Raw genomic sequence first — 72,089 nt, forward strand, 5'->3', positions numbered from 1 at the left:
ACGTCACAAGGACGTAATGGGGAAAAAAAAAGATGATCATACACTTATAAGCTACCTGCTATTATGAAAACTACACAGGGACCTACTGAAACTGTTTTTAGCTATCTTATATATGAATAAATATATAGGACTAGTAATGTTATGGCATAAATTTACTCTATTATGTAAAAAAAAATCGTATCTGAAAGAGCAAGGACATCACAGACACGAAAAAGAAATCAAAATAAATCATTATGTACCGGGTCTAACATGAATAAATACATTTTTGGACCTACATGTACTGATATGAATTGTGATATTTCTGCAAGGAAGGAAACGGTGTCATGTTCAAGCACGTTTGCCCTTTGTTTGCACCTTTCCGTAGGATATTACGTCACGCCACCAATTTCTGCTTTATTTTTTTCGGATCGTTTTCTCGCCCTGAAACTCATTTTATTGTACGCGTACGGTGCGCGCGTGCTGTTCTTACGGGTTTCCCACTTGCATATCAGGGCACGCACTACTGGTACGGTGCGCAGTAAGACTACAGTTTTCGATCAGACGCGCACTTTGAGTACATGTGCAACAACATTACCTGAACGCCCGGCACACATTTTTTCATCCAATTTTTTGGTTTTTGCTCATCAACCAGTTGTATTATTTCAATACCGATGAAAAATTAGGGCTTATCGGGGAACAGGAACCATTCTACTTGTGCAAGGTGAGGAAAGTGTATTTTAAGAATCTTTTTATCTTTGTTTTGGATTGGAATACGCACGTTTTATCCCCACAATAAATATGCCGGGCCGATTGAGAATGAGGCCGAACAACTTCCTTCCTGCATATTTCTCGATTCGCACTTATGCCAGTGTAAAGAAAATTTTTCTGAATGGAAGCTGAAATGTTTATTACATATGATAGGAATCTTGTCTATTCTACTTGTAATTTCATTGTATTTCATGCAAACATCGCCACACTACCTCGACTTTACGCGTGACAATAACGCACGTGAACATTAGTGGGGATTTTGACATGGGGCATCGCGGGAGTGCAGCGGCGCGGCGTAGTTGTGTGTAGGTAGTGTGTGTACACTATAGTATCAGAGCTACAGCAATGATTGAACATGTAGGCCTGTACTGGGTAAATAGCTCAACATGAACGTGGTCAGCACGTTCAGATCGGTCGACATCTCTGCGCTATCGAGTTTTAGGCTGAACCAGTAACTACATGTGCAGGATCGGCAATGATGTAGGCCTACAATGATTACAATTTACAATCTTGATGAGGAATAATGAATCTGATGATTGCAGAAGTGATTTAGAAATATTATATTATAATTTGGAAGAAGATGTAAATAGACGTCTATAAATTTACTTCGAACTTGAGGAGATGGAGTTGTGACTTGTGCCAGTGGCGCATTGTCATGACATTTGATTTGGCAATGATTACAGTTTAACATTACAATCGTGAGCAGCGATGAATCTAATTAATTGCAGAAGTGATTTATATTGAAATTTTGGAGTTGTTTTTACTTGTGTATTGAATTGATTAGGATCTACATGTAGACAGTCTACACTGAGTTCAGTAAATTTAATGTCAATAATTATCATGTATTTAGATCTAACCTAGGCCCCTAACGTGTTAGTTGCCGCTGTTTAATATAAAGATTAATAACAGGTAGGGCCTAAAACTGATATTTCATCCTTTGATGATCTCGTCATGTGAAAATTAATTTCTTACCTTTCTCTTCCATGCAGTTTGTGATGAACACAACTAAAAAAATTATGTTTTCAGTGTTTTCCATCTGGCGACCTGACGAGAGTAGGCCTACTACTACTCTAGCGTTGGGTCACCAGCATGCAGCTTGCATGTGTTACAATGCCCTTGTAGTACTGTACTGTATCACAGGCCTGCATGTACGGGTGTGCATGCGTGCCCTTGTTTGGGTTCTCAATCCAGCGCCCATGCACACACAACAAATGCAATTCGCCATTCGCCAGAACTCTTGGGGCCGTCATCGAACAGTTATTTTATCACTCTAGAGCTGCTACCCGTATTTTCTCTCATCTTTCAAAACACACCCATCATTAAATGGTTTGACTCAATGTTGTATCTAAAGTGCCAAAGTTCAAAATGATATATCATTTAACTAACTTACCTTCAAAATATCGCCTTCCCCCGGGAATCCACAATTTGACATTTGAGCATGTTGCTAGCTCAGAATCTAAAAATATTGCAGAAATTGTATGTGCACAGAGTGCACATCACTACGAGCATGCACATGTAGAACGCAATAATTAACAGCTCGTCTCTCTTATTTGTGCTGCTTACATTTGATTCAATGTTCTCCCTCGTGTTTTGCACACAAATACCAAATCACAAGGTAGATTGATGTTTATGTTTTGCTCATGTTTTTCCCATGTTTGAATACATTTTATTTTGAGCTTGTTGCAAATTCCTGAGGATGTTGCACAATATGTTGCTGGCTTTTGAGGATGTTGCACAAGAATGCTCGGCGAAACCCTGGCCCAAGTTCATGAACATACCTACCTTGGAGTAACAATTTCTGATGATCTGTCTTGGAAGTCACATTATCGGCGTAGCGTTAATAAAGCAAATAAAGTTCTTGGTATTCTTCAAAGGAATGTTCACCAGTGCAGTTCCAGTACCAAAGGCAAAGCCTACAAAGCTCTTGTTCGACCACATCTTGAATGCATCTGCTGTCACTGATCCATACCAGGTCAAGTACATTCAGATGTTGGACAAAGTTCAAAGAAGGGCTACTCGCTTTGTGGTCAATGACGCACGGCCGCACTGAATAAATTATGATAAGTCGCATCTGCACCCGACCACAGTGTCGTGGAACATTCGTTCTGTTGCTGTGTAAACTTGATGATGATGATGATGAATTTGAGCATGTTGCAGCGACATGCTGAAACCCCTCGTGGACCACCCTGTTGCCCCATGAAAAAGTGGACGGTGCCCGACCTATCGCGTGAGCACACTCTTAAGTGTGTACAGATGTAGTGTGTGTGTCAAAGGTAGTACTGAATTCAATTCAGCCAAACAGATTTTTCACTTTGACGGAAGGACATATTTTTTACTTTCCATTTGACGTAAAAAAGAGTCATACACATGAAATAATAAAGCAGAGTAACAAACGGGTGCATAAACGAGTGGCAACTTCATGGTAATGGCGACCTAATGGTAGGTGACATTACATGTAGAATATGAATCATTTGTAGGGGTCTAGGCCAAGTAAAAAAGGAGTTTCTCATCTGGATTTTTGGAGGGTGATGATGATGGGATAGATCCGATACAAAATGTGACACAGACATGCTTCCCCTCATCAATCTCCGTACATTGCGCAACACACAAACATCCCCAACGCGACTCAAAACTTTAAAGTGTAAAGGTGGCCTAACACTATGCGATTTTTTCTTGGGACTGCTTGTGGTTTCGAGAAGTCGCACGCGGTTCTCGACCGCGTGCGACTTCTCGCGACTTGGAGGCGTCCGCAAGCCTTGCGACCTCCTTGCGGCTGCTGTCAAATTTTGAACATGTTCAAAACCTTGCGATTGTCTGCGGTTGCCTCTGCGAACCCTTGCGACTGGCTGAAATTTCGCAAGCCTTGCGGTCGTTGCGCTCACACTATGCGACTCGATGATTGCGATCTGGCAAATCGCAAGCACTACGATCGAAAAAACCGCATCTAACACATATGGACTAATGACATATCACATCATTTCACATATGACCTACAAGTAACTGGCACTGTCTTTCACAACAGGAAAGTCCCCAAGTCGCCTCCAAATCTACCGTGATGCTTCCCCTCAAGACTGCCACATTGCATAGCAGTTGCAGGCTCGCAGTACAGCAGCTTTTTTAAGGAATCTTGCCCTGCGGTGCAGTACATAGTGGATACGTGTTAAATTTTAAATTATTGAGAGGAGATTCTAATGCAAGGTACATGTATGCATGACATCACGATCGGGTGAATTTGCAATGTTTTTTGGGGGGTTTTTTTGGCCGCCCTCAAGCAGTAAAATATTGAAAAACCAGAGATGTGGCAACTCAAAAAAGATGCGGACAAGGACGAGGGACACAAATTTTTTATATTTTCATCGCCATTTTGAAAAGGGTTAATGAGTGAAAAGATTGATGTGGCCCCAAAATCAGATGGGCGAGAGGACAAAAAAATCCCCATAATTCCGATTTGCAGTGTGCATCACGGACACAATCACAAACCACATACTCCCAAATTGACTCTGGGTCAAGCTCGTGTAGTTGTATGAAAAATGTGGATTTGCAATTGTTAACCATGCACACAAACGGATACATAGACCGGTAGCTGTTTATCATGGCAAGAAGTGCACTCGGGATGCACGGTCAGTCTGTCGTACGTGCATGACACCACTGAAACAGGTCTGTTGTAAGTGAGTATTACAAATACCAATTTTAGTGACTCATTCGAAGATGATTATTTGCCTTAAATTTCCAATTTACAGAAAAGCGCATATTACTTTCAAAAGATTTTGAAAGACTCTAGCAATAAATGTGTGTACAAAATACTGGTATTAAAAGTAGCTGCAATTCCAGAACTGAGCATCTTTATGTGAGCTGCTGCTCACATAAGATCTAAGATCGTCTTAGATTTGACGATTTTATTGGCTCAAACAGGCCACCAGAGAAAGAAAAGTGAAGTGTCAAGCCCTGACCCTAGTAAAGAGCACAACCGATATTTACCAAACTTGGCAGGTAGCATCCCTAGGGGGGTAGCATCTCAATTTGTTGTCCCCGCCAAACGAGTTCGAGCAGGGGACTATGAAACGGGCTCCGTACGTGCGTGTGTCCGTGTGTGCGTCCGTGTGTGATCAAAATCTTCAATTTGCTACTTCTCTGTCATTTATGAGCCAATTTTGATTCTGTTTGCTTTATATGATAGCACTACATGGGAGCTTTGAAACTTCTACACAGAATTTCAGTTGTGACCTTTGACCTTGACATTTGACCTATATTGTACATTTTGCTACAAAATGCTACTCCTTCACCATTTCTAATTCGATTTCGATTCCGTTTGCTTTATGTGATGGCACTAGTTGAGGGCTTCAAAACTTTTACACAGAATTTTGATCTTTGACTTCTTTGACCTTTGACCTTGTTTTTTTGACCTGTATTGTACATTTTGCTACAAAATGCTACTTCCGGCGGGGACATATATTACGCACTGCATAATTTCTACTTTTCCCACTTGGGGGCCCCCAGAGGTGCCCAAACCCTCCAAAATTAAGGACTCTTTAAAAATCTTCTTCTCTAGAACCAGAAGTGATAGAGCTAAGTTAATACTATAAGTTGGTATACTGATGATTGTAGTTTCAAGTTTGTTCATGACAGGATCAGGGATGCCCCCCTTGGGACCCAGGGGAGGGGGTGGGGAAGGGTCCTAATGGGGCCCATATTGTACATTTTCATCTTTTTCTTGAAAATGCCATGATGAATTTTCACCATACTTGGCAGGTAGCATCCCTAGGGGGATAGAATCTCATTCTCATCATATGGGCACCACGTCCCATCCGAGGGCCCCAGGGGGCCTAGATTGGGGCCAAATTGTAAATTTTCATCTTTTTCTTGAGAACCCCATGATGAATTTTCACCAAACTTGGCAGGTAGCATTCCTAGGGGGATATACTCTTATTTCCATCAAATGGGCATCATGCCCCATCTGGGGGTCCCCCAGGGGGCCCAATCCACCCCCATTAAGGAATCTTTAAAGATTTTCTATAGAACCAGAAGTGATTGAGCTAAGTTAATACAATAAGTCAGTATATTGATGACTGTTGTTTCAAGTTTGTTCATAGTAGAATCAGGGGTGTCCTCCCCCCCCCCCCCCCCCCAAGGAACCCAGGGTATTGGGATGGGATGGGTCCAAATGGAGACTTAAATTGTACATGTTCATATTCTTCTTGAAACCCCTTGATGAATATTTACCAAACTTGGCAGGTAGGGTGCCGGGGGATTAAGATCTCAATTTATTCAACAGGGCACCATGCTCCCCTTAGGGGCCCCTAGGGGCCCAATACACCCCCCCCCCCCCCCCCACACACACACACAAATTAAGAAATATTTACAATTCTTCTTCTCTCAAACCAGAAGTGATGGAGCTTTTAAGTCTTTTTGTTTTTCAAACTGCATAGTCCCAACATTTTTTTTTTCAAACTGCTTAATCTAACATTATATAAAGTACAGTGTACTTGGCAGATATTTTTACCAGTGATGGAATATGCAAATGGACACCATGCCCCCAGCTCTCAAAGCTACCCCCATGACAAGTGTCCAATGTTCTCAGGTAAGAGTCTACTAGGATGCATGGTAAAATGTAGGTGAACTTGCGATATTCAAGTGAGTGCAAGACCCCCGGGTCTCTTGTTTTGCAGATCCAATATTATGAGGTGTCATTTTTTAATGCCATTTCGTTTCTTGGTGCTGTAGTGTGTGTGCACTTAATGCCATGAATGTAAATGGGAAATAACACTAGTATCATACCACACATACCCTTGTTAACTGTTAAAATAATACTGCTCAGTGAGCAACAATGAAATTCACATGAACAGTGTAGCATTTATGCTCAACAATGTAGGTCTCTCTGCCCTAGCACTTGTTTTGGTAGGTTAAACTGCAAAAACTATTGATTAATTGAGGATAAAGATATGTGAGTTGTGCTCAATCTGAGCTTCATTGCTCCTTGTATGTTGACCTCATACACTAATATAGCAGTCTTGTTTTATAGCTAGTGTTTTGATATCTTGGCAAGGGGAAAAAATGTGTGCAGTTATGACATAAATGTAGTGTACATGTATTTGTCATTTCTGGAGTCTGTGTGTGTGTCTCCATGCCTGAGCCTGCATTGAGTGTGCAACAGTACATAAACACATGCAACACACACAATTGTGATACATGCAGGATAGCTCTGCGTTGTAGCTCCTGGGGGTCAAGCTGAGGTTGCAGGCGTTTCAGTTTAGTGGTTCAGTGAGATTTTTGGCTTTCTTGAGAATAGCTTCCAAAAAAGCATCTTTATACATGTACGTAATCGTGAGAGCGATTTCCCTTTGTCTTTTGTAGAGCTATCTCCTCCGAAGCTGTCGGCTCTGGGCCCCCAAGACCGGTGCCGTCGGCAGCGGGAGGGTCTCTTCTATTCAGTCGACCGGGTTTTGGCCGCGCTCCACCTCCGTGTCGACGTCGAGAGCGGCACAAAAATTCCAAACAAAAACAACAACATGCAGCGTTTGCGCTGGACTCCTGCTTTGTAGATAACCCAGTTATTCGCTTGCAGAGACAGTGGGATACTACAGATAATAGGATGCAGCAAACGCTCTGTCACCTTTCGTGGACACACACACACACACACACACGATCGCCTAGCTGATTGCTCACAGAGAGCGTATATTCTACGCACGGTAATACATTGTATACACGGGAGCTTGCCTATTTCGCCATGCAACGGCCCAAGTGAAAGCTCCGATTGCTGTATTTTATTGTATTTTTGCACAACTCCTGTGCAGCTTGGGTATTAAGTCATTGAGTTTGCTCTCAAATCAGGCATCATTGTACTCAGACTGTTAATAGGATGGCTAAATGTCTTCTTGGACATGTTCGTGTCAGTCGTTGCCTTTCTATTTTTAGGAATTACACGCGCCGGTGTATCAAATCAATGCATACAAGTAACACACGAGTCCATTCATGCTGCGTATGCGGAATGAGCAGCTTGGAGCAGCCGGTCAGAATGTCGCTATAATCCTATTTGTGCATGCATTGCGGATCCAAGTGTTGGAATTATATCGAACTTCAACAAATCCACAGGCTGCCTCACTAAATTTAGGATGCTGTTAGCTCAAGTGACGGGCATGACCTAGAATCGTTGTGTTGGCCATTACACTTAACGTTTTTTGTCTGTTGTACATGTTATGACACTTGTGATCGAGAGTTGACTTAATGACTCGCATGGACTATAGATATACACTCCTATGACGTGAAAAAAGGGGCGGGGATAGAGCTATCCGATGCATGTCGGTTGTGTAAATGGAATTTGACAATGAAGGAAAGTGTCTCGTAACGTTACAACAAATATCAAGAAAATAACGCTCTCTGGAAATTTGCCTATAGCTCTCGATCCCTTCCCCACTATCTCCCTCAGTTTCTCTCTTTGTATTGGTAGAACTGAGCAGTGGAATTATAGCGAGTGTACTTTTCGTGGGAAAAGCACAACATAAACAAACACTAGAATTGCATGACGTATGCCTACTCGGCATAAGATCACTATGTGATTGCAATGAAGCAGTTTTGGACAGTTTGCACAGAATTGCGTAACGAAACCCCGTTTATCAAGAGTAGAGCATTTTTTGCCTGATTGAAAAAAAAAATATATTTACAATCCTTATCGAATTAACTAATTCCCCCTTGATTCATCCCTATATGTATGATACTGTGTCCAAAACCCTAACTGGATCTACCCCCCCCCCCCCCATGATAAAAGGTCTCCTGGGCGGAAGAGGCACTATATAATTTTTTTCAGTGTTTAAAAATAAATGTATCAAAAGCTATTTGAACCTCTCATCAAGTGAAGAGTACCATTTACATGAATGAAAAAAAAAAGAAGATATTTACAATCCTTGACGAATTAACTTTTTTCCTTCCCCGTTTTTCTTCCCTATATTAATGCGTCCAAAAACCTGATGACTGTGATCTCCCCCTCCCCAAATGATAATGATAACAGATGATAATAAAAGTGACAATGATGATAATAATCACAATGATAATAATAGAGATAATGATAATAATGATCAGTCTGAAGCAGATGTATGGGTGGTTCTATGATCCATCCCACAAAGTTGGGTGGGGAAAAAAAAACGAACAAAAAGGAGGGAGCAAACGCAGGCGAAAATGTTTGATTTTTTCTATTCTAATGTGTAGGAAGAGAAATATGAATGAAAAAAAAAAACCAACAACACACAAATACATACTGTACAAGGCCCCGAGAGCTGTGGATTTCCACAGGTACCTGCGATCGAGGCACGTGCGCGGGGATGGGGGAGGTATAATTTCAAAGTAAAAATTTCCTCATTTCGACGGGAAGAATCTTTTGGCAGAATTTTCTGGAATGTCATATCAAAGCGTTTTTAGTAGTTTTTCCCCCTGAACTTTGTTTTTGTTTTTGTTTTTGTTTTTGTTTTTTTTTTTTGCGGGAGGGATATGTGTGTGTGTGTGTGTGTGTGTGTGTGTGAGCGGGGAGGTGAGGGAAAACAAAACAATACTGCTGGATTTTAACGGGTGCGCTGCTAACCCCTCCAAACTCAGGTTCTGTAATAAAAGCAATTAAGTGGGGGGTAGACGAGAGGAGCACAATTTCATGAAGGAATGAGATAATGTTTGCTTTATTCATCACTAAAAATGTGGAAAATCAAATACAGAAAAAAAAAGCCCTCTGACCCGTGGATTTCCATGGGTGCTGCTAGTTGGTGTTGTGATCTTGATTACTCTGTAGGATTTTTGGCTCGTTTGAACGGTGATGTGGAAAAGTGAGATTTGGATTGCAATTCAGATTGCAATCCTAATCTCACTCCAGCTGTCGGAACATGCCTTGTATGCTTGGTTGTATTTGAAAGGGTTTCTGGGACAATTTTCCACTAAAAAAAAAACCCTCCTTTTTATCCCTTTTACCCTCTTACCTGTAAGTTCAGCTGTGTTGAGAGGCACTCGTAACAATAGTGCCAAGTAAAATATGTACCAAACTATGTGGCGTCTTTGCTGGTAGCTTACACATACATGTACGTCCTTCCCTTATGTACAAGAACTTGGCATAACTCTTTGCCACCAGGCTTGAACATGTTGGCTGGCATGAGTAGTGCATACACATTGTAGTGACTCTTGCTGTTTGCAGGTCTTACCAAATGCCTGCCCTGTGGAGGAACGCATGAAGGTGTCGTCCTCAAGCACCATGATTGCTTGCTATTATGTATACACTATCTCCCCTGAAGAGTTGAGCAGTGTAGGGTATGTGTCATGGGAACCTGGCTGTTTATGCTCCCTGTGGCTAGGCACTGCAGTATAAACAAATGGAATTAAAGGAGACCTCAAGATGATTTTCAGACTTTTACATTTGAACAACTATAGATTAATTATTCTGAGTACAAGAGTATCAGAATTTATGGTGATTGGGATGAGGTATAAGAATGTTTTCAAAATTTAAAACAAATTGCCATGAATCAGGATGAAGACATGGCAGCCTCACCATAAGAATGCAGGAGTTAGGGCTCAAGGAAGCAGAACAAAAGAAGGCATGCATAAATTCTGCACAGGTGAACTTATTAACCCATCCACGTCTCATCCCACAAAAAACGTGGGAAGCATTATTTATGACCAAAAGAAGGCGTCCTCAGACCTCAGGCTTGGCCAGGAGCTGTAGAATAATTTTAGCCAATCACAGAGATCCTTACTGGGACTCAGAAAAATAATTTATGCAAAGAAACCTATTTTAGAATGTCCCTTATTGGCCAAAACACCTGCCAGGGGTTCGAGCCTGCTGAGAAACTAATCAATATTCATGTTTACAGCGCGCATGCATCTTTGTTGCCCCAGCAACTGCAGTGATTCCTTACGCGCGGTATCGTGATATCGATCTCCTCATAGAGTGCTTGACGATAGCTCTTGATCCTTGTGTGTAACGGTACGTGTGTACGTACGTACGTGTACGTGTGTGTGTGTTGAATTCCATTTACGTTAGTGAGTGTGGGTAACTTCTCAAGGTTTCCCGTCCATTTCTCTCTCTTTTCTCTCTTTTGCTTTCGTATCATTCTATATCTTTTATTCTCAGAGTACGATCGTACTTCTGAGAGTGTTTTGTTCATTTTTCTCAGTGACTATCTCGTTTGCAACAATTTAGAGGTGAGTTTTTGTCCTAGTGTTTGTTGAGTTTTTGGATTGAACACGATGTAGCTTATCTACGTGTGTGAGAGAACATCGTAGTTTGTGTGGTACCCACTCGTTTGTTTCCGTGTAAGCATTTTTACCGTAAAGTGTCTTCATCGTTCGTCTTCCAAGCATCGTGTTTTCACCCTAGTTTTCCTCATCGTAGTTTTTTACCTCGATTTTTTTTGCGGTGCAAGATGTTCTGTGTATTTTTTCTACGGTAAAATGCCATCGTTGATGATCTTCGTGTATTCATTACTAGTTTTTCACCTCCGTTTCATTTTTATGTCTAACGTAGCGTAGTTACAACTATGTTTAGAGCTAGTTAGCTAGGTCTGCAATGTCTGTATCGTTTGCTGATGTGTTTTGTGAGCCGAGCGTGACTATGATGGGAGTGATATTCACGGTTTTGCTGTGGTGGAGGTGATGGAAAGATGCAATTTACTTCGTGTAACCATGCATGACGTTGATGATGGCGAGTAAAACTACGACACGAGTAGCCTAGCCTAGGCCAATGACGAGAGCGACACTGAAGTCAAGAAACGGGGTTGATGCTCGCTCGTGATCGTGCACGGGAGTGGTCTAGAGACCTGCATTATTTATATTTTTTTTCTTATTCACTCGGGTATCTAGTGCTACAAACCCAAAATTCGTGTCTCTGAAGAAACTCAACCAAAAGCTTGACAACAAGTTTGCATCAGGTCTATTCTGTAGTAAATATTACTATAGATCTAGATTCTAGGCCTAAATGGCAATGCTAATTTAGTTTTCATTTAGAACTCGACGAAATCCATTTTCTTTGCTCATTTTTCAACTGATAAATTATTTAGAACTGTACTAAAATTCTGATGTACTGCATTCACCATTGTAATAAAGAACCTGCTGATCAGGTGTTTTATTCTATCCTTTTCATTTCCTCCCTATCCTTTTGGTTTCCTTCCTGTCACTTTCTTCATTGACCCTGGATGGAAAAAAAAAAATCCCATCTTGCCATGTAAAGACAGAACACATACCATCATGAAATATCATGACATTGAAATAATAATGAAAAATATATAAGTGACCAAAATACTTGTTTGTGAAAATAAATCACAAATGAAAGGTGATTTCTTATGGAGCAGTTCTTTCAAATGTCAAACAGCTTCGATAATGAAGCAAGTGAAATCTGAAAACTATCCTGGCAACAAGTTGATATTGATAGGGAATTCTAACGAAAACTGTCACACCATTTGATGTTTGAATTTGTCTTTTTTATTGGATGAGGTTATAAAACTATAAATGCCACCGATAAAATAACAATCCTCTCAACTTGAACAAGAGCAGTAGGGTGGTACACTGGTACGACTCCGTAAACAACTAATTATATATGCATCGTATCCATGGGCAACTGCGGGATAACTGCAAGAAGGCGCAGGAAATTAGACTTGAGTCAAGAACGATTATTTATTATTATTTTTTTATTCAAACTATTAATTTTTTTTTCTTGGACTGGAAGAAAGCCAAAATATTTCATATTACGCTTCTAAAATATATATGAATATCTGAAGTCTTTTTATCGTGATTTTATGAAGAATTAGAATTATTTTAAAAAAATATAAATACTAGACGGGCTGAACAAGAAGTCTAATTTCACCCCAAGAATTTGCAGCACACCGCATCTCGGGTGCATTCCTAGCGTTCTTGCCGCACTCTCACCTATAGCTAGCTGCCATGTGCAAGCCAGTCACAGTGCATGTTCACCGCGCACAGTACACACGTTGTAGCCAGTTCACCGATCTCATTCCTGATCTCGTGCGTGTAGAAAATTCTCCCAAAACTAAGCCAGACATGATTTTGGAACATACATTACAGTGTCAAGACCTTTTCAGTGGACTTTGAATTCGCTATTTGTCAGTTTTAGCTCTTGAATGTACAACTTCGAACGTCCGATCTGTTTTTTACCATACCACGTGGAGCTAGCTGCGTGTTTTTTCAGCCCCATGCTTCTCCACACGTACACACGTCATCACATACACACAAGCCATCGCGATCGAAGTTTGAGCGATAGCGATAACATGTGCGGAGCAGACATGCGGATTTCAGCACAGGGTAAATGAGTAGTTGAACGTATCACGATTGTAAAACAAATCTTTTTCTATGTCTCTGCAAATTTGAATTAGGTTATCTCAGAATAGATAGATTATGATACATTACAAAATAGATTAGCCATAGCAAGAACTTGCGTACATGAGCGTTATTAGATAACGTTGCAAAATAAAAACCCCGTCATTGAATGGAATGTTCCAGAGCTACCTCTGGGGGCTCGAGGACACTATGGACACGTCTATTCGCAAGTGGGTAAGATGTGATTACAGATGGCTTGAAATGAAGAGGATTTATGAATGAAATACACAGAAACAATATTTTTTCATAATTCCTGCACAGTTTATTATTTCTTTTCATAAAATCCACATAAACTAGTGCTGCATTGAGTCAAGTAAGTGCATATTAGCACGAGAGTACACGCATCATCCCTCCTGCCTAGTGGGAATGACACAGGCAGTTTTTCAATGACGTATGAATGCTCTTCGCGTGTAGATCGCGCCGTAGGGAAGATCGCGCCCAAGTTCATGGCCAACTTACTAGGCAGGCATGATTTTACAGATTACACAGAGGCCCGTACGTGGATGGGTTAATCAAGCGTGATTGTAAATGAATTACACTGCTGCATTTCTGAAATATGTGAGGCTCTATGTCATCAGCATTATTGAGTGTACCGGTAATTTGTGTAAGATTTTTCAGAGTATTGGTTTCTCTACTCGAAGACCACAATGAATTCCACAAGTCTATACATGGACCTGTCGATTTATGTACTACATGATGTGAAATTGTTGAAAATCGTCTGGAATGCCCCTTTAAGGAGGATGCATCAAAAGTCCTTGTCCTGCATGAAATTTTGGTAATCTAGAAGATTCTTCTTTTCCATTTTATTCTGATCATGGGCATGTCCATTGATGTTTTTTCTTTCATTTGATGGTAAAATTGTCTAAATCGAAGAGTAATTGTTCTACACAGTTGTTTATGACCATGTACAAACTGTATCTGCTCATTACATATGCAGGCGCCACTCAGCCATGGTTATAACTTGAATATGTGTGATATCGCTGGTGCTGCAGACTGACTGTCTTTGAATTGTTGGGTTGTTCAATGAAGGAGAATCTATATGCCACTCTCTTATCCCCAAAATTAAGTGTCATGAAAAAATAAGATGAAAGTGAGTGAAAACCAATAAATCAGGAATGGCTTCCTGAAAGTGGTGAATGGATCACAGGATTTTTATAATGTCATGTTGATTTTTAGTCTCCCCAGGATACACTGTTTTAACATAATAATTCAGATTCCATGCATGCCTTTAGAAAGTTTGCCTAAGGCTTGTTTGGTGTAGCAATCATACATACTGAATGAAAGTATCAAATTACATCAGGTACAAGTGGCGTTTGTACTGATAGAAGGAATGATTTGTTTCTGTAGGTTCTCAAAGGATTCATATCTGAGGATTTGAATCATTAGCGAATGTTCAATTAGGATATACATGTATATCCTTGATTTTAGTTACTTCAGATGAAATATTGATTGATTAGAGGGTTTTCTCTGATAATTTGTAGGCATAATATACAAATGTTCTAGTTTTGCTAGTTTATGAGTACACAGGAAATGTGCATGTATGTAGTTCGGCACTTTTTTTTTTGTCTTGCCAGCAATAATAGCAGAAGGTAGTCATACTGCATAACAATTTCAGTGGAGGCGTCAGAGTGTACTCTCAATAACCTTCTACAACTTTGTGCTGTGACCACCAAGCTTGTACCACAGGTGCATAGCCTAAAAATGCTGGTCAGGCTCGAGCATTGGTAAAGTTTGAAGAGGTCCAAAGGTCAATGAACTTTCCTTTTCAAGCACTGTACTCACAGTACTGTGGTGTAACAACAACTTAATCTTAACATTAACAATAACTTTCCAGATCTGTGATCTATGACCATGAAACTCACACCACAGTTAAGTTACATTGCCTGAAGATGCTGGTCAACTACCTTATGGGTGAAGTCTGACAGGGTCAGAGGTCAAAAGGTCAATGAACTTTCCCTGATGAGAACTGTACAATTTGCAATATTGTGTATTCTCATCTTTCCAAAACTTTGAGCTATGACCACAAAACTTGCACTATAGGTACATCACCTACAATGTATATGCTCGTCTTTTTCAAATAGGAGTAAAGTCAGATTAGGTCAAAGGTCAAGAGGTCAATGCACTTCCATTAAAAAACACTATACTCACAACATTGGGGTGAACTCAATGGATTTCTGCAGCTTTGAGCTATGACCTTGAAATAAGTTCCATACACTTACTACTACATTGTAATTACTAGTAACTAAATTGACCTCTGACGACCTCTGCCTGACCCTTTCTGGCATTAAACCTATTTTTAAGCTTCTTCAGATTTTGATGACATTCTCTTGCTTGAAAGCTATGTCAAGCTATTATTTTAAAGTATTAAACCATACACTGTATAAGCTGTTATTTTCATGTGGGTTTAATTTTCGTGAATTTTGTGAATCACTGATGGGCCGCAAATTTAACAACACACAAAAATATCTAAAATTGACAAGCATTAATGCACTTGTGATAGCGTCAGTTTTAGAATCGTGAAAGCAGCATCTTGCCAAAATGTCTGTGACCACATTACATGCATCTGCAAAAATATCTGTGCACAAAAATAACAGCTTATCTACAGTACAAATTGTGATACCAGCATGCAGGACAGACATTGCTTGGCTTTGTATTGTTGTACGTCAGGAATAAGCCAGTTCGGAGTTAGCTCATGGGCACATTGGTCCAAATGACCTTTCCTTTTTCTCAGTCGGTTAGGGGCACTTCAGTCGTTTTAGAGTGACATAATGCGTAAGCTTTACAAAACACTTTATGGAATTCATTGATCCTGTTCAAACAAAGAATGAACTTGCGTCGACCAGATGACCAGAATGATCCGTGAATTAACACTTGGGAAAGCATCCATTTCGTTATTTTGCATTGAATGTATTGACAATCTCTTTCTATTGATATTGCCAAATACCACTTTTGCTGCCAGGTGGATGTGCTGGCAAGCAGCATTTATAAGTATTTCATGAATCATCATTACATTACAGATTGCTTATCCCAGTGATATTAAAAACCAACATGCCTGTTGGTCCGAATGACCTTGTTTCTGCTCATGCGCAAAGTGGAACTCCGAACTGGCTTATTTGATGGAGAGCCTAATTTAATTCCAGTAAAAAATAATATACGCATAACTAGGATCTGTCGGTCCATTAAATGCATTGCACACAGAGATGCTGTTTCACTGGCGGATGTATACCCGGGTATTTAGATAACTTTGTACCTTACATGCACTTGTATATTATAGATCTGTTCCTCATTCTGTACCTCTGTATTGTCTATAAACTGCGTATACTGTAGTCCCGATTCTGGATAGATACCATGTTTATTCCCAAGAAGTATATATGCCTAATGTATACTGTGTACAGCATACATTTAGTGACTTTATTTTTAAGCAAATCAAGGAGGTTTAACACCTGGAGTTCCAACTGGCTGTAATTATTCAAACAGTTGTCAGATTTCTATTGATGTACAAAAGAATTCCACAGGTGCACTTGTGCCTTTGATTATCGATGTTTGACGCCGCCGTCTTGCTGAGCAATCTGGAGATTCATTTTGAACGTTATCATAATGTTGGCCGTGTTTTGCTTATCTATTTATTAAATGAAATGACATTTCATTTAATGATAAAGCATGTAAAACAAAAGTCAGTCCCGTCCAAAAATTTGTGCTAAAGTGTAAATCAGAGCTGTATCATGTGAAAATATATTTTAAAAAAAAGTCCATCCTGGAAAGCTGGTTTTATCACTTTTCGCTTAATTTCCACAAATGAAACTAATATGGAATGACCTTCAAGTATAATGCTGTATTGATATCAGATTAGTGCCTGGGTATGCCCAGTCGAGTAATTTTCATCTTTATTTCAGTATATTTTGCTCAATTCGCGCATCCTCGTGTCTGTTCCACCTCCCTTATATAAGAAGGGATAACGAAAAGTAATTACCATCACAAAGACATATCTTCCTTTGAAAGTGGCTGGTGATTATGCAATGAAACATGAGTCAATTGTCTTCCTATCTGCGTGTCAGATCCTGTTTGCCCCATGCTTCAAATATTTTTGAGCAGCGGCTTTGAACATGGGATCAAAGGGAATAACACTGCTGTTACTCCATCTCTTGAACCTTCTTGAGCAAATTTGGACTTGTCGACAATTTTGTGAGTGGTCAAATTTGTAATTATGGAGTACAGTAATAAAGGGGGGCATGTATGCATGCATGCTGCATTCTTGTCAAGGTCAGAGTTAATAATCTTTTGTGTTGTTAAATTTGAGAATAGCATGCGACTCGCAAAATTCGTGAAAATAAGAACCTTCCAAAATATATGGCATGTACAATAGTTCTGTGTTGGCTTTGTAGTAGATTACTTTATGGGTCAATCCATGTCAAATCATCCAGTGCTTGTCACCCGACCCCCTCCGATTTTCTTTAAAATCGCACCAAATGTTCCCCAAAGTGTCTGACGGAAAATCCCAAAATATTTTGCCCCAAGGTCAATTGGTTGCTAAGATACAGCCTCACATAGCAACCGGTGCGCATTCCAAAAAATTAGTTAAAAGAAAATTGGGCATTTTTGATTGACTGTTTTAGCTTGGATATTTATGCAAAAGTGTTCATTATCTGGAAATTGAGAGAACTTTATAGTCTTTGCAAGAAAAACTGACTGTGACGCGAAATTGACTTTTCGTTAACGTGCACGAGGTCACCGAAAATGGTGTTAAATGTTAATTTTGAACATTTGAATGCATATTTAGAAGCTAATATCTTCCACATTTCATCACCTTAGGTTCTAAAATATTATGCTGTTGAAGGCTTTGACTTGCTGAGTAATTTTGAAAAAAATCGGCGCATTCATGATCACCGTTTTTACGGAGAGCGCCCTCAAAGTTGACAAAAATGAAAAATGTGCCAAATTCAAGGTCACGGATCACCCTTCGTCCCACCTAGGAATAGCATCAATTTTTGTATATTGATAGACATTTACCTATATTATCTTGGGTTACCAAAGAAATTTTGCTCCCGAAATGTTCAATGGCAAATTTACCCCACCGAAAATGGTCGTAAACGGCCAAATTCCCACGTAATATCACATATTGGGTTTAGAGGACATTTCAAATGTCCACGCTTTCAAAATGAAAAGCACTAGCCCTGTGATATTTGCAGTAGGGATAGTCTGTTATACATATTTTAGTAATATATACCACAAAACACTTTTATAACATAATAATGACCTTGAAATTTAATCCAAAATTTGATAAAAAACAATAAATCGCTCCATTTTCCTCATTGCACTGCATGTAAATGTGTTTTGAAAGACTTTTCACAGAGCAATATTTCAAGAATTATGAAAGCTGACATTCTACCATATTAGGGTGCTAAACTATTTCTGCTCATCTTCCAGATTTAGTGTCAATTTGATCATGAATGTTATATCTTTGACCTTGAAGTGCTTCTAAAAATAGCTGTAAATTTGTTAACTACAAATTACACACACAACAGGTGTTTTATGGCATGATATACTTGTTATTCTTCCACAAACACAGAAGCTTTTTATGATGTAAATGTTATATACTGGAATTAATCTATACGTGTTTGCGAGATATGTTGCAATTAATTACTCTGTTCTGACAATGACCCTCAATTTCAATCAAAAATGGGGATGGTAATATTTTGTGATTTTGTGTGCATTTCCTATGGAAAACAGTGCTTTTTGTGGTGAAACTCATAAAAACTTGACCATTTTTACTATCTTTCACATCGATTGGTTAATTCTATTCTAGTTATGGTAGAAAAGTGGGCTGTGACAATTTCCAATAAAAAAAAAAAACATGGTTATGCTGCAGAAAATAAAAACAAAGAAATACATAAGAAATTCCAAAAACAAGAAAATACATAAGAATTGAAATGATTTTGAAAGTTTTCATTAGGTACAGAACAAATTCCCCGAAAAAGAAGACTCTCAATCCTTTTAATGTGCGTTTCACAGGCTAGAATACGAATTTTTTAATGTCCATAATTATCAATTATTAGTACGTACTTTAATACAGGTCTTTATGGAGAGGAATAGGCATTTCTCATGATTTTGAAGGTCATAAATTGAGGGTCATTGTCAGAACAAAACAATTGATTGGAACATATCTTGCAAGCATGTATAGATTAATTCCAGTATATAACATTTACACTATAAATAGCTTTTGCGTTTGTGGAAGAATCACAAGTGTATCATGCCATAAAACACCTGTCGTGTGTGTACTTTGTAGTTTACAAATTTACAGCTATTTTTAGAAGTACTTCAAGGTCAAGGGTATAACATTCATGATCAAATTGACACAAAATCTGAAAGAAGAGCACAAATACTTTAGAACCTTAATATTGTAGGCTGTCAGCTTTCATAATTCTTGAAATATTGCTCTGTGAAAAGTCTTTCAAAACACATTTACATGCAGTGCAATGAGGAAAATGGAGCGATTTATTGTTTTTTTTATCAAATTTTGGGTTAATCTTCAAGGTCATTATTATGAAATAAAAGTGTTTTGTGGTATACATTACTAAAATATGTATAACAGACTATCCCTACTGCAAATATCACAGGGCTAGTGCTTTTCATTTTGAAAGCGTGGACATTTGAAATGTCCTCTAAACCCAATATGTGATATTACGTGGGAATTTGGCCGTTTACGACCATTTTCGGTGGGGTAAATTTGCCATTGAACATTTCGGGAGCAAAATTTCTTTGGTAACCCAAGATAATATAGGTAAATGTCTATCAATATACAAAAATTGATGCTATTCCTAGGTGGGACGAAGGGTGATCCGTGACCTTGAATTTGGCACATTTTTCATTTTTGTCAACTTTGAGGGCGCTCTCCGTAAAAACGGTGATCATGAATGCGCCGATTTTTTTCAAAATTACTCAGCAAGTCAAAGCCTTCAACAGCATAATATTTTAGAACCTAAGGTGATGAAATGTGGAAGATATTAGCTTCTAAATATGCATTCAAATTTTCAAAATTAACATTTAACACCATTTTCGGTGACCTCGTGCACGTTAACGAAAAGTCAATTTGGCGTCACAGTCAGTTTTTCTTGCAAAGACTATAAAGTTCTCTCAATTTCCAGATAATGAACACTTTTGCATAAATATCCAAGCTAAAACAGTCAATCAAAAATGCCCAATTTTCTTTTAACTAATTTTTTGGAATGCGCACCGGTTGCTATGTGAGGCTGTATCTTAGCAACCAATTGACCTTGGGGCAAAATATTTTGGGATTTTCCGTCAGACACTTTGGGGAACATTTGGTGCGATTTTTAAGAAAATCGGAGGGGGTCGGGTGACAACTTTTCTGAAAATTGGATGATTTGACGTGGATTGACCCTTATGGATTTTTGTGAGATCGTATATATAGCACATTTAGTTTTCAACATTTTAAATATTTTGTGTGTGTGATAGGAATATGTGTAACTGATGCACATGCGTGGTATGGCCTGAATGATTGCATACCAATGCCAGTCATAAAGTGAACCGATGCAATTTCAGGCTGTCAGTCGGCAATTTGATGTTATGGATGTAAAACGAGGCATTTACCAAGTGCATGTGTTTGCATGTCTTCGCATTCAAAGTTTTATTTTTAATGTGTATGTTCTTTTGACTTTTATCATGTCACGTTGAAGTGGTACAGTCATGGTAATGGCCACCCATCCTCCGGCTGCGCCTCAGCCCGCTCCGGCCACGACGGCATCCACCAATCCGCCAAACTCAGCCCAAGGACCCAACCAAGCTGCTCCAATGAACAACGTGACTCCTCAGTCTGTGGGGCGAGAGTTTGTGAGGCAGTATTACACTCTGCTGAATAAGGCGCCGAAGCACTTGCACAGGTGAGTTTTGTGCACAGTTTTGTGCCCAACTTTTACACCTTCCCACCTAGGGCATGTCCTACCCAGGGGCCCGTTTCATAAAGATTAGGCTCAACAAATCGAGTGTAAGATCAATCGCAACTCTTTATGAAACAGGCCCCACAGCTGCCAGTAAGCTTACTAGTCTCCTTGATTCTGTAGGAGGCTTCCTGAAAAAGAAAGAACAGACTGAATACAAAAAATTATATCATGTTTCCTCTTGTCTGGAAAGAAGAATATACAAGTCTCCCACATTCAGGAATGATTTTTATTTGAATTTGATATGGGCATGTTCACAGCCTGGCTACAACCCTCGTGCCTGCTTACCCCAGTCAACTGATGTCCACAGTTGAATACCGTAAAAATGATATGTTCGCAGCGTGAAAATTTCACAAATTGGAGGCGATGGCCTTTCTTGCAGCATGAAATTTTCGCGAATTGCCACTGGGATCCAATGCATATTGTGTAGACAAGAACTTTCGCGTGCATTTTAATTTCGCGAATGATGGCGCCCGCGAAATTAAAGTGCATGCGAACATTCCTTGTTTTACAGGATGTAAAATGAGAGGATACTTGTTTTTAGCTCTCCTGTACAAGAAGGTTCAAGTGAGCTATTGCAGTCATTCATCTTTTGGCATTTCCATAGAAACATATGCCAACTTCATGCTAGACAATCAAGAACTCAAGAACTCAAAACAGGGGTCACTCTCCTGTTGTGTGAATGTAAGCATTCCTGAGTGTATGTTGCAGGTTAAAGCAGTGCATGGGACCAAGTTGAGATGCACAGCAGCTATAAAAGAGGTCATTTGTGATGGACATTTCAACTTACCAATACTGCAGAACGTTGTGCATCCTCAGTTTTCCTGGGATATTTCATTAAAGTGTCCAGTATGCACTGTATTAAAAATGCTGTACAACTTTTCCAGTAGACCACTGCATTAATGAAATGTTTAGTGATAAAGTAGTACTATTTTCGTCATATATTTACCAATTCTAATTTTTTACGAATCGGGACTTCCCAACAATTTCGTGAATGGTTTAAATTTGTGATTGTGGAGCACAACACTGAATGGAGAAATGTATGCAGCAAAACTGCACAATAGCACTAGAAATCTCTTAGGATTGTGTGTAAAATGTGCAGACTCATTGCATTACTTGAGTGATGCTTGCCCATGCGCATGTACAATGTAGACTGCATAGCACATTCGTAGATTACAAAAAAAAGCAACAACAATCAACAACTGTATATTGACTTGTAAACATCAAGTGTAATGTGGAACAGTGAAGATTTTAGATTAGGTGCTCAATGAGTGGTAGCTATAGTTGATAAATGAATGATAACATTTGGCTCAGTATTGTTGAACGCTGAACATAGATTTTCTAGTGTCTTAATCAGTGCCATCTATCCAATATACGCATGTGAATGTCATTGCTGCATGGTAACTTTCAAAGAAGTCACTTAGATGACACTTACTTAGTATTTATTGAAGAGCAAATACACACATGTTCATGAATTATTTTGGGCCTTCATGCTTATGATACACAGTGTGATTAATGATTATGGTTGATAGTGGCATTAACCTAAAGTGATTGTAATGCAATATAGACAATATACCAGGCTTCAAATCCAGCAGCATGGATACAGATTATAGGTGTCTGCTTTGCCGTAGGAGTTTGTAACATGATGACTTGCACTAGCATGACTTGTGACTCATTGAACTTTGGCAAGGTTTACATGCGTGTCACTTCAAAGTGTGTTAGTATCACAGCTACGAGTCAGTACAGACTGAATACACACATTGCGTTGTGCAGCACTTGAAACGAGTCCCTCTCAGGGGGCCTCATGCATGTGTTGTATTAATGTGGGTTGTGCTCAAGACTGCAAGCTTAAGGACATGCATTTGTTGCAGCATACTTGCATAGTTTTATAATTATAAATGTGTGCACTTTTTTTTTTTTGGGGGGGGGGGGTATTTCTATAACATTGGTTTACTTTGTATAAATTGCAGATCTTTCTCTAGGAGTACATGGTGGTCATGCATATGAATTAATATTGGAAAACAAGTGTGAAACTTTATTTAAAACACCCAATACTTATGAAGGGAACTCTGAAGGAGGAGACTAAAATGGATAAATGGTCAAAAATATGTGGCCGAGGTATGCTACATGTTGTAGTGAAGTATTTAATTACATGTATGTCATTTTCTGGTCACAACTCTACTTATGAATGTCCAGTGACGATGTAACTCGGACTAGGTAAAAGTGTGATGATGAGTAGAACCTGATGGTGGTGACAGTTCAAAGATCGAAGTCAAAAGTCATCATACTTGTTTAAAAATATCACCCTCTAGTCATAGCTTTAGCTAGGAATATCCGTTGGTAGAGTATTTAGTACTGAGAAAGATTAAAAAAAATGAACAGTTATGTGTCTTAAGTGTCGTTCCCAGTAAAATATCAAAGTCAAGGTTAGCTGTCAAGGCTAAGTTGATAAGTAGTGCCTTTTGGTGTGATAGATATGAATCTATAAAGGAATAGATACAAATATATATATCGAAAAATATTTCGTTATTGCAGATATGGTTAAAAGTCAATTCTTGGTTGGAAGTCCAGATCACTAGGTTTCTGCAATATATGTTAATTGAGAGCCATGCACAATACTTCTGACAGTTGTAGTGATTGGTAAGAAGCATAAGATTCCCATCACTCGTTCATGCCTGTAAATTGAGTGGATGTAGAGGTTATGAGACCTGAAAACTGTCCTCTTTTTACAGCAGGGTATAAAATTTGTGCACATCTTTGGAATGTAAGGTATTATGCTAGTAGGCTTTATATCCCTTTTCATTACCTCCGCCAAGGGAGGAGGTTATGTTTTCGTTACCGTTTGTTTGTTTGTCTGTGTGCTAAATAACTGAAAAAGTGGTTAACCGATTTGTATGAAACGTACAGGAAAGGTTGAGAATGACACAAGTAACAAATGATTAAATTTTGGGGGAATTTATGAAGGATTTATGATATTTTGACGGGTAGGGTCAGTGAACTTGAGAGTTTAAGCTGTGCATTTTTTAGGTTTTCAAATGCGCACTAAAGTGTGTGCCCTAGTTTCTGCTAGGGCAAGGGGCGTTGCGCAGCTGAAAGTTTATGACCTAACAAAGGCTTCTATATTGGGAAATCGGGCGATTTTTCAGCATGTATGTATACCTATGGGTGGAAATCACTGATCTCTATGGAAGAGCCCAAAGAGCTTTTCCCCAATGGTGGAGAGGAGAAAAATCTCTTTGGGAAGAGCAAGATCATCGGTTGAAAGTAGCTACTTGGCGGAGGTCTGCGCTGTCAGAGTGCTTTTCTAGTTTCAATTGATACAATGTACGTGCATGAATTATCCATTTCCTTAACTGAAAAATGCATACATGTCATATTGCAGCTTATTTATATATCTAAAAGGATACAAAATTGAATGAAGAATTTTCGTAGAGAGCTACATTAGCCCCCGAGAATCTCATTTCATTTGCACTTTTTCCTCTCAATTGTTTGTCTTTTTCCTGAATGACTAACTCAATACAAATATTTCTGTGAAATACACCTGCTGGTAGCTCAACTGCAAGTTAATATGTAAAAGTTTGCAGTGGCACGATTGTATTTTTCATGTTTTGTTTTGTTCAATCGCACACAGGTTTTACACGAATGCTTCATCTTTCGTGCATGGTGGAGTTGATCCTGATGGGAGCCCGGAGGATCCTGTCTATGGCCAAGAGGTATTTTCTCCCCACTAAGTATAGACAGATCTTTTTGAGAAAATGAATGAAACAAGGAGAGGGAGAGAGACAAAAATAACACTAAATCAGCACATACTAAAACTGATGTGATATCGAGAAAAATAAAAGAAATATGGCCAGTGGAAAGAAACTTGTTTCTCCTGGCATCCTCTAAGCATGTACTGAATACGGCAATCTTGGTCTGATTTTCATGTCTTTGCTGATGACATTTTTTTTATGCCTCCGCCACGAAGTGGTGTCGGAGGCATTATGTTTTCGGGTTGTCCGTCCGTCCGTCCGTCCGTCCTTCCGTCCGTCCGTAATGAATTTTGTGGACAAGGTAACTATCAAAACCTGTTGAGGTATCCTAATGAAACTTGGCATGTATGTGTATTAGGGGGTAAAGTTGTGCCTATCAACTTTTGGGTGCACATGCTCAAGGTCAAAGGTCAAAAGGTCAAGGTCAAATACATAAAATTTCACTATTTCCACCTTATCTATTGAATGCCTGAAGATATTTTCTTGAAACTTAGTGTATATATGTATTACCCAATAAAGATTCTCTGGTGAAAGTTTGGGTCATGAGGTCAAAGGTCAAAGGTCAAAAGGTCAGGGTCAAATACATAAAATTTCACTATTTCCACCATATCTATTGAATGCCTGAAGATATTTTCTTGAAACTTAGTGTATACATGTATTACCCAATTAAGATTCTCTGGTGAAAGTTTGGGTCATGAGGTCAAAGGTCAAAGGTCAAAAGGTCAAGTAAAAATATTAAAACTTTTTTTTTTCTCCATACCTTGGAAAATTGTTCAAGGTATCTTCATGGAACATAGTATATACATATACTGACTGGAAGTGATTATCTAGAGAATGTAAAGTTCATGGGGTCAAAGGTCAGGGGTCAAAGGTCAAGTGCAACACTTCAAAATTTTACTATTTCCCTCCTATCATGCAATGCCAGCAGGGTTATTTTTTTTTACACTTGGTGTATGCATACATGTTTAACCCAATAGAAATTCTCTGGAAAGTTTTTTTTTTCTTCTTTTTTGCCTCAAAGGTCAAAAGGTCAAAGATCAAGTGAAAGTGCTGAACTAACTTTTTCCTCCATATCTCGGAAGTGGCTCAAGTTATCTTGAAACTTAGTACATATTATGCATGTTCTACCTGAAAGTGATTATCTTATGAATTTTAGGGTCAAGGGCCAGATGAAAATGGTAACAATTTACTATTCAATTCAGAAATTGCACTTTTTCTCCACACCTGTACCTTGAAAATTACTCAATGCCTAAATGTATGAATGGGTCAAAGTCGAGTTAAAGTCCTTAAATCCCTAGATACATGCTCTCCTATTCATCCAATTAAACCTAGGTCAAGGAAGGTGAACATTCAACACATTTGTGACAAACTTGTCATTTCAATATTTTGCCAATTTTGTGAAAATGTAATCACACATTGTCCACATGTACTATCTAGACCTATTGGGAAAATCATGCATTATGGCGGAGGCATACCAGTCGCCAAAGCGACATTTCTAGTTTTTTTTTTTTTATGGGACTGAAATATCAATGTTTCTATAGGCTCAGGACAGGAACGAGCATTTTTTTTTTTTTTTTTTTTTTTTTTTTTTTTTTTTTTTTTTTATCACATACAATGAATGTTAATGTTTAACACTGGTGACAGTCCAAGACACTGACAATCACCGTTGGGCCAGTAACTTTTCAGGAAATGCCAAATTTAATGGTCAGACGTGACCGATTGTTGGTAAAAAAAAAAGAACAGGACCAGTGAATTTTAGGTTCAAACCAGTAAAACTTGTTATCTACTGGTATGACCAGTTGAAAAAATGGGTTGTTGTGCAGCCCTGTGTATGTGCTTATGCTTCAAGGCTGATAATATGTGATGCGAAGGTCAAATTCCAGGGTAGACATCTGAAATATGTTTGTATGTGAGATAATTCCAGCAGCTTTTCATGTCACCAAACTTGTTCAAGTAGACTGATGAGGCACTCACAGACCGAGAAATTTTAATGAAGGTCATGGCAGTGTCTACAGACTTATATTCCAGGCTTTGCTCAGGGTGACAGTGACACATATTTTCTCCAAGTAAGAATTGACCATTCTGCTGCATTGCATAATTTAAACATACCAATTATAAGACAGAATGGGTCGACAGAACTATGACATTTGATGCACAGACATTACTAAGTAGCCTTTTAATAGTCTAGAAAGTTTTACATCAGGCTATTTATTTATTTCGTTAATGATGATGCTTTGATGTAGACTAGCAAATTTGATTGGAGACAAAACGCATTAGAATGAGTTCAAAGGTCATTGAAGTCTGAAATTGCTTCACACATTGGCAATCACTCAAGATAAGAGCAGTATTTTTAACTGTTTTACATGCCGTGAGACAGTCTTACAGCTAAGTTTGTGGTATATTTATTGAGGACAGAATGATTCATACCTTGCTACTTATACACCCCCTCAAAATAGTGGTTAGATCAAGGATAGCATGTGGTAGCCAGTGTCAAGGAATAGGATCTTATAACATGGTTTCATGCAATCGTGGCGACATTTGCTCTTTCCTGCCAGTGACAATTTAAAAGAGTGATGTTCTGGTGCTCAGTAAGGCATTATGATTTAGAATAACTTCAATCACAATACACAGTATTTGCTATCTTGTTGCAGCATGTTGAATCTTTGCTGTTTCCTGTTTCCTATCATAGGCCATCCATGCCAAGATCTTGTCTCTGAACTTCCGTGACTGTCATGCTAAGATCAGGCAAGTGGACAGTCATGGCACAGTAGGGGATGGTGTTGTTGTGCAGGTAAGTTCAGGAATCATTGCTGGTATGGTATTTATAGATTTACGATATGCTGAAGTTATTTTTTTTTTTTTTAATTCAAATGATAACAGCAGTAGTTGAGAAATAGCAATAAGCAACAATTTAGAACATATTTCAGTTCGATGGTTCTATCCAATGGTAATTTATTATTGCATTTTGTGACAGGGATTTTTTTGTGTGTGCCTGAAATTTGCAAAATATTTTTATGATCCAGTGTCATGCTTATACTCAGTAGTGGCAAGCAACTTTAGTAGAGACCAGACTGTAGAGACGTATCTGTTTCTCTCAGTTTTCACGCCATGAATGTTTCTAGTTTGTTGAAGACATAATGGCGTTGGTGAGTAAGGCGACTTTGAAGGAGATTCTTTGCCCTGCCATCAACAGGTCACTGGTGAGCTGTCGAATAACGGAGAGCCCATGCGTCGCTTCATGCAGACATTTGTGCTGGCGCCCCAGGCTGCCAAGAAGTACTTTGTCCGCAATGACATCTTCCGCTACCAGGATGAAGTCTTTCAGGACGAGGAGACTGAGAGTGAGCCCGAGATTGGTGTTGATTGTAAGTGTGCATCATGTTTGCTCTTGTAATATTTGTTGTCTTCAGAGCGTAGTGCTGTTATAATTGGGCTAGGTGTCTTGAAGCCATTTATAGGCTTTTCAGTTGTACTCGGTAGGTTGTAGACCGGGAATATTCATTTGTTTGAAATGAAAGGAGAAAAAAAGAATATAGAAATGTTGAAGTTTGTAGTTTCTTGCCATAATGGTCTGTAAAAGATTCAGTGGAGGTCACGTTGGAAGATATTTGATGATAATACTATGTAGGTATCTGCAGTCATTGGTTATTGAAGGTGGCTCATTCGGTAGTCTAATAAAATCGTGTGTTACCATGCTGCCCCCTCTAGTATGGGGCACAACAATCTATCTCTCAGATATACGTTTCCACATGTGTGGGGTCAAGCGTGTATATCATGCTGCAGGAATGAAGGAATGATTGGAGCAGTTGTCATGTCCACTTGCGTGATATCTTACCTATCATTTCTGGTTGACATTTGTGACTGTTGCAGGCGACTCTGATGGTGGTCGAGAAGAGATCAGGCTAGACCAGCAGCGGATTGCCACGCCAGAGCCGGCTGTCATCCCAAAGGAGCCTCCACAGGTGCCACCCCAGGCCACGGCTTACTACGAGCCACAGCCTCCAGTTCCTGTGAGGTAACGTCTAGTTTGTCATGTCAGTGGGTGTCTGTAATGCTCCTGTCTAGCCAGGAGTATGTGTCTCGGATACCCTGTCATGTACTTGTTTGCACATTTTCTCGTGTCCTTTCTGCTAGCTTATTGTTGGGGTATTTATTTACCTTTTTTGAGGAGGGGGGGGGGGAATGGGTGATGTCTGATTGCATGGAGGTTTGGGCCTGAAATGAATCCCAGAAAAAAAAAATGGTGTCTCGAAAATACAACATTCCATGTCTACAGTAATCTGATAGCCTCAGTGAGTGAATCAGTGTACACCATATGTTTGGCATTGGCCTGTTTGATTTATGGTTAGCATGATGCATGCAGGCAAGAGTGTTATTCGTATTCTTCTCTTTTCCTGCAGTTTTTAAGCATCTGACTGCCACACAAAATTGGTGTGGGGTCTGGCTGCGTGATAATGTCATGTTCTATTTTTAGATTGTGGGGACAGGGATTATGACCTTAAACTTAATCCTTGTTGCTGTTTGTTTTTCCTTTTTTATATTTTTTTAGAATGTATATGAATGACTTCAGGCTTATGTATACCTGTACTTGTGCATGAATTTATCCACAGCAATGGATCTGCGCACCCGGATTCCCCTGAGGACACGCCCATCAAGACGGTGGCACCAGAGGTGGAGACCTTCACCCCCGAACCACAGGCTGAGATTGAAGACCCTGCACTTAGCCAGTCTGTGAGGGTGGCTTCACCGCCCCCCATGGAGAATCACCAAGCGGAGCCTGTTGAGCCGGAGAAGCCACTGATAGAGGAGCCAGTGGACAAGAGTGAGTCGAAAGAGATCATATTCATGTTAAATCTCCGGAGATGATGTTAAAAGCAGTGAGTTGTAGATTAGTTACTAAATGAGGAACACAAAAGAAAGAAATAAAAAAAAAACCTGTATCATTATGCCAGCCTTGATCTATTTCCTCAGTAAGTTATGCCATGCAGGGTATTGCCAATATGCACCTAGATAGTGAAGGATAGTAGTGTGCTTTATTTTCTGTGTAGCTTGAATTAATGGACATGCTATGGCACATCATTCTGATAGCCATCAAAGATTTGTGAAAAATCAAGCAGCAAATTTGCAGATGCTAACCTTGCATCATGCTGCTGATACTTTTGCACATATGGTGACATCTATGCTGATTTCATAGCAATCCACAGGAATCTAGCAGTTCCATAAGAATTCTCAAAATTAAAGTAAGTGTAATAGTGCCTGTCAGCTTCCGAGAGACATGCCTAACGATGTACACCTTAGATATCTAAGTGCTATGAAAGTGGTCACTTTTGCGTTCAAATATTTTTGCCAATGAGGAGGTCACAGACATTTCACACGATGTTTTCGCGGTTTGACACTGTTGCTTTCGTAAGTGCAATAATTCCTGTCTGTTCACTCTGCCACTTTACTTTATATGTATTTATTAGACATCTGACAGCACAAAGATACCAGTACATACCTTAGCAATCACGACTGGGCCAGAAGAAAACATACGCGGCCTCGCACGCCCGTATTTGCAATGCACTAATACACTCTGCTGTGCACATTGTGTGTGCCATGCACATGTACACGCGTACTGTATACTTACAGAAGTCACATGATTGGGGCTGCAGACATGTGACATGTGAATGCTGAAACTTACATGAGGTCTTCTACTAACTGGCTTGGTACAAAAACAATTTCATTTTCCAAATAGGAATACAAAATTATGCAAGTTTATTGTCATGCTTGCTGTGTATAGGGGAAGTCTGGACTCAGTTTTTGTTCAGTTCCGTGATCCACAAGTTAATAAACACAACGCAGTGTTTCAGTTCTTAAAATATGAAGTCCAACACAAGGAGACACACTGAACTGTTTAAAATTCAGCAAAAATTGTTATTAAAAACAGATGGACTTTAAAGCGCTAAAGTGTCCCAAGAAGTGATGAAATTATTCATCCCAGTATGCCTCCTTTGCATCATTGTCCTTATAATAGCTTGTGATGACTTGAAGTCTCTGCAATAGCTTTCATGACCCTAAGTCGCATGGAAACCCTTCATGATTATGTCTTGATTTTACCGTAAAATGTCATGTACACACAACATTTGCTGGGCGTGAATGGGCTTGATGACTGAGTTGCGAAGGTCAATGGATTTGACCACATTGTTGATATTTCCTCCTTCTTCAGTGCCTTCAGCTACCTTCTTGGCATACCAGTTGGAAAAACAGTGCCTGCATCTCCTTTTCCACTTTTTTTTCGGTGGCATCAAGGGGGTAGGAGTAATCACATACAGAAATTCTATCTCATACTGGCTTGTTGAGGAGTTCCTTGGTGTGGTGAGCATGGAAGACGTTAAAGATCAGGAGGGGTTATACATCAGCTGGCCAAACCATATTCTCTTTGGTCCGAGTAATGTACGGGAGGATAATTTTCTCAATGTACCGAATCGTACTGTCACTAGTACTCCAGTGACTTTCGGTATGCCAAATGTCCCAATCTTATAGGAATTCCACCGGTGGATCACATTGATCTTTCTTATCCTGGTAGATAATCTGAGGTGGTCAGGACTCTCCACTCAAAGAGCATGCTATGAGGGAGGTATTCTGCCACTTGTCATCGGATGCCCTGATAGGTACCTGCCTGTCTCCTTTTGGATTCATGATCCAAGATGTAGCTAGTGTGGATTGAACTGCTGTGTGGTCCCAATTTATTACCAGTTCAGCTGGTATGTTGAACTTGCGCACAAGGCGGCCAATTCTGCGGTGAAATCTTCTGGCAATCTCATCATTGTTCTCCGGATGAGTTTTTATCTTTTTATCCCTTAGTACTTTTTTGTGTATCCCATTCTGTCAAGCACTGATCTGGTCCATGATTTATCAATTGTCACACTGCCCCCATGTTCACTGAGGACAGGAGGCTTAGCTGTTTGAAGCAGACCTGTAGTGCCAGCTAGAACTAGTTTGTTGCTCACAATCTTCCATGTCTCCTCGCTGTGTTAATGAAATCCTTCACCTTGCCGTCCCATTCCTTTCCCAGCAGAAGTTTGTGTCCTCTGGCACTTTGGGCCAGGGATTCAGGAATATCACTAGACGCAATTGCCTTCAAATATGCATCCTTCATACCCCGGATGGTACTCTCTGAACAGAGCTCTTCAACTCTGTTGAAAACTTCCTCTGAGCAGCAGCTACTCCATTCGTGGCTGCATAGCATCCTACATTTGCTCAAAGTTCACTGCTATGCAGTCCATATGGACCATGCCATTTCTTACTAGGAGGCACAGATTCATTCAAAGATGTTGATAAAGAAGTTTCATTCAGAAAGACATTGACTTTCTTATTTGCAACTCGTGTGACTGTTTGAAATGTCATTAAGTTTTGAGGCAAATTGGAGGTCACTCATTCAGTGGTTAAAAGTACGTGAGCAAGATTTTTGCTAAGAGTAGTTGGTGATAAATTGTGATTAAAACAACACTGAGCACTTTATGAATTAAATTTCTGAAAGAAAGGTGTAATGAATGGCACCCCTTGCACATGCTGTGAGAAACGCTAAGTAATAACATCTGTATTATGTCATCCCTGGTATTTTTTCCACTAGAGCCAATTAAATATACATTCAGAAAAACTAATTGTTTTATGCACACAGCATGCACACGCAACAACCAAGATCACTGCACTCTCTTGTGCCTTAGGTTTGTCAGTAAAAGGGGATGCGCGGAGCTTTAAACATACAAGCAGCGTATATTCAGCCAGCAATGGCCATGGTTTTGCTCAAGCTCAAAATGCACTAAATGCTGCAAAATGAGCACATTGTTGATTTTGCACTGCAAATTTAATGCAATCTAGATCAGGTAGCAATATTTTTGTGTGTTGTTTAATTTGTGTCCCCGAAGTGATTTGAATAGCGTTTACAGTACTGGAAGCCATTGAATGCTTTAATTATGATCATATCAACAGTACAAATAATTTTGCAGTTCATGCCCATTTGCTCAACCAGAATGAAACTAGATTAAATACTGTTTGAAAGGGCACTTGTAAAATGAACATGTTTCAAATAAAGTCTGTGTTATGAAATGAAATGTGTCCCACCCCACCTTGTAAGAATGATGTTTATTTAAAAAAAAAAAAAATGTGTTGTTTGTTTCTTCAGCGCCGAAAACCTTTTCTTGGGCGGACAGGGCCAGAGGACCCACTGCTCCCAGCACTGGTTTGGCCAGCAATCCCATGGCAGCACCGGTAACTATTTCTCCCTCTTGCATAATTGTCTTGCTTTTAAATTGTGCTACACCAGCAAGAGTTGTGCATGGTGAGAAAGATAACTCTGCAAGTAAAGTCATGTAAAGGAGTCCTGACAAGTTCTCTGGTTTGGCAGACCACTGTAAGGTTATGGCCAGCTACTAGAGTATACTGTACGAGCTGAAATTTTCGCGTACAGATATTTTCGCGAATTGCTACTTGGAGGACATTTTCACGTGTTGTTAATTTCGCGGTTGCGAGGGTCTAAACTGAACTTAGCTATTCGCGCGTTGTTATTTTCGCGGTTCAAAGGCGATTGGCGAAATTCGCGAAAATAAAACCACTGCGAAAATTGCAGCTCGTACAGTACCCTGATAGCCATAAGTAGGATCAATGGTTGTTAACTATGTTCTATTTTTCTATTTTGCTTTTTTTTAATGAAGGTAATGGCATGTAGGAGCAACTTTGTATTGACTGTAGCAATTTACATGTGATTTCCTCATCACCCTATAAGATTATTGAAAACCCACGGATGGCAGAGTAGATTAGTGCATTGTTACTATGATTCTGGTGCTATTTTCCATTATCATTGGCAGAGCCAGGTTATTGCCCCAAAGGCAAGTGATCAGATTGGTGGTATGACCACCTTGACGAGGGAGCCACCTTCAAGAGCCAAGGAAGTCCTCCCCCAAAGAGAACCTAAGAAAGAGCGTCGCGGACCCCCGGGTGGCATGGGCGGTGGACCAGGTCCCGCTCCTGGCATGGGACCTGGGCTGGGCAGTGGCAGGAGAGGCTTTGAGGAGGGTCCTGACAAGGGAAGGGGACCATCCTCGAACCGCTACCCCGATAGTCATCAGCTGTTTGTGGGCAACTTGCCTCAAGACATCAATGATGAAGAGCTCAAGGTTTTCTTCTCAGGTGAGAATTAACTTGCCCAGAAGAAACATAGTAGATGTTCACCAAGTAGGATTTTTCAACTGTGCTCAGATTTAAAGGGACTCTACAGTACTGGTTGAGGTGGGGATTCATGTTTTGAACATTCCTAAGTGAGATAATGAGAAACCTCTTATGAAATATGAAAGTGCATGTATTTTTAAGAAGGATTCAATGTTTATTTGATGAAAATTACCTTACGTGACCCTTAATATCAGTGTTCAAAGTTATCAGCTTTCATTAACAGTTTGTGGTAACACAGGCATTTGCCAAGAAGAAATTTTAGTTCTTCATAATGTAGAAATTCTTATTTAAAACATAGGAAATAAAACATAAAAAGCAGCACTGGGCTTACCCACAGGCCATGAGGCCAACAGCCATGACGCCCCATCAACTGGCTGCAATGCCCCTCCAAAATTTGAAGAGTTTAAGGCCACTATTGGTCGTGACCCTTTCTGGTTAAAAGAACTAGGGAATCTAATAAGTTTGAAGATCAAAACATAATATTCCCTTCCTTTCCATAGATCTGTCTAGTGCCTAAAGCGTAATGCACAATGGTTGTTAAGTATATATCAATGTATAGTAAGTACTGTAGCACATCCTCCTGAAACATTGTGGTAACTTTTGTTGCCAGGCAAAGAAACACCAATCAAATCAATGTAGTTGAAATTAAAAACAAATTTTAGGTGAATTGATTTTGGCCTTCAACCCCCGACTTGATGCCTTCAAAAATGTATTTAAAAAGTGAGAGTAAAAGCCAAACTTGTTGTGACCCCAAACAAATTGAATTTGAGCTGTAAGGAAATTTGAAAAATAACCCTCTTATTCAGGTCTGATGTTGATGTTGCATCTACCATTTACTTTATCTTAATTTACTCCATTTATTTTGTGTTATTGTGTACAGCACAAGAATCCCGCCACTGGATGTACATCAGCCGCAGCAGAATTCTATGAGCTCCCATACTCCCAACCCCACATAATACCTATTAACTGTAAACTGAATGTTAAAATATGCTTTCGATTTTTTGTTTTGTTCTTGTTTTGTTTTGCAGCCAACTTTGACATGGTGTGGAATTGCACAGAAAGTAATCATGTTTCACGAGTATGGAAGTACAACAAATTGTCAGAGCTAACAGTGTTTTTGCTGACATTGTTCAATCTGCAGAATTTGGGCGCGTTGTCGAGATGCGCATCAACCGCAACTCTGGACCCAAGCTCCCGTACTTTGGCTTCATTGTGTTTGACGATGCAGAGCCAGTTCAGAACATCCTTGCTCTGAAGAAAACAAAGGTACTTAAATGTCTGTTAGCACACCACATCTGACTAAAAAATGCATGTATGTGTTTGATACCAGCACCAGTAGATCCACTCTGCACAGCTCATAGATATGTCAGAATCTTGCAGTGGATGGGTTGATGGAATGTCTGTAAGGCAGTCATTATACCCCCGCCAAACGAAGTTTGAAGGGGGTATATAGGAATCAGCGGACGGTCAGTCGGGTGGTCGGCGGTCGGGCGGTCGGTCCGTTGCAAATCTTGCGTCGCGAACTACTTCCTCAGTTTTCAACCGATTCCCATAAAACTTGGCACAGATATGTGCCTTGGGTTGTAGATGTGCAAGACATATTTTTTGACAGTACCCAAAAGTACGTTGCCATGGTAACGGCATATTATGGGCAAAAATGGGTACAAATCTTGCGTCGCGAACTACTTCCTCAGTTTTCAACCGATTCCCATAAAACTTGGCACAGATGTGTGCCTTGGGTTGTAGATGTGCAAGACGTATTTTTTGACAGTACCCAAAAGTACGTTGCCATGGTAACGGCATATTATGGGCAAAAATGGGTACAAATCTTGCGTCGCAAACTACTTCCTCAGTTTTCAACCGATTCCCATAAAACTTGGCACAGATATGTGCCTTGGGTTGTAGATGTGCAAGACGTATTTTTTGACAGTACCCAAAAGTACGTTGCCATGGTAACGGCATATTATGGGCAAAAATGGGTACAAATCTTGCGTCGCGAACTCCTCCCACAGTTTTTGATCAATTTTTATGAAATTAGGTACAGATGTTCATCTGAATATGTTAATGTGCAAGACACATATTTCCGCAGTGGCAAAAAGTGCGTTGCCATGGTAATGGCATGTTATTGGTAAAATATAGGGCAAAATGCTTCATGGCAAAACTGCTTCATCAGTGTTCTTCCAATTCTCATGGAATTCATATTGAATGTTTGTCTTAGGATATAGGTCAGCATGACACATTTCTTGACAGTGACAAAAAGTATGTTGCCATGGTAACAGCTCACATATTATGAGCCAAAATGATGGAAAATTTTGTGTTGCAAACTACTTCCTCAATTTTTGCCCAATTTCCATGAAACTTGGTACAGATGTGTGCCTTTGGTTGTAGATGTGCAAGACGCATTTTTCGACAGTACCCGAAAGTACGTATTAATGGCAGAAGATCAAGGAAAGATCTTGCGGATTTAACTACTTCCTCAGTTTTTTGACCAAAGCTTATCAAATGTTGTTTGGCGGGGGTATAACCAGTCGCTGTAGCGACATTTCTAGTTTTCATTTTGGCAAGTAACACCCAGTTATTTGTCTTCTTTTTTTTTGGGGGGGGGGGGGGAGGGGAGGAATTGCTTTTGGAAGAGGTCTTGAAAGTGCTTATGATGCAAGATGAAAGTAAGGAAATTCAACTGTTTATGTCTTGTTATTTTTTTATGGAGAGTAATCAATATTTGATCAGTGTTGGCCCATCATCTTTCTTTCTGTTAGTCCATCTTGCTCCGAGGAGAACATCGCCTGAATGTTGAGGAGAAGAAGGCCCGAGACATGCGACCCCCTCGCATTCCACGTGGAGATACCAGGCCTGGCAGTGGTGGAGCCCCACGTGGAGGCTCCCTGGGTAGGGGCGGCGGTAGGGGCAGTGCAGGAGGTGGAGTCGGAAAAGGAGGTGGAGGAAACAGAAGCTACAACCCACAACGCTAAGTCAGTGGTACCTGAGGCCAGGGAGGCTTGGACTGGAGTCAGTTGTTGAATGCAACAAGGATGGAGTAGCTCAGGAGCCAATGTTCTGCCTGTGGGCCTGTAATAGATTAGTTTCTATACAACTTTTGAGTCATGGAATGGATCAGAGTGGTAGGGATTGGGCAGGATTCTGGGGAATTCTGGGGATTGGATGGGGGGGGGGGGGATGGGGAAGCGTCTGCATTGAAGATGATTATGAGATGTTACAGAAATGCACGCAATGATAACCAGTAGGTATAAGCTTACCCTCTGCATGAGACACAAGATCCTGAAATACACTCAAAGTGAATGGCACATTTTAGCAAGTGTGTTACAATTTTGAAGTTTATATGCAATTTTTTTTCCCTTAAATAGACAAGTACTGATAATGCAATTGAAAGGTTTCTTTGTCACATATCTTTCAACTTGTACTCTTGTATGTGATCATAGATTTATTTTTATGCTTTCTCCTGTAGACAAGGAAAGTATGTTGGTGTGTGTTATATGTCATCAATGTTCATAGATCAAGCATGGGAAGGGATTGAGTTCTCTTTGTATATGTGTTCACCTGTATGTTATTTTTTCAGTTTTATTTCTTCTTCTTATTATTAATCTGCAATGTTAGTCACCAGTGTTTGTCACCAGTGTTCCCTTAAATGACGTTGTCTCATGCTGGAAGACTTGATGATGTGAAATGTTTGCGCTCAGTCTTGATTAAACTCCTGGTTTATACCTTGGTGCCTTGTAGTTCAATAAAAGAAGACATGTTATCAAGAATGAGCGATTTGTTTTTTTTTTTTTTCCCGCTGATTAGTTGTTAAAAGGTCAAGAACATTTAGTGTGTGCTCCTCCAACAGTATCCACAACTATGTCTCTTTGCTGTTGAGGGTTCTGTTTTTTTTTTTTTTTCTTCTTCTTTTTGGTTCTGTTTATGTTTTGCTCAGTAAGTTGTACGTGTAGCTTTGTTACAATAAAAAAGAAAATGTCTGTTTAAAAAAAAAAATGATGAAAAAGGAAATTTGAGTATAATGCAAATGTTCCTAGCCTGAAACTTTCATAGAATGAGAGAGTGAGAGGGCAGTGTGTGAGTTTAGAATGAAGACATGGGACGAGAAAAGCCTCAGGAAGAACAAATTCACACATTTAAACAAAAACAAACAAAAAAATCTAAGCAGTGTCTGATTATAGCTAGATATTTATGTCAAAAAGCCAGTGATGTCAAGGGAAATGGCGTAGGTGCTCCCTTGTTTCCACACAGTGATAAAGAGATGGCATTCATAGTGTTATAAGTAGTATCTGTGAGCGTTAAAAAAAAGAAGAATATTAGCAAAGCAAGAAAACTGTTACGGAGTAGAACATTTGCTAATTATTCGACACATTACTTTAACGAGTTGTATGTATTGTTGGCAGTGCTGTATGAAGTGCTTTTTGTGTGAGGCATTTGCCTAATGCAGCCACTATTTAACAAAGTAACTTTTTGATGCCTGTAATAATACTGCAGAAGAGGAGTTACTACGATTTTGCACATTTCATGTATCCTTGCTAAGCAGTTATTTCATTCTGAAGGGATAATTGTAAAATGCTTCTGAGTTTGAAAATACGGTGTTGTCTATGTGATGTTGAAGCATAATTTTTCAAAAACACAGAGAAATGGATGTCACAGCAGGTACTTCATTGCTATGCTACTAGATGTGTATGTATGTCTGTCTGTCTGTGTGTGTGTGTGAATGTGAAAGAGAGAGAGAAAGAGAAAATGGCACAACTGGAGCATGGTGTTTGAAATGTATACTGTAAAAATCTCACATTCGTATGATACAACACATTTTTTCATTTGTTCTTTGCTATTTATCATCACATGTATGGAAATGTTCATGGATCTGAGATATATATATATAAAAAAGAAGCTACACACATACTCAAAAATTTGCAACTTCTATGTGTAATTTGAAGTGGTAACGTGATATTTCAGAGATATCTTCCACTGTCTGACTGAGAAGTGAGCTGCGTGAATCTCGGACAAAAAAACAAAAACAAACGAAGTCAGTGGGTATAGTAGCAGGAGATAGATTCTCTCTTTGAGAACTCTGTTGTAATTTCTGATTTAGAAACCTAGAAATCAAAGTATTGTACAGTTCATCAAGAGAGCAGCTTAACTTGCCTATGAAGTTTTTTGTTGTTGAATTGAAAATCCAAGATGTTTGGCACTTGTGCCATAATCCGTTTTACTGCCCCCGACCCCTAAAATCAAGCAAAGCAAAACAAAGAAGTGTTGTTGGTACCCTGCCTCCAGATATGCCAAACCTCTTGGATTGTAACTGCAAGTTAGTTGGTGTCTTGTCACATGTCTTATCTCCTTTTGATACAGTGCCAGCATGTCAAAATATTATCTGAACTTATGTACAGTTTTCCATGATTTGGTTTCAAAAAGGATGTGAAAAAGGAAAAAAAAAAATCTTGACTGCTGAGAGTATTGACTAAATCTGTGGGTCGCATATCTGCATTCCTTTCACAAGCATGTAGTAGTGATGTTGAGCATGTAATGTGGAGTCACTTAAAACTGCAAGGAGAGATTGTGTCAGTGTTAAATGTTTATTATTTAGATGTGTTATGAATTTAAATTATCAGTACATGTCAAGTGAAACAACTTTATTTTTTTTTATAGGCTTTGCCAATCCATTTAACTCGTTAACTGTAGCATAGTTCCTTGTATAGCATGTCATTAAATTCACCAAATGCATGTTCAAAATGCAGAAAAAAAATATGATTCTTAACTTTGATACCATGTAACTAGTAAGCCAAATATTTAAGTCAGTGTCTATACACAGAACATGCAGTTGAGTGATAAATGTGGTCATCTGTTCTCTGGTGCACTGTATGATGAGCTAAACAATAATAGCGTGTGTGCAATTTTTAAAGGGTATATCTTCAAATGTTGACGAGAAATGAATGTGATAGAATGATTCAAAGGTTTACTCATATACTGGGAGTTAATCCATCACACTTTACAAGTATGTTGGGGTTAATAGCTTGTTTGTGAACTGTGCAGACCACTGAATTGTCTTCTTTGTACTTAGAAGTTGGGAACATTTTCATCAAATGTAGGTTCCACTGTGAACTTCCGTAGGCCAGGGAAAAACCAGTATACATAGTTTTCTGCTTTTCATAAATGTTCTTTTGTGTAAATCGTATCCCTGGTGCACGGAAGTTCCATTTGAATCTCAAGGGGAGGGTAAAGCTTTGTGAGGAGAAACAGATAATTCCGACAACTTTCGTGACAAATAAAACACTGAACAGTTAATGAATAATGCATTCTTGTCCATTTTGCCTTTAATTCAACAGTGTTAGTGTGTAGTGTGGAATGGGTGAAGAAATACAGAATTTGCCATTTGACTGCTGTACTAGTACATGTATGCCAAATATGTGCTGGTGGTGTATTTTTACAGAGGAGCTTGAAGGACAAGTTCACCGTAATATAGATGTACATGTGGATTGAGAAAACACAGCAATATTAGTGGAACACATCAGTGAAAGTTAGAGCAAAATGGGACAATCTGTTCGAAAGTATACATTTTGGAAATCTCAGTGCCGCCATGGCTAGATGAGAAGACTACTACAGCTTGTGATGTCACATGCATACATAGAAAGATATGAAGAAAATATACAAAAATTCAACATACAGTATTTTCATTTTTCTCACATAAAAGTGCCCTTGACTTGCCTCTTTCAGAAGGCAGGGGGAGGATACCCTGAACATACATTGTACTAACAAGTTGAGGGAATATGTATGTTTTTTGGTTTTAAAAAAAAATTATTTTGGAATTTTCGTGATATTGTTCCAAGCATGTGACATTTTTATCAGTCTATCTCATCCAGCTGTGACTGCAGAAAATATGAAAATGCATAACATTTGAACAGATTGTCCAATTTTCCTCAAACTTCCACCGATGTGTTGTGTCATGGAGCATGGTTCTACTAACCCTGCTGTATTCACTCAATCCACATGTCTATATTAAAGGTGAACTCCTTGTCCTTTAACTTCATTCATCCTGCTTTGTTCTTGCTTTGAAGTGGTTAAAACTCTCAGTGCTTACTCTAAAAACATGGAGCAAATGCTCATTTTTTATATTGAAGCAAATAGTTTGCAATTTTTAACTGAATCACATGGTCAGAAACCATGCCAAAGTATTTTACATATGTACATTGCTCACAGACAGTTCCAACCAGTGATCTTCTTGTGCACTACTTGTAATATATACAATGTCTTTGGATGATTAGTGTGTGTTTGTGTGTGTGCGTATGTGTGTGTGTGCGTGTGTGTGTGTGTTTGTTTGTTTTGTGAATGCAGATCAAAGATAATATGAGATGGACCATTGTTTATGAAGAATATGAACCCTGAAGATCTGAAAATAAAAGGTCGGCCTATAATCATAGAGCTACAATTAACTTAGCTCTATATGGCATAATTGCAAGAGGTCCATAAGCTTGCATGAATGTGTACCAGGTAGCTTTTGGATGTATAATACCATTATACAAAATGGTAAAATCACAGAGTTTGATTTGTCCAAATGAATCTCTGTGTTTGCGTGCATTTGTGTATGTGGTCGAACTCGTCAGTAACTAATGGATGTGGTACATATTTAGGCTATACTAATGACAGAAATTTTGTCACAGCATGCATTCATCTGGTGCTGCACATAGTACATAATGTCGCCCTCAGTGTTTGTAGATAGCCAGTGATAAGTACTGTATATGAAAGCACTAGTATGCTTTTTGTTTTCTTCCTCATCAAAATAAGGATTAGAGTGAAAGTTGAGTGTAGCCTACCAGGTGGTAATGAGGTCGACTCCCTCTGAAGTGGTTTGCAGAGTTTGGCAAGTGAAAACTTGTTTGTCAGTAACCTTGGATGGTGGTGGTGGGGGGGGGGGGGTTAGATGTGGAGAACAAACAATAAATCTCAAAATTATCTCTACTCTCAAAGATCAAAATGAGATGGAGTAATGGGTGGAGAATAATGGGTTACAATGCTCCTCTTTTTTCCCCTTGTATTAAATCAATTCTATTCCTCCCTCCCCCCCCCCCCCCCAGCGGCTTAATATTGCTAGTAATTTCTGTGAATTTGGGCATACCCATTAATTTCCTGTAATTGCTATTCACATAATTTTCACTCCTTTGCTTGATCTATTCATAAAGAAAATGTCTGGTTTTTTGTCTTTTGCAAAAAAAAAAAAAAAAATAATAAAATGTGTTAAATTGAACAAAGATTTGCGAGGATTGTAATTGTATTTGCATAGACAAGGTCAACCTACAAGAGATAGGTACAGCTGTAATTTTACATTACCACAGCCAGGTATTGGATCATGCCTTTATCATGGCAAAAATAGACATATTGCTTGTTATCATTCAGTACCAGTAACTGTGCAGATTTGGTCATTGCAGTACCGGTATGCCATACAGTTATATGGTACTGGTACCGGGTATATCTACTTAATTGTATGTTTGGGATGGACATTGTATTTCTTATTTCCCCTAAATGTCTGTTTGTTTGTATGTTTGTTTTCTTTTCTTTTTCAACTGTGACATACATCCAGCATGGCAGGTTAGGGTTCTCGCAGAGATGTATACTCGTAAAAATATTGATTTATCACCTTCTTTACTTACTGCTTGCGTTTGAACACATAGCCAAGGATGTAATTTTCCCTGGTCCTCCTGTGTACTCAAGCCTTCAGCCAGGGAGGTTCCACCTCCCTGCTTCAGCGCTGCACACAACAAGTACGTACTGCTGGAGCTGTTTCGCCGCCAGCTAGCCCAGCTGCGTTTTGTGTGCGGGCGCAAGCGCCGCGCCGTATGATGAATTGAAGTGAACAAAGCGCGAGTGAAGCGTCGGAGGAAGCGTGATTCCCTGAATTTCGACGACGAATTATACAAATCTCGCCTGAAATAATCATGGATAATGCCAATAGTGCATTGCGAAGAAGAGAATTGCGACGTCAGAAACTTTTGATGTCTTCTGAGGATCGCCTTAAAAAGATTGAACGACTGAAATTATCCTGTAAGTTCACAAGTTTAGAAAACCCGGAAAAAATAAATTTACACGTAAAAGTTAAACTGCTAAGGCAATGCAATGGCCACTTTTCTGGCCCATTTAGTGTATTTTTGTTATTGTAAACGTGTATTTCATTTAAATATACTTCATTCTATCAAACCAATGCAGAACAAAAATGTTTCATCGTAAGAAAGTGGAACTTCACGGCTGCAAATGATATCAAAATATGCGTTTGTGCACGAAGTGCCACAGGAAAGTCAGTATATGGGACTGAAAGGACATTCCAGACATTCACGATGAATTAGTCTAAAACGCAAATATAAAGTAAACAGGAGAAATGTATGCGTGCATGTCACATTCATGTTGGGATCAAAGTAAAATACTGGTGCTCTATGAAATCCCATTTTCTTTGCTCAATTTTTTGCACAATTTATTTAAATTATACCAGTATACATGTAGGTGTAGAAGTAGAACTATTAATAATATGATTAATTTCTAACCCTGGTCAGTTTCCCCTTGTTTTTTGTTCATGTTTTAGTACTCAGATTCATGAATAGCACCAGACTCCCGAAATATGCGAAAATAAAAACTTTGGCTATTGAAAATTTATACGGCATAGAACATAGACCTACAGTAATACAGCAGGGCTCGACACTAACTTTATTTTTTGGTGGCCCGATGGGGCCACCAAAATCATCAATTTCAAATTTTTGGTGGCCCGTGTCGAGAGTGGCCCGAAAAAAGAAAAAAAAACCACATTGATAAAAGTCCATTTTTTTTTTATTAAGTCGCACACTCACTGTATGCATTTATGCATTTCCGGCGCAAAGAGTTATGAATTTATTGACACACTTTTCAAAAAATTTTGGTGGCCTCAGGTGGGCCACCAAATTTGCCCTTTTCTGAAATTATGTGGCCCGACTTTCATTTTTGGTGGCCCCGGGCCACCGGGCCACCGTTAGTGTCGAGCCCTGAATACAGTATTAGACAGATGAATCTGTCTGTCCAGTGGAGTTCTTATAACATTTTTTGAATTCTAGTTTTATGGCCGTCCTCTGGAGGGGATTCTGTGTCGAAGCCAGACATTTTAAGTCTCTGCAGAACATGTCCCCGACGATATAGATAAAATACAGACTAACCTTTCGGTAAAATACAGTACCGTATGTAATATACCACCACTAAAATAAAAAAAAAAAAAAAGAGAGAAAGAAATAGATTTGGAATCTAAAGTTACAGGGAAACTATAATAATGTTGCATGAACCACTGATCTTTACATTGTTAATAACCGGTACTGGTACCATAGTTATAGGTAATCTCGGCCTATCAGGTAAACTCGGCCACTTGTAATCTGAGGGCGCTACGGGTAATGGATGAGTTTACCCATTAGGCAGAGTTTCCCCATAAATATGGTACCTCATTATAGACGTCTTGTATTAAAAAAAAAGAGACCACCTAAGCTAAAAAATGGAAAAGTCACAGCCACTGAATTCATTTGAAAACGGGTAGCGGGGATTCACTGTAGGCTATGGACATTTACATGTATGTATGTGATATGTCACTATGTTTAAAATTGCGCTTCAGATGTATATCTTAGGGTTGGGTATATATATAAAGTGGGGTGTAATCAAAAAAAGTTACCCAAATTTTGACAATATATCAACTAGATTTCACATTTTATGTTGTATTATGAACCAGTATAGATATTGTCTTGCAGCCAAATGATGGATGACACACTAGAAATTGATACAAATAAGAGACACAAAAGAAATTCAGCCTTGGGGGGGGGGGGGGGGGGGGGGAGGGAAGTTTTCTGTTTTTAACTTGTTGAGGATGAGTCCGGCGTGGACAAGCGTCTATGGGAAATGCGTGTTGCAGCAAAATCAAACCTCTAATGGGTTAAAGACAGAAAAATTCTCTTCAAATCCATATTACCTTGGGAGGCTGGTTTGCCCTCCTTGTAGTTAGGAGGAACCATTTTGTTTTCAGTGGGAGTGATAAACAAGCGTGCAGTTTTTAGATCATGCAGTTTTTAGATGTAGATACTGTAGATGGACTAAAAACTCGTTTCTGATTGCAGTGATCTGTTCCCCCCCCCCAAGGATCAGAGTCTCCCATTCTGTGACAATATACAATTAATTTCCAGTAGACTTAATCATGGAATGATTTGTTCCATTATCATAAGACATCCAAAATATAGGAGAGGTCTATCTTCTCTTTTTTTTTTTTTATTTGTTATCTGATTAAAGCTCAAGATGCAGATGAAGGACCAACCGGAGACAAAGAGCAGATGAGGCAGACAAGTGAGGACACACAGGATTCATCCACTACTCCAACTGCTGAGGTTACCCCTCTGCAGCAAGGCCAGGCCCCGCCTTCCTGCCTCTCCTCTGGTAAAGACATCAGCTTTCAAGCTTATATGCCTTCATACAGAGAGAGCACCTCGCCAGAGCTGAACTGGATTATGCATATTGTCAGTTGAAATGATACATCGTACGGTTGATGTAGTATGATTGGTTTCATTGTTCTGATGTAACACGTAAACTGTAAAGATTATGTTGATTTCTGTTCTTGTGACGAGATGGTGCTTTAACTTCTTGTAGCACTCGATATCATAATCAAGGTATACTTTTATATTTACCTGCCAACACATATGGGATTACAGGAAAAGTCTGATGCATTCCACCGAGACATCAGATATTATCTTTGGGCTATGTTTTATGTGGTTTTGGAAAGTTGGTGGAAAAGAGCTTTTCCTTTTGTCATACACTTTGTGTATAATGTAGTTTTATGCAATTTTGGTGTAAATGTGTCGTATGTTCAGTTCAGTTCAGTTTCATTTCTGCCCTCCATTGTCAATACAAAAGCTCACAAAGTGCACCAAAATGAATATACATGTACTCATACATTATCATGTAGTAGGTGCATACATGAGAAAACATCAAAATTAATGATATGAAGCAATGTAATGTTAAATGTACACTGAAAGAGGAAACACTGTAGTATAGACTGATCTGACCTGCCAGCAAAATCTGCCATTACTGCAGTGTCCAATGCACAGGTGCATATGAGAATGCATGATATATGTGGTGCCCAGCTCGCGCCCACCGCAATATATATCAGGCATTAAGCATATGTGTGCTACACCGGGACACGGCAATGAATGGCGGGTGTTTTGTCAAGTTGGATCGTTCTATAAAGCTCACAGAAAATGACTGGAATGCAGGGGACCATCTTCGTGAACATGGCTTGACTAGGAAGATGGCCCTATGTATAATTTTGTGTAATGTGGCAAATTGGAGTAGTTGTCAATAATCAAAGTGGTTCTCCACCTGTACCTATTGCAACGGCGGATCCAGGAATTCTGTAAAGGGGAGGCACCTTTACAAAATTAAAGGAGGATCGCACGCTCTTATTCTTTTTATTTCTTTTGTTTTAACAAAATATAAAGAGAGGGCACACACCCAGTGCGCCCCCCTCTGGGTCCGCCACTGCTATTGTTGTGTACAAAAAATATCAAACAGTTAACAAAGACTTCCATCATTATTGCTATTCATTTTTTTTTTTAATGCCTCTGCCACGAAGCGTCGCTGGAGGCATTATGTTTTCAGGTTGTCCGTCTGTCCGTCCTTCTGTTTGTCCATGCGTCCATCCCTCTGTCTGTCCATCCATCCTTCCATTGTGCAGTGGCAACTAATGAAATAACAACAACAACTATAGTCACAGCCGTTATGGTTGTATTGATGTTGCTTATGATGGTGATAATAAAGAATCAAGGTGACATGGAGAAAAAAATGATAATGCTAAAATTATAACAGTGATAAGGATGTATTGCTGACAACAAAGTAAAGTAATACATGTAGATCATGTTTTCTTTCACTGGCAATACCCTGACAGCATACTTCTGCAGTGGTTCCTGATATAGTTCAAAGCCTTTGTAACAGTTTTGACCTACATAGTAGAGAGCATGGCACATCATTATAATCCAAGATGAAGAAGTCATTATTTTATACTTAAATTAGGTGTAATTATGTTGGTTACAAAAGATTTCTTGAAAACTGTGATTATGTGATATGCATAATCCTGCTTTCATAAAAATTCTGTCGCACAGAACCATAACTCAGAGAATAAGGGGAGAGAGAAATAAATCTGAAATATTCATTTGTTTGCATCAAAGATTGACAGAGAGCAGGATTCACACTTTGTAAGGGGAGAGAGAAATAAATCTGAAATATTCATTTGTTTGCATCAAAGATAAGACAGAGAACAGGATTCACACTTTGCTTAAACTGTTATGTTGTCGATTTGTAGGTTGTGAGATGGCGAAAGAGACTGGTGCACAGAGCAGTGCGGTATCTGAGGAGTCTGCCTGTAACCAATCCTCGCCCTCTAGACCTGTTGGCAGTGTGCCTGCCTCTTGCCATTCCTGTCCAGACCAGGCTTCACATCACACCCCAGGAGTACTACATAGTGACTTCCAGCAACGGGCTGCTCCTGCGATAGCGTCATCTCCTTTAGCTGATGGAACCAAGCACCTAGGGACAGGATATGAGGCCTCACAAGCTCAAAATGCTCACAGTTCTGAATCAGACAGGAATTGTATGACCAGTGATAGGACAAGTGCTTCAAAACATTCACCTGTTCAGACATCTGGTCCTTGTGCAGAGATGGGAGCCCAAAGACAAGACTGCGAGCTGAAATTGCAGCACCTCATTTCAATGAAGACTGTTGTATTCGTAATACTGGCCATCATCACCAGACTCTGGATTCTGATGTATTTTGAACAGCAGGTGAGTTGAAGGTGTCCCTTGTCTGACCTTTTTGTATAGGGGGTGTTGGGGGGGGGGGGGGTTCTTTCAAACAAAACGGCCCAATGGCACCTGAATATCTGTGAACACAATGGTTGCCTACAATGCTCGTACCCGCTTCAAACCCACTGCCCTAAGCCCGGTCAAAGAATAACTTCTCTGTAACCAGCACCAAGCTATCACACAAAAGACTGTGACATCATCATGTTGGTTTTCAAAGTCCCTGTATTCTTTCATTTTTATACTGTGTTTTGATTTCCAATTGAAAGGCATGATAACAATGCTCTCATAGAGGTTTGCAATGATCATTTCTGAAGAACTTCATGCTTTAAGTCATTCAATGCCATGGAAACTGATTCAAAACAACCCAACGCAGCCTGAATACCTGTGAATGCATTGGTTGCCAACAATCCAATGCTCGTACCTGCTTCCAACCTATTTTTCGAAGCCCCATGCAAGAATATCCTCCCTAGAACCAGCACTAAGCTATGGCACTAAGCTATGGCACTAAGCTATGGCCGATGTCACAAGACTGTGACGATGTCACATCAGTACTATGTTTCAACTGTATTCTACATCAAAGGGGTATTATCCATGAGGAACAGATTTTTGAAATTGATGACATCGTCTTATTGTGAGATGTATTCTAGACCAAGCATGCAAAGAGTACAATATCATTTGCACTGATGAACAAAATGGGCCATAAAATGGAGTATATAGTAGTTAGTATGGAACAATGGTTAAAGAAATCCCTGCAATCTGATTGATTTAAGATCAGATGAATGCTGCATGTTTATTTTCATTGACTGCATCAATTTCATGTGCACTGTAGAAATTTGATATGTCATGTACAGTAAGTCAGTTTCATACATCCAGAGAATTTGTTTTTCCCTCTCTTGAAGTTGTCAGTACTTACCGGGTATGTTTTTCTTTTTTATATGCCCATTCTATAAATGGCACATAATTATGATGCTTGGGTATCAGTGCTATGTATGCACATGGTAATTTTGGATAATGATAAAGGGGATAGCCAAGTGTGTAAAAACACACGAGTGTTTACATACTCAGCTATGTCACATGTGCTTGTACTATGCTTACATGTCAGTTACATTTTGCACACAATACCAACTGGTGCACTCCAAACTCTGAATCATTTGTGACCCGCTACAACAAAAGGGTCCTAAAGTCGCACACGGTCGAAGCCGTGAAAATCGAGTTTAAAGTCAGAGCATCAAAATTGGTCAAAACTTACGATTTTCTGTATTTGACATATTATTAGAGTCTTACATGTCTTCTATTGTCTGTCGAAATTTTGAAGCAAAATGATGAAAGGAAAGACCAAAAAATAGCGTTTTTCTGGGCCATGTTTTTTGGCGTTTCAACGAAGCAGAAACTGGTTCCAAAATTTGGATTGAGCGCCACAGATAGGCTCCGCCCCTAACAACGACCAGAGTGATCTCATTGGTCAGTTTGCGGCTTGCCGCTAACCGAAGCGTGAAGCTCACACGCTGCCCAGGCATTGGTGCGTGCAGGCGGGGTGCGCTATGCCCAACCGCTTCTCCTGGCATCCTGGTCACTGATTGGTCGGTGAGGAGACCGCCGACGCTGTGCTTGAATGAGCATTTCGGGAGTTGCTAGGGCTTGCCTTCTATTGTCCGGAGGTGAAAACTGACTTGCGTGTCCCTTGATCGCGATTGCGTCGCAAGGAAAACTTTTAGGGTGCTTTTCTCGAAACGGTGATTTCCCAGACGTCTCGACATGCTCTCTTTTAAACATCGATATCTCCGCAGCCGATTGTTCTTATAAGATGTGTTATATATCAATTTAATATTAGGAAATTATGCCATGCAATTTTCAAATAATTGACCTCGCCCGACTTTAGGATCATTTTGTTGTAGCGGGTCACATTTGTTTTCTTGACATGTTGTGGGTACATTTACACTGTGCTCATATCTGCATTGGATGCCATTAGTGATGCACAAATGATATTGAGTGGCTTCATGATATCAATGTGTGCTTTGATATGACATTCTTGACATAGAAATTAAGCCTGGCCATCAGCTCAGGTAACTGTTACAAGAAGGAAATATGATGAGGCCTTAGCCTGAAGTAGATACCCTGTTGGCCCGTTGAGCAGGTCTGCCGCAGGGTAATGAAAGAATTAAAAAAAAAAAAGTAGGTGGGGATGATGGTGATAACCTCAGTAGTCTGCTTTGTGTTTAGTTTTGTCTGCAAAATTTGTTTCATGAAAAATGTAAGGGGAATTCCAGAGGCTTCAAATTGTTTGAGTCTCTGTATTCTGTAAAATCTGTGAAGATGAAAAATACATGTATATATTTGGGGAATTTTACAATACAAATGTAATTCTGTGAATTAAGTGGTGAGAAGGGCCAGCAACTGGAAATGATTTATGGCATCGACAATGAGCAGTTATTGCTGTTACAGTAGGTAGCAAATTAACCAGAATAGTGCATGGTTAAGCTGGAGCAAATGTGAAACAGAATCGTAGTTAAACAAGTAGTCCTTTTCCTTGTTTGTTTGTGTGTGTACGTGTGTTTGAAATGAAAAGTGATTTCCAAGAAAATGTCCATTATCAAACATAGCAAAGAAAGTTTGAATCGTACGGATACAAATGTATACCGGTATACAGCATAATAATGTAGAGAAAATCATTATAAATATAGGCTGGAGAAATCAAACATTATGACTACAGGAAGTGTTAAAACAAACTAGAAATTATATTGCATGATTAGCAATTGATGATATGCACGTAACTCAACCCCAAGATTTTATTCTAGCCTAATTGAAGGCATTGAGGGTCTACTTTTTTGGTTTGTTTATCTTTTCTAACATGTTCAACAATTGTACGTCATAAAAACTTCCAAAAGCCATTCCAATTTGTGTTATATTTCATTGTTTTTGGAATTTCTAATGTATTTCTCTGATTTTCAACTTTTTTAAAATTCTTTTATTGGAAATTGTCACTGTCCTGTTTTGTACCCATAATTAGTATAAAGTTAATTAATCAAAGTAGTTGACAGTAAAAATAATCAGGTTTGTATGAGTTCATGACAGAGCACTGTTTCCATAAGAAATATACACAAAATCACAAATTATGCCTGTTTTGGGGTAACACGGAGCTTACAAAAATGGGCTTGGCCTTGTAAAAGTATGTGTGGACATTGCAAAGAAAGTCATGAAATCTAATGACAAGACCTTCTCGCATTACAGAATTATAGCTGAAACGTCATCGAGGGGAGCGGATTACTAACCCCCCCCCCCCCCCCCCCTTGGCCCTTTCAGGGTTAACAGACTTTAGTTTGTAGAGATCATGTCTCTTCTGCAAGTACAGAACTTCTTGTTCGGGGGACTTTTTTCTTTTATTCTTGAGCTGATTTTATTCATACCAGTGTGCAGTTGACTAATATTTGTGTAGAGATTAATGGGAATACCCAAGTACTTGCCAGGTAATCTCCAGGTCAAGGTCAGGGGTACAATTCAGGGTACTCTCCAGAATAAATGCATGGTTATGCATTGTAGGAATGATGAAAAGGCCATTTTTATGAAACGGAATACTAAATGTATGTATTAGGCATACATCTTCTAAAGTGTTGAATGCTTCTAAGAGTTATCATATTGGGGGGGGGGGGGGGGGAGGAGTGTTCCATTAATCCTTGCCCCAGCCCTGGGTCCAAAGCCCCTCCACCATGAACAACGTTCCGCTGCCTCTGCAATCATGTACGATATGTACAGTATGTCTGTTTTGCTTTAAGAAATTTTTGAAAAACTTGACAGTTGGTTCACTGGTATTTGTCTTTATTCCTGTTTCATCTTTCTCTTTTGACAGTCCATCATTGTGGTATTCTGCATCACAGAAGGCCTTCTGTTCTACTTTCAAATAGATCAGGTGAGACCAGCTACAATCATTAAAGGGATGGTATAGTTTTTTTAACCTCTTACAAAATATGAGAGAGCATGTACAGTTTAAAAGAGATTCAAAGTTTATTATGATGAAAATTTGTTTTGAAATGGCTAAGATATCCAAAACAAAGGAATCCTAATAAAAGGTATGACCGACCTTTTATTAGGATCGCTTTGTTTTACTTGGTTTTTGGATATCTTGGCCATTTCAAAACCCATTTGCATCAAAAATTTAGAATTCCTCTTAGAATTGTATGCTCTGTAACATTTCGTAAGTGGTTTCTCAGTACCTCCCACAAACTTAAAAGCTCAATCCTCATCTCAACCAATAATATACCATCCCTTTAATACTATGTGCATGCTCTTGTTACATGAGAAATGTCTGCATACAAATACATGATATAATCACTCAACTTTGTCTTGGCTTTATATTCATTGTGTTTGCAACAATTCTGTCAGGATGTAATTTTCTGCTGTCCAGTGAATAGTGTGTTAGTTCTTCTTTAACTACCAGCTCAACATGTACTATGATTCACAGCATTGCTTGGATGTTGGGAAATGTTACTGGGGAATTTTGTGCTGTTGTACATATTTCACAGAGCAGTCATAGATAACAATACCTTTCTGACTTTTGTCACATAATGTGCACTCATGCTATACATTCAAATTTTGAAGTAAAGTGAACTTGAACACTTTTAGCATGCGATTCCAAATCTACAAAATTGTAACACATTCTGTTACTATGGATGTAGGTTATAACTCTTTTTGTATGTCAGAGCATGTCTGATCAATCTCACACCCTAGTTATCAGGAATCTACCCGATTTGTTTGGCTATCAATCCAATGTCTCCGTCATGCCCCATTCCATAGCCTGCATTCATTTTCTATCCATCCAGGCACCCCTCCAGAGTTCAGCGCAGCGCATTCTCTCGGCAATGCTGACTCTCAAAGGCGCTTCGGCAGAATCCATCGCTCGCATACAGGAGTGCTTGGGATTTGTGCAAGCAGCCGTCCAAGACTTTATGACTTTCCTATTTGTCTTTGTGCTGCTTCATGCATTCAGCGTTTATAGATCACCTGTGGACACTTCAGGCCTCCCACCTGAAGACACAATTCCACAATCATAAAATGAGAGGGTCCATTTACATATGAAGAGTTTGTTCGCAAAAACCGACAAGTCCATATTTGCCAAATGGAGATATTTGTGATTAAAGGTCAAGAAAAATAAAGAGAATAGTAAGAAAATTTTTGCTTCTTTTGACCATAACTTCATAAATGTACATTTATATGTAGTGACCAATATATCATTTAAAAGGTATTATTTTGTACTTTATGACAGAGGCCGTACTTCAAAATCTTCAAAAATGAACTTATCGGTTTTTGCAAACAAGCTCTTCATATAATATGGATGTCATGGTGGTGTAGCAGATACATCATGACAGTGACCAAATTGTTATTGTTGGGAAAAATATATTAATGATAGCTCTGACTGGTGGTGTGCTTGTTTTGTCTGTTCTCTTATCTATACTTGTAAATGTATTCATTATTTAAATTCTTGTGAATACTGTAGGAAAAAAAAAGACTATGTAATAGTGTAATGAAGAAAAAAAAATGCCTTGCATGTAATTTAAAGGACAGTGTGCAAAGTGTGTATGCCCTAATTCAAGTACAAAGTTAACAAGATTACAAGAAGTATTCCCAAGACATTATGCTCTTAAAACTACCTGCACATCTGTTTATATACAGATATAGGGACCATAAACTAAAAATAGAACTGTTTCCTGATCAGAGAAGCATGAAAGTGTTATATCAGTACTTTTATCAATTGAACTTGATTTTGTGAGGATAATTATGCTATCATAAAATGCCAATGTATACTATTTTTGATGTGTTGGTGATGATGTACCAGACATTGTACGAATGTCAAGAGTCAACTCATTTGATTCAAGAGCTAGGTATACACAAGAAACTCTTCCCCTGATTCTATTCATTCCATTAATGTTAATGTTAACACATGTAATATAATGTAATTGTGCAAATGGACTGTTAGTCACATGGTCATTGTCAAATCTCAGATGCATATCTTTTCTGTGCCCCATGTGTCATAAACTTAAACATGTCAGTATAGAAAATATAAGTACAAGGTATACCGAAATGGAAATTATAAAATGTGCTAGCCGGGACATTTTCCATTTTCTTTACCTCTGGACCAAAGCATTAACAGTGCTGAAAGCATGAGGTGTTAAAGTGAAAACATAGTTCTGGTAAGGGTTTGAGAACCCATCTTGCACCATTTCTTATTTGCTTGCAATACATGTATATCGAAAAGAGTCTACCAAGAAACTTACCTGGCTGATGCGATTTGGAATATTTTGAGATCAAAAGTGTAGAATAGTAAAAGTCAGTATACCGACTTTTATTCCAGAAGGATCCAGGCTAAGTCGGTCTCAGGGACAACTCGGCCCTATTTCAGACAATTTTTTTTACTCAGTTCGTGATCGCCATATATTATACATAGGTGCACGTTAATTTTGTATGTGCACCAAAGTGGTTCTTTGACCCGCGTGTTGTATCAACTCTGCCCATAACTGCGACCAACCAGAATGCGAAGTAATCCAATCGTACAACACTACAATCGAGAGAGACAAATCGGCCCCGCCGTCAAAGCGAGGGCCGAGTTGCCCCGAGTCTGAGTTAGCCTGACCTTGATTGGGAAAGTTTTGAGCTTGCAACTCCGGCGAACCTTTTTGGTTAATATTTCACATTTTTGTACATTGTAGTTACCCAACAAATATCTTTCATTACAGCGTTATTCCACACAGTTCTTAGGTATACTTGTACATTTGGAATGAAATTTGACAGTTTTGTAGGCGTACCAGAACTATGGTTTACCTCTACTGTCACATGAATGCATTGATGAAATTGTAAATTATCAGATATACTCTGTAAAGGTTTTATGACATACAAATGCTTGTTGATTTGTGTTGATTCATGATACCCTTAACATCACTTTGAGTGGTGTTAAGGGTTCGTCGCCTTAGCATAACTTGCATGTTTCTTTGATATTAATATGACTAACAAAAGACATGTTGATGGACATGCAAGTTATGCTCGGTCTTGGGGAGGGTGCATTCCAATGTCTTTTGTTAATCATATTTTAGTACTTTAGCAATGATTGACAGATGAGGTCACATCAAGAATCTTGGTTTGGAAGGTTTTTTTGTGGGTGTATCCAAGTAATCTGAAGAAAAATAGAAGAAAAATTATTTAAAAATATACAGATTGTTTCTAGATATTTGTTTCACCTAAAAGTGATGTTAAAGTGAAAACGTAGTTTTGGTAAGGGTTTGAAAACGCGTCTGGCAGCATTTCATATTTACTTGCAGTATATCAAAAGAGTCTTCAAAGAAACTTACCTGGCTGAAGGGATTTGCCAGGATGATGAGTCGTTTTGGAATATTTTGAGAAAAATAATGAAAGTCAGAAAACCGACTAATTTTTCCAGAAGGATCCAGACTAACTCGGTCTCAGGGAAAACTCGACCCTATTTCAGACAATTTACACGCAGTTCGTGATCGCCATGTATTCTACTGTATAATACCAAACGAGGCCTAACTGAACAGACAGGAAAGTGCGTCCTAATCCTGTACAAAACAAATGGACAGCGCGCGGTCCTCAAGCGTATACGCACATCACCTCAGTTGCTGAGATGCGCTGTCTTTGAAGTTTTTGTTGTTGTTTATTAAGCGTCTTTGATTGTTTATTAAGCGTCTTTGATTGTTTTTAGAGGTGCTTGATAGGCGCACACTAATTTTGCATGCGCGCCAAAAGGTTTTTTGATGCGCGCGTTGTGACAACTCGGACCATTACTGCGAGTAGCCAGAACGCGAAGCGCTATACTTACAACACTGTAGATATAATCCAGAGGGATAACCAAGACAACTCAGCCCGCCGTCAAAGGGAGGCCGAGTTATCCCCGAGTCTGAGTTTAGCCTGACCCCGTTCGGGTAAGTTCTGAGACTGAACCTTTTTGGTTAATATTTTACATTTTCGTCGTTACCCATCGAATATGTTTTTATTACAGCATTATTCCGCACATTTCCTAGGCATACGTTCACATTTGGGAGCAAAATTTGACAACTTTTCAGGTGTGCCAGAACTATGTTTTGGCTTTAAGGGTATCGTGAATCAACACAAGTCAACATGCATTTGTATGTCATAAAACCTTTAAAAAGATCTACAGTACTACTTACGCAAGCAAAAATCAGTGACTAAGAGTCAAAGTAAAACACTAAATTTTCATTGCTTGTGCACTAGTAGCTCAAAAATTCTGTTTCATCCAACTTCATTTTTAGAGTTTACTGGTCAAATCAAGATTTTAGTGGAGATCTCTGACAGTGTGGTATGTGGTACACCTACACACCGTAGAATTACAGAGACAGCATGTTATGCAGAAACACAACAGTTGACTTTTTATATGCTGTGCCCCAAATGATAATGAAAGCATTTTATTTGTGAGCTATGTTGGACTTCTAAGGCTGTAACATCCCCTTTCTATTGCATCATACGACTGAAGTGTTTTGAATTATCCGTCCATCTCTCCATCAGTCTGCTTGTCTGTACAGTGTACCATATAGCATTATTGCTGGATGGATTTCTTCATACATTGCCCAGGTATGCTACATGAGGTAAAGATCTCCTGACTTGCTTTTAGGCAAAATCATTATGTTCAAAGGCTGCTGAACTTTGGCTAAGAATGGTGTTTTTCTCATGTAAATGCGTCTAAAAATGTCTGAAGGTAGTTTAAATTTGGTAGAAAGGTTTGAAATGAACCAAAGGGAAAAAAAATGTACATGAAAGTATTTATGGTCAAAGGTCAAAGTTCAGGACATACATGTAGGCCAATGTACTGTTGCAAAACATTGTCATTTCTAGCCATAACTCCAGCTTGGAATGTCTGTAAGTGATGTGAGTGGATGGAGAGGATAGAAATGATTTGACAGTTGTTTGCATGAACAGGATAGTGGTGAAAGGTCAAAGGTCAAGCTCAAAGTCACTGTGCTTTGGCAAAAAAATATTTCCTGCTATAGCTTTAGCTATCAGTGTCCGGTGGTGACATAAGTTTGTAGACAGGGCTAGAAATAGAGTGACAATTATTTGCATGAGCATTATTGTGGTAAGAAGTCGAAAGGTTTCTGTGCCTTGGTGAAAGATATCATTTTGAGCCATATCTTGAGCTTGGAATGACCAGTTGTAATATCTGACGAGAATATTAAAGTGAATAAGTAAGTATATGTAGTTGCCTGAAATGACAGAGGGAAGGTCAAGGCTATAAAGGCCACCTAACAGATTAAATTGCAATTTTCTGATCATAAATTCTATCAGATAACGCAGCTGTATCAATGATAATATGTGTGTAATGCATAGAAGTAATTTGGAAAATATTTCTTTTGTGGAAAGAAAGTTGAAAATTCCATCCTTGGTCAGTGGTCAAGATCCGTGAATTCATCAAAAAATAAATGAAGGGTCACATCTACATGTGGCATGTGTCGTGATTACACAAGAAGCAGAGAGCTTCCAAACCAACAGCATGCCAGTCTGCCTGCTCCAGTTCTATCCCCTCCCCCTTTCTTTCTCTTAATTGACCAACCTAATCTGGTAAACATTTGTTTTGAAATTGTTATATCAAATCATAATAATGTTTAATTTTCGTTAAAATGGTTTACATTCTGTTCATCTGAACATCAGTAAACAAAGTGAAAGAGATATTCCCCAGAGGATGTGCTGCCATTTATATAGTTTGGTGAAGTGATGTATGTAGTTCAGTACAGACATATTCTAACCCGTGTAGCCTTCCCTGTTGTGCACATTACAAACGTTATGCATGTGGAATACAGTAATAAAATCAGAATTTAACCAAAGAGTACTCATGTAGTGTAGGGATTTTGTTCACCATGTTTACGCCTTTATGAAACTGTATGCTCAGAATGATACAAGTGGCCTTTCAATACAGATTGCTTAATTGTCAAAATGCATTCTGTATTTACTGACAAAGGTACCTGTACTAGTAGTTTGGTCCATATGTGTGTGTATATACAAGGAGGTTTTATACATTGAGTAACAACAGTTTTATTCCCTTTGATCTCATGTTTGATGCCGCCACTAAGAAATATTTTAAGTATGTGCTAAACTGGAGCTGCCTCACAGATAGGAAGACAATTGACTAGTGTCTCATTGCATAATCACCAGCCACTTTCAAAGGAAGATAATGTATGTCTTTGTGATGGTAATTACTTTTCGCTACCCCTTCTTAAAAGGTAGGTGGTACAGACACGAGGATGCGCGAACAGAAATTGAGCAAAAAAAAAATGCTGAAATAAAGCTGAAAATTACTCAACTGGGCATATGTGGGCACTAATCTGATATATCTATCAATGAAGAATTATACTTGAAGATTATTCCATATTACTTTTAATTGGGAAAATTAAGCTGATAAGTGATAAAACCAGCTTTCCAGGATGGTACTGTTTTAAACATTTTCACATGATACAGCTCTGACTTGCACTTTTGTGCAAATTTCTGGACGGAATTGACTTTTGTTTTACATGCTTTATCATTAAGTGAAATTTCATTTCATTTAATGAATAAATAGGCAAAATATGGCCAACATTATGATAACGTTTAAAATAAATCTTCAGATTGCTCAGCAAGACGGCGGCGTCGAACATCGATTATCAAAGGCACAAGTGCACCTGTTGAATTCTTTTGTACATCAATAGAAATCTGACAACTGTTTGAATAATTACAGCCAGTTGGAACTCCATGTATAAAACCTCCTTGGTATATATATATATATATATATATATATATATATATATATATATATATATATATATGTGTGTGTGTGTGTGTGTGTGTGTGTGTGTGTGTGTGCGCGCGCGCGCGCGTGTGTACCAAGATCCGTTTTGTGCAAATACTAAACTTGTTCTTATTAGTGTAACAAACGTGATAGTGAATAACTGTCCGTGATCATTACACCATTATAATGAAGAATATGTCTAGACGTAGGCCTATATGGAAGAAGAAAAAGAATTGTTTGCTACCACTGTGAGCTAGTTCATCTCTGTTTCATGTTCTGTCATTTGGGCTAATGAGCTGTTTTTGGTTCGATGACCGAGTCGTCACAAAAAACATTAATTTTAGTTCACATCATATCCAAACACTTATAACTTTTCTGTTCTAATTCTTCCCAAGGATGGTGTTTTGAACATGTAATTCCAACGCAGAGAATGATGTTGTCTTCGTATATTGTCACAAGGAAACTACTGTGTAAAGATAGGCCCTACAAGTGTACACGTACTATCCTGCAGTGATTAGGACCGAAGAGAGAAGAACTGAAACTTGACCGTTGTCAATGTTTCAACGACGATTATTTTTTTTTTAGCATTATTTAAAGTCAAATACATGTATAGGATTCATGAAAAGATAAAACAAATGAAATCGGAAAAGAATCCCAGCAGTCGTTTTCAGACTCATTTATCCTGCACGCTATTGCGACATCATTGCGACATCTACAATTGCAGAATTGATATCCAACGATGCTTTTCATCTGCCATCTCCTGTGGCATTGGATTGCGACCCGCAACGAATCAACGTTCCTGTTGTCATCTCACAAAGAATGAATCCCTCAATGGGACACACGTAAACAAGCAAGTATACAGCGCGCTCACTTGGTAAGTACACGTGTAAAAGACTGCATGGCTCGTATCGACGCAGAGAGGCAGACGAGGGACGCTATTGGCTGACGCAATCCTTTTGGGGAAACCCATGACGAAAATCGGGGATTCCCGCTCGGGGATTTCCAGGGCCCTGTTTCATAAAGCTGTTCGTAAAGTTACGAACAACTTACGAGCGACTGGTGATCAGTTCTGATGTGCTACACTTAAAAGAATTTCCATAATTCAGCACAAGAACTGATCACCAGTCGCTCGTAAGTTGTTCGTAACTTTACGAACAGCTTTATGAAACACCCCCCAGGTTACTGCAACCCTTTGTTTCAAACGCCTGCTATAGGCTTTAATTGTGTCCAGACTGCGCGTCACGTCATGAACATTTTTGTTTTTTGTTTTTGTTTTGTTTTCGTACAAGTTAGTAAATACGTGCATTATTACATCTTATGACAGTAATTCTCCTTAATTGAGGTCTACATTTTTTACATCAATGTTTCGTAACTGCACTCTCCCACGAAAATGTTCGTTTTTTTTTTTTATTTGGTCATCAGTAGATGGATATATCCTACACAATTTTGTGCTTATGTGGAAAGCACAAGGAAATAATACGACAAAATACTCGATGATATAAACATGATTTTGGTTGATTTCTGCATTGCATGTAATCCCTAAACATTGGGTGGTTGACGCTATCACTGTGCGTATACGTTGTTCACAATATAAAATAGTGATCGTGAATACAGTCCCCTGAACAAATACAGTAGTTAAATTGAGTGCTTTTCTCAGACAAGACAACTCCAGCTATATCCATGCATAAGTGCAATATGCCTTACCAAATCCGTCCCAATGCATCTTTAGTAAGACTCGGGTTTGCCACGATAGTGGATGGTGTTAAATAGCCATGGTTAACCAAGTCTCCTGGTATCTGTGTAACAAGAGTTTTGATTTATATTTAAAACCATCAACAAATTAGACTCAGAAAGATGATGATTATCAGCATTTCAAATATTATAGTCAAAGTGTCAAAGCTTTCCATTTTCAGTGAAAGAGGCGTAGCAATTAGCAATTCCGATCTTTCAAAAGGTGTGGTAAGAAATGTGAGCGCATAATGTACAGTGCAATTCCAAACCGTGTGGGCCTATTGATTAGAAACCATAGACCCTAAATGAATGTAGTAATATAAGACTGAAAAAAAAAAGTACAGACCTTTAATTATAGGGCACAAGAAAGTAATGTGATTTCAAAGTTTATGTTCATTACACCATGGTCGCAACCTACGATAAGCCCTTTAATGCAAATGACATCCTGATGCCTGCGCACAACCCTTGGGCCACTGTACAACATCAATGATGTTTTTGGATGAGGAAGTATACAGGAACTCCCCTCGCAAAGTCATGATTTCAAGGTCATTGCATCTCGACAAGAAGTGATGTTAAAGACACGACATTTTCCATAACTTGATCACATAGTCATACAAAGTCAGAAAGGAAACTATGAGAGACTAACATTGATTAGGCGATGTGCAGTACTCATGCTGCGTGCGAATATCACAGGTACATGTATTTGAAACTTCAAAATCCCATGATTTTTTTTTTAATCCAGTTTTAATGAAACTCTGTCTTTTGGTATGAATATGATAATGATCATCTTATAGAATCTAATTATAGCACGACATTGAATTGCACCAAAGTCTGTTCTATTCTGAAAATATTCATCATCCACCCGGTGTATCGTTTGCGACTACAGTGGAAGGTCCACGGAGTTTATTTAGGGAAACGACGTAATGACGTACCTGGATGACGTAGGTCCTACTCTTCTTTAAAAGTAAATACATTTGTAAATACATCGTAATTCAGGTTCAAGCGAACAAAGCATCGTGTTCATAAAGGGGTGGTACAGACCTATGTATGATTCATGCACTCACATAATTTACAGGACGACCGCGATCGAAAAATAGACACCTACAGCGACAGGGTTTTAGCTCGACATGAACATGCTGGCATGCTTTAATTCTCGATCGACAAAAACAACAACGCGTCGTTTTGGCTCACTACCGCACGAAACTGCTCAATGTACTGATTCCTCGGGTCATGGCGATCATGTGAGTCGATGTTACTCTATACTGCATGCTTAATCGCCAGTCCGCAAGAAGAACTCGCAATATTTTACCCGCCAACAATATGAACTGGGGTCATACCAAAGATGCGCTCTATCATCTCTGGTCATACTCATTAGATATAGGGAGTCAAGGCAGAATTTTCGTTCAAAGCTGGCACATCATCGTGATAGTTCACGGCTACATTATTATGTCAAGCCTTCGTCGTCGGAAAGCTGAGTGGAAGTTTCTCCTATCCGCAATCGTGGTGAGTTAGAATTCTGATAATTAGGACCTGTTTGTCTGGTATTTTTAGGGCCTTACAATGTAGGCCTACGTGTTTATCTCTATGGAGCACCTGAGTGTAGTACTACCAGATTGGCAGACTGTTTATGATTAGAATGGTGGGACTTGTATGAATGTCCACGTCTACGGGTCGTCAATGGGACGTGCTGGTTGTATCATCCGGTGCGGGTAGTAACACTGACTACGTGGGATGCAAAGCCGCGTCGTACGAGGGATTGAGATGGTTCGTATGTAATACTGTCAGTAGTATGCGGCTCTTGAATCAGAAGTCTATAGTACATGTATATCGATATTCCTTATCCTTGAAGCTTTCATAGAAGGTCTTATTGGTATATTAGGTTACAGTGTACATGAATTTAAATGAAGTACGTGTGTGTTCGGCAGTGTGTGTGTGTGTGTGTGGGGGGGGGGGGGTATGGAGTTTAAAGAGTGAGCCGGTATGTGTACTCGTCGTATAGGCCCTTAAATTCGTTTAATCGCTCTGAAAGATTCAATTACGAATACACATGTAACGGGTACAATATTGTGTAAAGAACATTCTGCATGTAGCAAGTCACACTCCTTCCCATGTGATTTTATTTCCGAGTCCACTCCCTGTGAAATAGACTAGCTGACACGATCGATCTATCACATTTCAACAGGCCAAGGTTTCAATTTTCATAAAAATAATATGGGCGCACAATCACATGGATATCGATCGATTAATGGAATATCAAAACGCATAAGATGCACGTTGTTATCATACACATGTGCTTGGTGATACAGATATACCGTTTGTTTATAGTTCCTCATGAGGTCTCTATTTGCTTAGTAGGGACTTGGACAGGTGGTTTGATTACTTTTCTCTCTTTTTTTTTCTTTTCTCCCGAGGGCAGTGGTATATATAGCCCGCCCACACACATTCACGCGTATTATATTATAGTTATACAGCATGTTTATAGCGGAATAACAGTGCAGTCCCACTTTATTGGCCTATTTATTTACAATCCAGGTTCAAACTAACTTTGATATAGATGAAAATGAGAATGGCCAAAGTTTCATAAACGACAATATTATATCGAGAAAATTAAGGAAGTTTAAAGGTTTACAAATTTGAAAAAGCAGTGGTATGTCACAAAGTTAAGAGACAGATTAGAATGAGCTATAGAGGACGGTTATGATACCATCACCTCACAAACGAGTCTCCACTCGGTTTCTACACGAATATCAAAATACATGGTGCATTTTTGATGGAAATTTTGCATTCAAGAACTATTTCTCGTTATAGTATTGTCATAATATCTGCTACGTTATGACAAGAGGATACAGGAATTGGGAGAAAAGTTTGTGTTAATTTAAACCAGGAAGGTGGAAGAAATTGTTCTTCACCTCCCTGATTAAACTTGTAAAACATACAGCAGTGAAGAGTTAGTTATGTGCTGGTCAATGGGAGGGTTGTAAAAGGGACATCACCTCATTCAGTATAATGTTTGAGTGGTTACGACCGATATCACTAAATCGGTGAAAACACGAGAGACTTTAAAGGTCCTGTTTACCTTTGGGAACAGTGATTTGAAAATGTTCAAGATGTCACATTTGCTGCATAATTATGTGTAAGTCTCTTGTATCACAATACATCCTACCATATAAAATGTTCACAATAAAGCCTAAAATATAAGGAGATATAGTATTTTTCTTATTAAACCATAACTGTAGACGGTTTAGTTTGCCGACGTTATTTATCTTTTTTTTTTTGTTACAGCTATTGTTTTATCTATAGCTATTGTTTTGTCTATTTAACAATACTTAATAATTATACGGATTCGATTTTTACAGTGGTTGTTTCTATCCCAAACTCACAATTTGGAACTATTTTAAAGCACTAATGCTGGGTTTTTGTTTCATCTGCAAATGGTAAATTATTTGTAGCCTTCTCATTTTATGATTTAACGTCCTGCAGTCCGTTTGTAGGCCTTTGCACGATAAAGTTACGTACCAGTATACGTCTATAGAACATGAACGTCTCGTGTGCAAATCACATTTCCCCTCTTATGCATGGTTATTGCGTGTGGGTGGTGTAAGGTTTTCCTCAAGTTTCGCTTTTAATTTTTGTAGTTACTTCTTTAACAATTATAGTGCATGGGAGACTTTGTAGGCCACTTTCTGCTAATTTGCATAAACCGGGGCTCATGCCATGCGTACGCTCAACTATTGACAATAGTTATATTTAACTAACATTTCTAAAGGTCGTGTTTTGTATGCCGGTATGGTTGATTGGAGCCACTCGGAGCTAACGTTTCGTCGCCGTATCTTAGATCTATGATGTCGACTATTTCGACGCGCTGAAAAGGCGTCTAGCATTGTTCGTATTAAAGTTGCCGTATCGATGTGCAAATAAACATTGTGTGCTTCATGGTCACGTGATTCACACAAACGTGATTATCGCTTGACAAATACTTGTCATTATATTGATAATACAATGTACCAGTACATGAGTAATACTTATTAAAGTTTATATCGAAACACTGCAAATGTTTATAATGTTAATGAAATAAGCATGAAGGACATCCAAATGGTCCGAGTTAGTTCATTTGGATCAGTTCATCCACCTCACAACAACGGGTACAGATGATTCACTGTAGCTGTCATTAAAACTGTCTGAGCTTTGTCTCAAGTGTGCTCAGATTTACTATTTCGCTTTTACATCGCATTTTCAGTAAAGCACATCTTGAACATGACTGAAAAACTGCTATTCTGGAGTTGATTTCGTGCTCGTTGTATTATAGGACGTTGATAGAGAACAATGCCCTTGAACAATTTCACGTACAATCTGACATGAATTCAGCTCATAATGAGACTGACTCTGTTCAAACCCATAATAATGAGCTTTAGATGTGCGACGCGAACGCTATAAGACTACATACGTTAATTGGGCAAAGATGGTGTTCTGCACATGCGCGGGACAGCTGTTTCCATTGTCCAACCCAGGAGGCTGCGTCGTCTTAGCGTTCGCGTCCCAGATTTGAAGTTCGCTTTTTCTTATGACAATGTGTTACTCAGAGGGTTAAAGGGGAATTTACTCCAAGTATGTATTTTGGATTCAGTGGATGCCAAAATAACAGAAGCATACACTATGTGAAATTTTAGAAATAGTGGGAAATCTGTTTAAAATTATGTTGTTGTCGTTGTTGCTGTATACAGTCACAATCCGCACAGTATATTCCATACATTATCATCGTTACTTTGTTTGTTTTTATTTATTTATTATTTTTTTTTTTGGGGGGGGGGGAAGGGCATAATGAGAAACCACTTGACTTGCCACCGTCAGATAGAAAGGATAGTAATATCACCTCTATCATGTCAATAATGAGACGAGGGAATGTGTACATTTCAAAAATGAAATTTGACGGAAATCTCCCAATTTCGCGATGACAGCACGTGGATTTAGCCATAGCTTAGTATGCCCATAGCCTAATTTAGCACCCGGTTAATGTCACTTTCTAAAAAGTCTGTGCAGAAATGTAAAACCACCATGAACATCCAATTCGAGAGAACGGCAGTGGTAATCTTTATGATACACGTTGCGTATCTTATCTCTTTGTCCGTAAAACCTGTTTTCCTCGTAGCCGATATGCACCATTTTTTTTAAACTGACTTCCTTCCAGTTATCTTCATCGAGTGTTGATTGTTTTGTCGAGACTATAAGGAAGAGTTCATCCCTTTCCTGTAGCCTTGGCCATAATCACGGAAGTGTGGCGTCTCGTGTAGACGCCGCAAGTGTTACAGAGCGGAGATGGTCACATTATTGACTAATAACACTCGATTTGGTGTCGTGAAGGAAGTGACCTTGAATGGCATTGCATGCTGTACGTAGGCAATGAGAAAAATAGGATTTACGAAATTCTTGGGAGGGTGAAACAAGATGCGAAATGATGATTACCATTGCCCTTCTCTTAATGAGATTATTATGGGGGTCTATATTTCTGCATAAAGTATGGCTTTTATATATAGGGGAATTGCGCAGTGTCATGTAACATCGAGCTGGAGTCGTTTCGGCACTCTCTTCTCTCCTCCCAGGGTGAATCAATCATCATGTCTGATAATTTTGATCCGTACTATAGCTACACGTCCAGTATATAGGGTATATGATTTACATGATCACTATGGATAAGTCGAGTGATTATGATGCAAAAATTGTATGATGTCAAAGTTTCTTTAAGATGCTTTGTATCGTGAATCCCAAGATTCACAGTATTCTAACTCACGTTAGTAAAGCATGGAAATTAATTTATACATCTGGCACTGATCAATAAAATCTGTTGCCATGGAAATCATGTGAAAACTGGCAGGTATGAGAAAGTGCCTCAAACACCACGTACTGCGACGAAAAAGTAAGAAAGAGAAAACATTATAAGATATGAAATCAATTGACAAAACAGCAAAACAATCATAGACCATGATGATTATGTGAATGTTGGCAGCTTTGATATGATAAAGGGCCTCAAATACCACATTTCTACAGCGATTAGGTTCACTAAGTATGACATTGTCAATATTCGTTGAATGTATGAGTATGACGCTTAACATATTTTATGAAATGATTATTTCCCGGTATACCTTGTTCTATCATGGAATAGATCAATAGGCCGTGAGAAAAATAGCACAACCGAATTTGCCTAAGTTTGCTAACTAGTGACAATCTGGCAACCCTGTTTGCAGCTGCTAGATGAAATTATCAAGCGCTGAGTAGAGATTTCTCCGATTATCTGGATGACAAAAACACATTAAAACGATATACACACTCGCAATCTTTGGTGGCTCAATCTGTTATCAAAACATGTAATTTCCTAAAAAGTGGTGGCCTGACAACTATTTCTTGTGGCTCCGGACCAGGATTGCCACCGCATAATCTATATAGAGCTAATTGCCCTAGGTTTCCACATCATGGAGGGCATAGGCCTATACTCGGATTCCCATCATACGCCTTCATCACTGCAATGAATAACCAAACACCCCAAATTAAAAACTGCTGATTGATTCGTATATTCAAATATTCCCAATACAAAACAAGAGTATCAACGGGTGTCAAGAGTGCATAGAACTGTTTTATGTGTCGTAAGTGATCAGCGTCCAAGCCGGAGTTCGCGAGCATTGTGCAGTCATGCGTGATCTATAGTTTCGATATAAAAGTTTGTTTTTCAGCTTCTTCAGATCTTACGGCATTCCTGAACGCTGAGTGACAAGTTACCAAACAATATACTAATTGCAGTAAGCAAGTGAGACATCACTTGACGTTTGCCTTGTTATAAAATTTGAAAGGCTTTTTCATCCACAATGAAACACGAAAGTTTGGTATTCCCCACATCAATTCAAAAACTGCGGAGAAAGACATATATTTCTGACATCATGACCACGCTGATCATGAACGCTAAGATACAGTGACACGTCAACATAAGTGACATCGCAGTGCATTCTACGCCAGGAAAAACTTCACCGTTCTGAAAGATTATCAGTCAGATATTCAGTGTACACAATGAATGATGAACACGATTTCATTTCAATTTGATACAACATAATGGTGTGATCACATTTTACGAGCGGGTTCAAAGAACACAGGGATACGGGCTTTGCTGTCTTTGGCATGTGAGTCATTAGACCCTTGCACGTGACACTATCTTGTAAACAACGCAGACTTTGGGTTCTATGGACCTGCTGAGAATCCGGTTGGAGAGAGAAATCAAAATAAGCAATGTATGTCTCCTTTCCAGAATGTTGTTGTCAGAGTCCGTTAAGGATAAGCAGGCAGTAGCATTGGGGCATACACCACAGGTCGCATTTCATGCGCTTTCGGTAAAGAATTTACTTTCCATTCTTCACTTTGATTAATATAAGTTGTCTGGATTAGTGTAAATTGAGTGCAAGAGGAGGTGAAATACGATATATAAATCAAAACGAGATGGCGACAAAGTCCTCGTCATCAACCTTTGCTACTTTATTGTTTGCTTACATTGTATTGAATTTGTGCATAATTTTAGATGAACGGTTATTACCATTCAAGTAGATCTTTTGACGTGTGTAAGTTTCTGTGGTTGGACTAGCATAATGGTCAGCGTCCATGAAGACATGTTGGGAACTCGATACTGGATCTCGCCTCTGTTGTTCTTTTGTTACTGCATTGTTTGTGCGTGTAATTCTTTCGAAAGCTTGTTTGGAAAGACTTAACGGCAACTGGTCAGTTGACATTCTTATGGTGGAGGTCATGACCCTCTCGATGTCCGTGAGTCATCCAGATTTTTTTTTCTGGGGCTGAACCAATAAAGTCTTCTTGGTCACGGACACTAACCTGTAATTTTCGTCCAGTCCCGTCTCATTGCATTGTAGGCCTACACGGCACCTGTAGATGTACCGTATAAAACACGTGCGGATGCCGTTCATCAAAATTGAGGAATAAACTGTTTGTGCATTTTCTTTGCCGATATGGATGATGTATAGGAACACCAAGGGTATGTTTTAGTTCCCTATTATAAGAATCATTCAAATTTTGTTAAACATTATATACCTGTATACTATATGTATATATATTCGTGTGTATTTATGTTCATGAAATACCTTCATGAATAAGACACGTAATTATGTTGTATTTTGATATTGATTAATAAATTTGTAAGGTCAAGAGTCTAGGAAAGAAATTTCTTGCAGGGGCGGATCAAGGAACTCCGTAAAGGGGAGGCGTCTTGACAAAATTAAAGGTGGGCGCACGCGCCCCCTTTATTAACTTCTTTTGTTTTAACAAAAAATAAAGAGGGGGTGCGCGCCCGGTACGCCCTCTGGATCCGCCACTGCCTTGTTTCCCCTAGAAACCAGGATTGCTATCAGGTAAAACAAGATGGAAAGAATGCGAAGTATATTTCATTCCATATCGATGTGTCCAAGAAATAAATTTAGTGAAATTTATGTACTGTACTTAAAATCAGTTGACGCCTTGAACATGGTTTGGAATTTCCCTTTGATGCGTATAGGTTATCTTTTCTTTTCTTGAAATGATGTATCGTTACATATGTGATTTTGATGGAAAAAATCAGAAATAATAGTCAAACTGAAAGCGAAATTGAAACTAAGTGTCTATGCCGCTAATTGTCGAGACAGAGAAATGTCGGGATGGCCGGTCTGCGTGTAGGTAAAAGTTTGTTTCCGCCTCAGCGAAGGAAAAAAGAGGCGGTTTGCAGGAGACCAATTTGGTTAAGCCAGTTCGGGGTTCCAGTTTGCGCATGAGCACAAAAAGGTCATTAGTACTGAGAGACAGGCTGTTCATAGTAATCCTTATTAACGGTGCCTGCCAGTATATCCACCTGCCAGCAAGCCTGGTATTTGGCAATGTTAGTAGACAAAGAAAAAAATTGTTGATGCATTCAATACAGCACAACGAAATTGATGCTTCCCAAAGTGTTGATTGACAAACCATTCTGGTCACTTCATCTATATACGCAGGTTCATTCTTTGTTTGAATACGAGTTCTATGAATTACTATATAACAGTTGGGCAAGCTGATGCATTACTTCGCTTTGGATCGAGTGAAGTGCCTTACCAACTGAGAAAAATGAAAGATCATACGTACTCATGTGCACATGAGTAACATCTCCGATCTGGCTTACTGCCATCTCGACAATAGGAAATCCCTTATTCCCGTTTCTTGCTCACCCATCAGATGTTAGTGTAAGTGTCTTGCAAAGAAATGGTTTGGCTTCTACGAGTTAACCATCACCACAACCTTCTCCTTGACACTGTATTGTATATTTTATCTTGTTCTGTTTCATGTTTTATGTATGGTCTTATCGCAGGAGTGAATCAACCTCTGTCGAAGTCCGCTGGATGGCTCAAACCTGAACTGGAATCACACGGTGTACTGAAGATCTGTGTGGATTCCTGTGAAAGTTCTTGGCAGAAAGATACGAAGACTGTTTCTCTGTTGAAGTCTTGGATAAAGCGTTCTATCACCCAGGCTGTGGGATATGTTTTCGTTCCCTCAATCGGATTTCTGTAAGAGGAGGTAGGATGCTCCGTGCTATGGGTCCTTTCCAAACTATGAAACTACCTCTACGCATTGACGATAGAGGCAGAAACATCTTCCATCCATCTCCACAACAGTGAATCTCGCCTGCGGCTCTCAGTCAGAACTGAAGGAGAGACTCGCATACGTCGCTGAATCGTTCCCTCATTGGTTTTCCATCGTAAGTCCAACTAACCGGATATAAAAAGGTATATGTAATGCTATTGGAATTTACTTCACGGAGAAAGTTGTTCCATGCAAACGTGGCATGCATTGACAGCTGTAGATGAGCTAGATCAAGTAGGCCTATACATAATCAAACTAGTTCTCTTGACAGATTGAATGTCATGTAAATAATTGACAATAACGTCATGATAGGCTGTGTGGGTTACGTGACCAATATCATCTTGAGATATAGACATATCTTTTGCAAACAATGCGAAATAATATTTTATATGAGGGTACTGAATCAGAGAATAACTTCCTTTGCATTGGGTTGTACTGTGTAAAAACAAACAAACAATACCATCAGAGAAGTTAGTCACCTTGAGTAGAGTTACTGAAAAGATAATGTGCTAGTGTACACGAGTGATTAAGGAGGCCATTTTCCTGACAATGCGTTATCAGCGTTTATGGTTCGCACTCATTCTTACTACTTGGAAGGGACGTATAATACGCTATAAATATTTGCTCAACGAAAAAGCAAATGTAGAGTGGCTTAGGCATTTGAAAATTAATTTGTAGGTATACGATACAGACTTTGAACTTCCTCAAACATTTTGACACTACACTTAAATTAGCTGTTCTATGTTATGAGTCTTGTGAAAAAAGAAAACAGTGTAGCAGTTGAATAACCTCGGGCTACCATATGCACTTTAATATCGGTAGTTGTATCCCGTGTGAATGATTTTGAGCAACAAACAAGCAGAGCAAGCAAGACAGACGTTTCCCTGCGTATAGCAATATGCGTTCTTTAAACAGCGAATGATGACCATGTTGACCCTCGTACCAACTTGGAAGGCGTCTATCGGAGGAATCTCAAAGTACGAAAGCAATTGTCGCGTCTCCTTTTCCGCGAAATTATTAGTCCAACTTCCTGTTTGCTTCAGTTGATAACTTCAAGTGAAACATAACAAATTCCAACATGTCCAATATTTGATATATGATTATAATGATTTCTTCTTGTTCACACCTAAGGGTGACAAAATTGAAATGGAGACACGACAAGGCGTCTTCCGAAAACGAAGGCAGTAAAATAGGCAGAAACTACACTTAGGTCTGTTGAGAACAGGAGCAATGTCCAATACACCAGTGGACCACGAAAGCCATGTAATTCATAGTGAGTTTAGATATTCAAACGCTGTACTGCAACAAGGAATCCCTGCTATTACTGTACCCTTGTATTTCCTCTTTGGTTGTTATTTTCGTTGCCCACCACCACTGTGGAAACACCATGCCCCAGACTTAACATACCCTGTTATAGCGTGTAGCGCTAAGGTATTGATACAGATGTTGCCCCTATAGAATCCATTTTAGTTGAAGAAACGATGGGTAATGATGGAAGTGGAATAATATCATAGTTGACCTGATGAAGATTAAGTGCCCATTATCGAGTGGAACTGAATACACAAAATTAAAGAATTTACTGGCTAGGGCTCTCTAATATTGTTCTCTAGTGTATATTTTCATGTGACGTATTATTATGTGTGGCTGATATCCCGGCGAATAGTCTTTGTGCTTTGCATTTGCCAAAACCGAAAGTAAGCGGTCAAGATGTGTTTATCAAAAAACGATAGCAGCGTGGAGACTTTAGACAGAGTAAATGTTGTTAGGAAGAAAGAGATAATAATAGTGTCTATTTGTAGGGTTACAGCTCGTTATCTCGAAGGTTCGTTATTCCGAAGGCTCTTTATTCCTAAGATTCGTTATTCCGAAGGTTCATTGTTCCAAATTTCATTTTCGGATTAACCAATCTTCGGAATAACGAATCTTCGGAATAACGCCACAAATTTTCGGATTAACGAACCCCTTTTCATTTTCGGATTAACGAACCTCTAGGTATAGGGAATTTGCGTGTTTCGGATTAACGACCCTTCGGAATAACGAACCTTCGGAATAGCGAACCTTAGGAATAACGAACAGCACCCCTGAAAC

At 39.1% G+C, this 72,089-nt stretch overlaps 2 protein-coding genes across 2 annotated transcripts in view; both read left to right on the plus strand.

Annotated features, from left to right (window-relative positions):
* Window positions 1–543: 543 nt before the first annotated feature.
* On the plus strand, window positions 544–37,169 carry LOC140228286 (ras GTPase-activating protein-binding protein 2-like). The gene is made up of 11 exons (XM_072308512.1): window positions 544–700; window positions 20,799–21,002; window positions 24,691–24,772; window positions 27,501–27,602; window positions 28,005–28,176; window positions 28,682–28,826; window positions 29,422–29,633; window positions 32,976–33,061; window positions 33,658–33,979; window positions 35,160–35,284; window positions 36,778–37,169. Exons 2-11 carry the CDS (start codon window positions 20,809–20,811, stop codon window positions 36,988–36,990), a joined length of 1,653 nt encoding a protein of 550 aa, XP_072164613.1. The 5' UTR covers window positions 544–700; window positions 20,799–20,808; the 3' UTR covers window positions 36,991–37,169.
* A 32,563-nt stretch (window positions 37,170–69,732) lies between these two features.
* The window catches only part of LOC140228287 (NLR family CARD domain-containing protein 4-like), an 8,378-nt gene continuing 6,021 nt past the window's right edge, over window positions 69,733–72,089 (plus strand). The window contains exon 1 of the mRNA XM_072308513.1: window positions 69,733–70,116. The gene's annotated coding sequence lies outside the window, so the exon portion shown is untranslated. The remainder of the gene's footprint in view (window positions 70,117–72,089) is intronic.

This window comes from Diadema setosum, chromosome 5 (assembly GCF_964275005.1).
Source record: "Diadema setosum chromosome 5, eeDiaSeto1, whole genome shotgun sequence".
Classification (NCBI taxonomy): domain Eukaryota; kingdom Metazoa; phylum Echinodermata; class Echinoidea; order Diadematoida; family Diadematidae; genus Diadema; species Diadema setosum.

Excerpts from the sequence above, each read along its gene's own strand:
- LOC140228286 (XM_072308512.1), top strand. The coding sequence starts at position 20,809 with ATGGTAATGGCCACCCATCCTCCGGCTGCGCCTCAGCCCGCTCCGGCC. Across the intron at positions 27,603-28,004 it reads GGGATGGTGTTGTTGTGCAG|GTCACTGGTGAGCTGTCGAA; the intron begins GTAAGTTCAGGA and ends TGCCATCAACAG. Across the intron at positions 29,634-32,975 it reads AGAGGAGCCAGTGGACAAGA|CGCCGAAAACCTTTTCTTGG; the intron begins GTGAGTCGAAAG and ends TTGTTTCTTCAG.